The 69,830-nt window shown below is 42.4% G+C and overlaps 6 protein-coding genes across 11 annotated transcripts; all 6 read right to left on the bottom strand.

The window, feature by feature from the left end:
• Positions 1-11,864: 11,864 nt before the first annotated feature.
• Positions 11,865-19,833, bottom strand: LOC142951320 (growth factor receptor-bound protein 7-like). The gene is made up of 8 exons (XM_076092817.1): positions 19,594-19,833; positions 17,687-17,908; positions 16,645-16,771; positions 14,100-14,256; positions 13,841-13,999; positions 13,011-13,176; positions 12,817-12,910; positions 11,865-12,733 (listed from the first exon to the last, which is right to left on the bottom strand). The coding sequence occupies exons 2-8, from the start codon at positions 17,851-17,853 to the stop codon at positions 12,587-12,589; spliced, it is 1,017 nt and encodes a 338-aa protein (XP_075948932.1). The 5' UTR covers positions 17,854-17,908; positions 19,594-19,833; the 3' UTR covers positions 11,865-12,586.
• A 683-nt stretch (positions 19,834-20,516) lies between these two features.
• LOC142952159 (ADP-ribosylation factor 1) lies at positions 20,517-28,143 on the bottom strand. Its single transcript, XM_076094215.1, has 5 exons — positions 27,985-28,143; positions 25,972-26,129; positions 25,370-25,480; positions 23,029-23,153; positions 20,517-22,666 (listed from the first exon to the last, which is right to left on the bottom strand). The coding sequence occupies exons 2-5, from the start codon at positions 26,117-26,119 to the stop codon at positions 22,505-22,507; spliced, it is 546 nt and encodes a 181-aa protein (XP_075950330.1). The 5' UTR covers positions 26,120-26,129; positions 27,985-28,143; the 3' UTR covers positions 20,517-22,504.
• Positions 28,144-30,242: 2,099 nt separating this feature from the next.
• Positions 30,243-34,919, bottom strand: LOC142951404 (mitogen-activated protein kinase kinase kinase 14-like). The gene is made up of 8 exons (XM_076092914.1): positions 34,712-34,919; positions 34,168-34,331; positions 33,918-34,068; positions 32,446-32,997; positions 31,732-31,838; positions 31,535-31,655; positions 31,343-31,443; positions 30,243-30,848 (listed from the first exon to the last, which is right to left on the bottom strand). The coding sequence occupies exons 2-8, from the start codon at positions 34,300-34,302 to the stop codon at positions 30,684-30,686; spliced, it is 1,332 nt and encodes a 443-aa protein (XP_075949029.1). The 5' UTR covers positions 34,303-34,331; positions 34,712-34,919; the 3' UTR covers positions 30,243-30,683.
• On the bottom strand, positions 34,704-38,780 carry LOC142951319 (uncharacterized). Its single transcript, XM_076092816.1, has 7 exons — positions 38,516-38,780; positions 38,345-38,420; positions 36,884-37,709; positions 36,128-36,262; positions 35,857-35,986; positions 35,621-35,749; positions 34,704-34,816 (listed from the first exon to the last, which is right to left on the bottom strand). The coding sequence occupies exons 1-7, from the start codon at positions 38,778-38,780 to the stop codon at positions 34,704-34,706; spliced, it is 1,674 nt and encodes a 557-aa protein (XP_075948931.1).
• A 2,581-nt stretch (positions 38,781-41,361) lies between these two features.
• grnb (granulin b) lies at positions 41,362-51,585 on the bottom strand. 5 transcript variants are annotated; one of them, XM_076094212.1, is made up of 17 exons: positions 51,304-51,351; positions 50,025-50,174; positions 49,023-49,160; positions 48,657-48,770; positions 48,300-48,441; positions 47,921-48,030; positions 47,047-47,170; positions 46,852-46,943; positions 46,286-46,436; positions 45,877-45,974; positions 45,311-45,541; positions 45,006-45,143; positions 44,582-44,725; positions 44,275-44,514; positions 43,874-44,125; positions 43,468-43,626; positions 41,362-41,988 (listed from the first exon to the last, which is right to left on the bottom strand). In XM_076094212.1, exons 1-16 carry the CDS (start codon positions 51,334-51,336, stop codon positions 43,480-43,482), a joined length of 2,304 nt encoding a protein of 767 aa, XP_075950327.1. In that variant the 5' UTR covers positions 51,337-51,351; the 3' UTR covers positions 41,362-41,988; positions 43,468-43,479. The 5 variants fall into 5 exon arrangements, with proteins under 5 accessions (XP_075950327.1, XP_075950326.1, XP_075950328.1 ...); XM_076094211.1 differs by having other exon boundaries at positions 41,362-41,985; XM_076094213.1 differs by lacking the exons at positions 41,362-41,988; positions 51,304-51,351 and adding exons at positions 51,218-51,273; positions 51,451-51,585 and having other exon boundaries at positions 42,984-43,626.
• An 818-nt stretch (positions 51,586-52,403) lies between these two features.
• On the bottom strand, positions 52,404-63,725 carry LOC142952156 (protein FAM171A2-like). 2 transcript variants are annotated; one of them, XM_076094208.1, is made up of 8 exons: positions 63,505-63,725; positions 60,263-60,490; positions 59,352-59,444; positions 58,651-58,809; positions 57,730-57,909; positions 57,515-57,628; positions 56,274-56,421; positions 52,404-56,089 (listed from the first exon to the last, which is right to left on the bottom strand). In XM_076094208.1, the coding sequence occupies exons 1-8, from the start codon at positions 63,584-63,586 to the stop codon at positions 54,646-54,648; spliced, it is 2,448 nt and encodes an 815-aa protein (XP_075950323.1). In that variant the 5' UTR covers positions 63,587-63,725; the 3' UTR covers positions 52,404-54,645. The 2 variants fall into 2 exon arrangements, with proteins under 2 accessions (XP_075950323.1, XP_075950324.1); XM_076094209.1 differs by having other exon boundaries at positions 56,295-56,421.
• Between the last annotated feature and the right edge of the window lie 6,105 nt (positions 63,726-69,830).

The following is a 69,830-nucleotide window of genomic DNA, read 5'->3' as shown; positions in this document are numbered from 1 at the left end:
CTCCCTCCCTCCCTCCCTCTCTGTCTCCCTTCCATCTCCTTCCACATGTCAACAAGTTTGATCAGGCTGACATGGAAAAACTGCCGTTTGGCTGCTGCTCTCTGACAGATCCTCTACGCCGTCTCTTCTCTTTTTTTGCTCCACAGTCACTTCTGATTCCAGCAGGTTTGATCTGCTGCTGCACCACCACCTCCTCCCTCCTCCTCCTCCTCTCAACCCCTCCTGGGGAGCTGAGGAAGGGCTTCTGGCTTCTGTCATTGAGGTTACACGACTCTCACAGTCATGCGGCACAAAAGAGATAACTTTGAGTATTCTGTGTTCTGTTCCCATGTAATGCTCTCAGAGACGGCGTCGCAGGATGACGAGCCTCGTGTCGGAGCCGCGTTACATTTTAAGAGTGCTGGATTCTTTTAGATTTTTTTCCTCCTAAATCTTATCTCCCAACGGGTCTCTCTGACACAGATTTGTGCAGCGTGCAGAGAGGAGGGCATCATGTGAATCAATACAGATTAAAGATAGTGAAACCTCCATTTTGCCCCTCTGCCCGTCTGCAGTCAGCTCCCTCTGCAGTAGAACCCGTCGGTGAAGAAGAGTTTTATAGAAGAAATAAACACCTTCTCACTGCTGGAGGAGTAACATTACACCCGCTGCTCGATAGAAAAGGGTTTTAACCAATCTCCCAAGTTGTGGCTGTATTAATTAATCAAAACATATCTCCTCGATTGTCGTCCGTGAAGATATAGAAGGATTGAAAGTGTTTGAACGAGACAAACGCATTAAACTTACCAGAACAATAAACAGGTTAAAACCTTTAGCTATCCTTTTCATCATGCAGGTTAAACGTGTTTAAGTTCTACAAACATCTTTTAAAAAGTGGGTGTGGTTTAAAGACCGTTAATAAATCATAAATCGTATTAACTCGATTACATTTTGAGTTTTTTGTTGTTGTTTGTTTGTGGTTTAAATACACAGCTGTAGTATTCCTCTGGAGAGGAAACAGTGACGGTATACTGTACCTGTTATAAACACACCTGAGTTAACAGGACTGACCTCACTCCTAATGCCTCACTAATTAAACATGATTAATGATATGCACAGATCCGCCTAGATCTTTCTCCCACTTTAACATCTGAAATTTTTTTTTGCAGTCACAGCTGCTCGTTTGTCTTCCGAGTGGACATCAAATGCTTCTGTATTCATAAACCGCTCCATTACATGCAGGAAATCGTCACTCTTTCCATCGCTCTGACCGACAGCAATAAATATCCTTCAATAGCCTCTTTCATGCCCCACATGCACCAAGAGCCAGAACATCGTCCGCACAGCCAGCAAACAAGCAGAGCTGCTGCCAGACGCAACCGACACCAGCACCCCCCCCCCCCCCCCCCATAGTCCCGTCAATATCTGCACTATAAAACGCACCTCAAAGCACACTTCTGATATCTAAAAACAGGCTGCGGCACTTAAAACAGATGATTCTAACAGCATAACTCAATCAGAGGCTCTTTTCTCAAATCAAAGCAAATTAAAAACAACTTATGAGACGCTTCAAGTGTCCCACATTTTAAACATTCACACAAAATGTGCCAAAGATGTACTTTAACTCAAATGCATCTTTCAGACACGGACGCAGGCAAAGAGACAGATGTGCAGCATCACACTGAGGTGGAGAAGCCAGATGTGGAGGTTTCCCTGCAGCGTCACTCAAGTTAAGAAATACCTGCAACTACAGAACGGACGGAGAGAGAGAGGACATGCCTGGGAAGGAGGAATTGCCCATTCTCCGCCTCGATGCGCCCGTTCACGTCCTCTTTTTACCGCGCCGACACTTTCTCTCTTATCTTCTTTACGAGCTCTTCTTCTTCTCCCATTCGCTCTTCCTCCTCCTCCCTTACTGTTGTTCCTCCAGGTTTATCCCTCTTCTTCCCAGCGCGTCCATGCCTCAGCTGTGTGTGTGTGTGTCGGATACACTGAGAGGCGCTCCTAACCGTGTCTTAGCATGGCCACTGAGTAAACTCATGTTTTATGGATGCGGAGCCCCCCCGCCCCCGCGCTGCCTCTCTTAAAGGGCCAGCGTCAAAAAAACCTCCGATCCAGCTGCTGCCTTTGATCTCCGCGGCCGTCGTTAGACGCAATGAATGTCGTCCGTGGGAATATACTGAGGAGCTGAGGAGAGGAAGCCATTGATGGAGGGATGAAAAGGAAGACGGGAACATTTTTAAAATGCAGATGTTTCTTTGACACTTTTCCTTGCCGACAAATTAACATCGGCGATGATTTATGAATGCCAGCGAGCAAAGCGTGGAATAGTAAAAACACTGATATCGTGAACGGTACGGTGTGTGTGTGTGTGTGTGTGTGAAGGTGTGCGTGTGTGTGTGTAGGTGGGTGTGTCCACAACAGAGGATATTGTCAAAGTAGATCCAGCACCAGCTGTAATTCAACCCTCAGGTGAAGGCCATAAATTAATGAGACGGAGTGTGTGTGTGTTAGTGTGTGTGTGTTCAGGGTCACAGGAGCCGTATGTCATGCACACTATGACACCTGATAACTGGATCTCTCCGTGGAGGGGAGTGAGGAAATGTTTGGTCACCACAAAACGGGATTAAAGAGGTAAAAAAAGAAGATGAGCTGATCTCAACAAACCGACCAGCAGACGAGAGTTCATCTCTGCATCCCGACAAATAGAAACACGGAGGCGACACAGAGTCCAGTTTGTTGCTCGGTGGCCTGAACTCACTTGCTGGTAAATAAAACATGTCGATAAATTAAAGATAGCGCTCTGCTGGGCCTTGAGAGGGAGGACGCTCCCGACCTCATAACGCTCCAGAGGGTCTCCTCTTCTGCCCTTGAGGGACTCCACACACACACACACACACACACACACACACACACACACACACACACACACACACACACACACACACACACACACACACACACACACACACACACACACACACACACACACACAGGTGGGTAATAGACAACATATATCAGGATGATGTGTGCTCGGCCTCGGTTTCTCTCTCCTGGATTCTCATCGAGGATCGTTATTATTTTATTTATTTTTTTTGCGAGGCGACATTCCTCGGCACCGTTCCATTTAGGTGGCGAGGTAATTAACGTGCTAAGTCACAGCTCAGCGAGAGACAAATGGCCCCCTGAAGAGAGGAGAGGGGTGTAATTAGGGAGAGAAGTGGGTGAGGTGAGGGAGAAAGGTGAATGTCTGGGCGGGAAGTTTAGTCCACATTTAGTGGGGAGACTATTTTGATTATCGATTGATCTGTCGGTTGTCATTTGTACGATGTTTTTACTTCTTTCTTTCCTGTTTAGCTTGGTTATATTTCAAGATGGTGCCTCGTATCATAATATTAAAAACAAAAACACTAACAATGAATTAAATAAGTGGACTAAGAAATAAAGTAGAATATTTTTACTATTTCTCTCATTTCTTTGTAGTTTTAATGGTCATTTTTTTTATTTCACTTATATATGTTAGCATGTATTGTCTTCTTAGTGTCCGATTTATTTTCTATTTGGACATTGAGTTACATTACTTGAATGGAAATCTATAAATAAAGTGTATTATTATTAACAGTTTTTTTTAGATATTTCTCAAGTAAGTTTCTGTAGTGAAGAAACTGTCTAACGTCATTAGATATTCCAAAAACTCCAATTAGTTTCACGATCTTTTCCTAAACTTAACTAAGTATTTCTTGATCTTTTCCTAACTCTAACTAAGTATTTTACGATCTTTTCCTAAACCGAACTAAGTATTTCACGATCTTTTCCTAAACTTAACTAAGTATTTTACGATCTTTTCCTAACCCTAACTAAGTATTTTACGATCTTTTCCTAAACCGAACTAAGTATTTTACGATCTTTTCCTAACCCTAAGTATTTTACGATCTTTTCCTAAACCGAACTAAGTATTTCTTGATCTTTTCCTAACTCTAACTAAGTATTTTACGATCTTTTCCTAAACTTAACTAAGTATTTCACGATCTTTTCCTAACCCTAACTAACTTTTCACGATCTCTGTTGACATCTGGCCGTTTCCATGAACATGCCATCAGTCTTTTTGACGTCCTCTCCTCTCCGTCTTTGGGTTATTGCTACTGCTCTGTGGGTTTGATATATATGTGGTGATATATATAGATATATTTGATACATTTGGTGATATATATATTTGATATATGTGGTTTTACCGTCTGCAACGTCGGCCTCATCCTCCCGATTCATTATTCAGCTCCTCTGGTCAGACTCTCTCGCTGTCGCCAGGGATCCATGAATCTGAAATTATCCCGTCATCTGTCCGTCTGGCTGTCTCTTCTGTCTCTGCTCTGTATTTATTCCTTCTGTCTTCATCTGTCTGTTTCTGGGCTTTGTCCGTCATTCACTCGGCATGTCGTCTCGTCCAGCTGTCACCTCTCAGGTCTCTGTATTCAACTTCAAAAGGCTTTTCTTAACCTCTTCCTCTCCTCACTGCCGTCCCTGATGTCCACATCTAAAAGGCATATCTGTTAAATAAAACCCAATGTTAATTCAGGTAAATATAACAACAACTTCTATGTTATGATGCAGGGCACACGCTGTGGTAACATACCCTCATTCAACAGTTCCAATGATATCTTACCAAAACCCAACGAAAGTCCAGCAACACGTGACAATTTACGCTCGTTATATACATACAGTCTTTTCAAAATAAACTTCCGTCTTCACAGGAGACACCTCAGTTAGGTTTAGGAAACAAAACTTTAGTTAAGTTTAGAAAAATATCGTGAAATACTTAGTTAGGTTTAGGAAAAGATCGTGAATACTTAGTTAGGTTTAAGAAAATATCGTGAAATACTTAGTTAGGTTTAGGAAAAGATTGTGAAATACTTAGTTAGGTTTAAGAAAAGATTGTGAAATACTTAGTTAGGTTTAGGAAAAGATCGTGAAATACTTAGTTAGGTTTAAGAAAAGATCGTGAGATACTTAGTTAGGTTTAAGAAAAGATTGTGAAATACTTAGTTAGGTTTAAGAAAAGATTGTGAAATACTTAGTTAGGTTTAAGAAAAGATCGTGAAATACTTAGTTAGGTTTAAGAAAAGATCGTGAAATACTTAGTTAGGTTTAAGAAAAGATCGTGAAATACTTAGTTAGGTTTAAGAAAAGATCGTGAATACTTGGTTAGCTTAACTTTCACAAACTTAGTTTTGTATTTAGGTGATTTTGAGTCGAGACTAACTGTTCTGAAAACAGAGGTCGTGATGGAAACAGACATCTGTCTGAATGCGACAGTTTTATTTATTTTTTTGTAGTCAATGCACTGATGTATATGTGCATGCTGCAGATATGGGTACTGATCCTAATATTTTAAACGTTATTTGTATTATGTGTTGTGTTTTCTCTCTGTACTCGACACGGATACGAGCTTTGCTTCTGGCCTCGGATGCTTTGGTACCGAATAATTGTGCACAAGACATCAAACTTTCTCAAATTACCTTCACTGAAGGTCTGTTTTTATGTTCATTGTATATTTATCTTCCTTTATTGCAAAGCACTTTGTACCGTAGTTCTTGTATGAAAGGTTCTATAAAAAGTTTATTATTATTATTATTAAAAATATAAAACCTGTTTGTTTGTGTGCTCGACAGCATGAATAATATATTTCTCATAATCATAAATGAGGTGTTTTGAAGAACTTACATCAGTAATAACTGACCTTTTTTATCAAAACAAGAACACACACACACATATACATATTAATACATATATATTAACTAATTATATATATATATAATTAAAGCAGGGACCAAAAAAAGTTGTTTTTTCAATGCTTTCAGGAACCTCGAGTGGGTGGAAACACAAATGAATATGAGCCATTGACAACACGGAGCAGTAGATTGCATCACTACGTTGTTTTAAATGTTTTCATAAATCATATCATGTCATTTATTCACAGCTGTACTACAGACGGCCCTGAGCCTGTTGGGTAATGAGTATTAGTCGTTGGTCTTACATTAACGGGTCGCGTACAGAATTGATTCAGACATAACGGTGATTGGTCGGTTACGGCACTGAGCTTTAAGACCGGACCCGAACAGAACTTCTTTACGTCTCGCATCTAGTCTTTCAGTAGAAGAAGACGACTTTTGGTGGGAAAAGGAGGATGAAGAAAAGGACTTGAACCAGGATACAACAGAGGAGGAGAGCGCTTCAAATAAAATCAAATTAAAGGAGTGCTTCATAGTAATTGCATTCACACCTTGATACATTTAATTACCTGGAACCACAGCATCAAAAGCCTCAATCTCCTGCTGGAAAACACTTTTAAACGCATTAAAACTCACATCATCGTGTCAAGCTGTTGATATATTACATCTGGTGAGTCTGTCATTGAACACTGAGAACGAGTGAGTCGACTGTCTTTAAATGAGACGTCTGGATTCTGCCATCAAGTGTCTTTTTGTTTGTCACTGGTTTGGTTTTAATTGTCTCGTTCTATTCTCATCTTTCACAACAATCAGGCAGATGTTTGCTGAAAGTAGGTCAGGGTAACACTCTGTTGTGTTCATCAAGCTCTAGACCGACTGGACAGATTATTTTAACGACGCTGACAGACATCATTTTAAAAGAAAGATTCAGAAAAACAAAGGAAGAGACCACAGACTTTGCTGTAGACGTCGCTGACTTTAAACGTGGCTTGTTGACCCATAAATGTTTCAAATGAATGTAGTTTTGCCCCTTGGAGCTCCGCCAGACTGTCACAGATGATCAACAACATAACCAGGACGCGATGTCTCCATAACCTAATGTACATTCTTAGCTGCTGGCGGCGGAATAAATTGGAGAAAACTGTGAATTCGGATGAGAAGAAATGATCCTTTCATTGTAGAATTAATGAGTCTATACAAGAGCAGCTCAATAGTTTCTCCTGTTTTCCTCCCTGCAGCCCTGAAAACACACAAATCACTTATTTATGAGCTGGTTTCTGCTTCTTATTTATTAAAAGAGCTCCTTTTAATTATTATTTTTTAAGAATTAACATGTTTTCATTGGAATTAATTATTAGAAATAATCTAGTTTTCATGCCAGCTGCACATTGTGTCTGTGTGGACTTTAGGGCTTTTTGTTGTGTTTCTATGAATCTGTGGTCAGAGGTCAGACAGTGACTGTTAATACTGTGACTAAACGTTGTTCTTGACATTTAGCAGCTCTGTCTCCGTGCACATCACTCTACTGTTACACCAACGACGCGACCTTAAACCTGGCCTCGCCGTTTCACTACGCACCAACCAATCCGACTTTCTTTAGTCCTGATACAGATAGCTGGGCTTTAGGTATCAGACTCCCAAACAGCTCAGTCAGCGTTAACACTGGAAGCTGCTGCAGCAGAGCTCAAACATCGACTCTGTGAATCAATCCGGGGGAAAATGTGCCAAACCAAAGGAAGGAGCTCCTTCACCTAACGTGAGTGGTTTCAGCCCAAAGCTACTCTCCACAAACACTTGTTACACCATATAAAGGTATAGATTAACCCTCTGAATAATCGATAGAACTACACCGTTCATCACAGTCAGAAGCTGTAAAAGTGTCATAATCGTCATATTATTCGATTTTCAACGGTCCTTGAACACATCATGTGTGACCAACGCTTCCCTCAGCGAACTCAACCGAAACAAAGCTTAAATTTACAATATTTCATCAGAAACATTTTATTCTCCACGTTTCATTTAAACTTTTGCCCCAAATAAACCGTTTACTCTAAAAAACATTAAATTCTGAGCTCTTCAGTGAAACTATGAAGCCGTAACTGATTCATCTGAGACCAACAGTCACATGACAACAATTCTTTCAGCTGAAGGCTCCACAATGAAAGCAAGCTTATCTTGCATTCGGCATGAAAGTTTTTAAAGCAAAGGGAACAGCCAACAGGAAATGGGTGGAAAAAATAAAAGGCCTCTAAAACCTCTCGTCTTGGAGATGCAGCTCAGGTCCTGTGAAGCTGTAGTTCATTACATTACAAGAGCAATATTCTGACTTTCATACTTTCCAATGAAAGCATTAATGTCAACTTCTACAATGTTTGGTATTCTTGTGAAATATTGTTCTTCAACTGCTTCTCTTCTTAAACCCAGCAGCACGACTTTCGATAAACATGTCAGTGAGAGTCTTGTAAGTATTTTGTATCACTATAATTCACCTGGAATAATATCCATATATACGGTTTTATCTTTGCTTTGATATCTTTATGGCAAATGTCTGATTGGACTGTTAAGTTTTATGATGGGTTGTTGTTGAGATGCTCCCAATTAAAGGGCCATACACATGATTTACAAAAGTACAAGGTTCACCGACAAATAACCTGCACACAAACTGCACTGCTACATTCATACTTATGATGTTACTGTTACCTTCATATTGGTACACACGCAGTCAATACACCGGCGTAAACACTGACAGAGAATCATAAGTAGTATTCTGAAATGGGCCATTCTGCAGAAAGGGTACTTTGAATGTGTCACTTTCAGTACATTTTAATGCCAATACTTCTGTACTTTCGCCACTTTTGGATGTGACCTGGTTCTTTCAGTTTAGTATTGTCACATGTGTCACAAAGGGCAACGGTCCATTCTCTATACCTGCTGATTCAAGGTCCCTATCCCAGCATGCATTGTGCCAAAGCTAAAGAACCCCTCCACAGGTTATTCTCATCATCCGTGAATCTGCACATTATTTCCACGGTTAATTGTTTTAACTATAAACTGTACTAGCTAACGTTAGCTAACCACTAGCTAACCACAGCTAACTAGAAACACAAGAAACAAACGCTAGCTTACCGTTAGCATGCTAGCTCGCTCATCCTGATGACGACGCAGAAACAAACAAAACAAACTCATTTATTGAGTTGGAAACATTTCGCTCCACTTTTCTTTTTTTTCTGTCGTCTTTCAACCGCTCATTTAAAATTAAAACTGCGCCGTTTTTAGTCAATTTTCTTTATCTTGCCAACACTTCAACTCGTGCATGTTCGATTCGTGTCACCTCACAGCCTCGCCGGGCGGTGATTACAATTAGTAATAAGTCAAGTTGTTTTGTTTTTCTTCACTCCGACCGATTGAAAATAAAAGTAGAATTTTTAGCATAATGACACCTACTTACTTAATGTAAATAAATACAGTTTTTTTATTTAACTATATAATAATGTAGAAATATACGTAAAGATAAAAAAATTTGACTGATAAATCCTTTTTATTTGTGGTGGAAGAAGTATCTTAAATAAAAATACTACCACAGGGTAAAATTAATCTACCGCCTTTAGAATCTTACTGAAGTAAAAGTATCATCATCAAAAATTACTTAAAGTATAAAAATATAACAGTAGGCCCATTATATTATATTATAGGGTTATAATTATTAATACATGTGTTCATATCTTTAATGTAGCAGCTGGTGAAGGTGGAGCTCATTTAAACGACTGTAGATACTGCTGGGTAGTTTAATAATGTGTATATATATATATATTTAATAGTTGATTTGTTTTGTATTAATAATCAGATTTTGCAACGTAACTAAAGTTATCAATGAAGCGGAGTTAAAAGAATAATATTTGCTGTAGATGTAGAGTAGAAGTAAATAAAAGTAGCATAAAATAGAAATGTGTTTGATTAAATTGAAAAGATGTAAGATGACGTGAATATAAACAGAATTGAGTTAAATATAAAACAGTGTTTGGACGGTTCATTCTGTCAGTGATCAAACACACATTAATAACTGAGCTGTACATTCATGAGCTCCTCTTTGACCCATATGTATTCTGTTCCTTTCACCCTCTTAATTTACCTGGCCAGACAAGCCCCCCCCCCCAAAAAAAAAGATGAAAAAATTGTGTTACCATAGCAACTCCATCCACAGAGAAGGGCTGCAGCGCGCGCACACACACACACACTAATGCAGAGAGAGTAGGTCAGTGGCTGAGGATCTGGGATCAGTGCAGCCTGCCATCGCTCCACAATAACCTCCAGGCTGCCTTTCATGTTGCTCCACCAATCAGCTCCGTCAGGACTCAGTCCAGGTTCTCTTAGTTTTGGGCTGATAATGGTTTTATAATCATCCGACTTGAAGTCAGGCAGGGCAGCACTTCCTCTGCTCAGTGTTGAGATACTGTTTCCACTAAAAGAGTTTCAATATTTTTGTTCACCCAGTTGTGAAATGGACGTCAATGTATAAGCAGCGTAACTATTTATTTTATACTTATACATCACTATAATTCAAGGAAGAAGTGAAGTTAGTAATGTGCACTATTGGGACATGAATATATATACAGATGGAGAGGAGAGAGGAGCTCAGTGTATCATAGGAAGTCCCCCCATAGTTCAGGCCTGGAGCAGCATAACTAGGGGATGGTTCAAGTATACGCCCGAGCCGGCCCCGAGTATACGCCCGAACCTGCCCCGAGTATACGCCCGAGGCGGCCCCGAGTATAAACCCGAACCTGCCCCGAGTATAAACCCGAACCTGCCCCGAGTATACGCCCGAGCCGGCCCCGAGTATACGCCCGAACCTGCCCCGAGTATACGCCCGAGGCGGCCCCGAGTATAAACCCGAACCTGCCCAGAGTATAAACCCGAACCTGCCCCGAGTATACGCCCGAGGCGGCCCCGAGTATAAACCCGAGCCGGCCCCGAGTATAAACCGTGCAGAGAAGCTAATATAGGAGAAATATGATCTTAGACTTTTTCTTCTACATTGACAGAAGTATTCAGATTCTTTACTGGAGTAAAAATAGCAATATCATTGTATAAATACACCATCATAAGTAAAAATAGCAATATCATTGTATAAATACACCATCATAAGTAAAAATAGCAATATCGGTGTATAAATACACCATCATAAGTAAAAATAGCAATATCTGTGTATAAATACACCATCATAAGTAAAAATAGCAATATCGGTGTATAAATACACCATCATAAGTAAAAATAGCAATATCATTGTATAAATACACCATCATAAGTAAAAATAGCAATATCTGTGTATAAATACACCATCATAAGTAAAAATAGCAATATCGGTGTATAAATACACCATCATAAGTAAAAATAGCAATATCGGTGTATAAATACACCATCATAAGTAAAAACAGCAATATCAGTGTATAAATACAAAGACCAGTGTTGACTGTAGCTGCTCCAGATGGAGCTACTTTTACAGTTTAGTCCAGTGGTTCTCAGCCTAGGGGTCGGGCCCCTCCAAAGGGTCACCAGATGAACCTGAGAAGTTGTGAGATGATTAACGGGAGAAAAGAAACTAAGTCCTAAAATACAAATTATACTTGTGTATTTTATTTAGACTTTTCTCCTAATGTTTGCGTTTTGTGTGACAACTCTACATCAAATAATCCTTTAAATAAAAGCATGGGAGAAGTTGCAGAGGGCATCTCTTGCATACATCGACAACAGTTGATATTTATGAAAATGATGTTTAATATGAAACCGTTTATTCAAAAATATAAAACAGGTCTGAAAATGACACAAAACATTCCAAGTATGTATAAAACTAACAAACCCTGTTTAGTAAAAATAAAAAAGACATTCTAAGAAATACATCTTCATGATAAAAAGCAAACAGTGCAAATATTCAAAGTAAAAGAAAACAACCACGGATAACAAAAAAGGTCAGAAACACTTGATTTTACAGGTGCGTCATTTCCAAAGAAGTTACCTGGAATGAAATATGTCATTTGGTTTTACTTCGATTTATAATTGTAGACTTAAGGTTTAACGTTGTTCGCTGTACTTTGAAATCGGCAGGAAAATTACACAGGCCTGTAGAATAAAGTGTTACCAAAACAAAAATTAAAAAAATAAAATAAAATAAAAAAAATTGCTTTATTTTCTCCCAGAGCTTTAACCAGATCTTATGGTCTTCCTCAATAAGCGACAAGGTAAAAACCCTCATAAAACCTGTTTGCATTCATATATTTGGTCATTTAAACATCACAAAACGCAGTTCCCTTCACCATCATTGTGCAAATACAGCGATGAAAGTTTTTTCTAAAATCAACACAAAAGATTGTTTTTAAGGCAAAAGTGACAAAAGTCAAAGTACAAAACAGTCAGAGGAGTGAGGAGTTTACATGCTACACGATTGCAACCTGGGTTATTTTAATGATTATAATATCACAATGTAAAATATTAAAGTGTTCATTTCTTTACACCAACTGGAAAAAAAAGAAGCTCAGACTCAGAGCGCCCTCTGGTGGCGACAGTCGCTCAGTGAGATCTGGTGAAAAGAACACAGACGAATCTCATCACACCGTGGCTGTGATGTGGATCCCAATCAAAGTGCACTGCAAGTGTGTCCAACGGGGTGGGGGGGGCTTCGTTAGTTAAAAATAAAAAAGTAAAAATACTAAAGAGGGAGTCCACGTCTCACAAACCCCGAAAATATCACAGACTTCCACAGAATACAGTTTATCAACTGCTTATTAGATATGAACACAATCCGATGCTCAGGTTTTGGACCTGAAGGCGTCCGATTGTGGCCCCCAAAGAGAGTTGTGGGGGGGGGGGGGGGGGGGGGTTGGACCTCATAGAGCCACACAGACACAGGGGTGTTTGAGGCAGACGGGGAGGATGCCCTTGTTGATCTGGTGGAACTCCACCAGCTGCAGGACGTCGATAAAGAGAGTCACGCCGTCGTCCATGGTGTAGTACTTCCTGCCGTCGTCCTCGCACTGCAAGAGACGGTCACAGTTAGGATGCACAGTAAAAAAAGGAGGCGCGTGTTGTTCCTTTAAGAGGACGAACGGGAACTCACAGGGATCACCAGGTAATGTTTGGTCTTCAGCTTGGAACACAGCGAGAGGACGAAGCACTGAGCGTGCTGCTGGCTCTCACGGATCAGGAACATCCTGCACATCAACGCACGTGAATAAGGAACGCAACTATTAAAAAAGATGCATCCTTCAGAGTGTACAAGGTTGCGTTTTTTACTGGATCTCGTCAACTCACCCGTCTACGAGGCCCTGCTTCTCTATCAGTCTCTGCGTCTCCTTTCTGGACACGCGACCATGAAACCAGGGCTGAGACTTGTGGATCGCTGCTAACAGAACAAACATAAAGAGACGGTGAGCGTTTCTCTTTTCTGACACACATCTGGAATAGTGGACAGATGATGCAGTCAGATGTCATATTTAAACATGGGCTCAAAAGCACAGATGTCTCCTTTTCTCAAAAAAAAAAAAGCACGTTTCTTTAACTCATCTCTCCTCGTTTGTGGACTGATGGTTTGGCCGTCGCCATGTTATTTTTTTAACCAGTGAACAGGAGGTGACCATATTAGGACTGAGGAGGAGTGATGTAGAGATGCCATATACGTCTCTGGTAGAGACCTGTCAATCAGCGTGTAGCCCCGCCCTAAAGCATCCCCTGCTTTATGGTCTGTTTGACTCTAAATGGACCATAATGTACTAAATGAACATCATGCTGTATTGAAGAAGACTTGAAACTAGAGATTGAGACCATAAACTCATGTTTACAATGTTTACTGAGGTAATAAATCAAGAGAGAAGTAGAGTCATTTTCTCATAGACTTCTATACAACCAGAGGAGTCGCCCCCTGGTGGTCACTAGAGAGAATGCAGCTTTAACACATGAAGCTTTCCTACTACTGCGGCTTCAGAGCCAAGTTGCATTAATTATATAATAGTTTGTTTGCTGTTCTGACAAAGGCCTTGATTGTACCAGCTGTTGTGATTGCATCTCTAAATGCTTTGAATCAATCGAATCGTAGCTTTCCTAAAGGTGTGTCGCATGAGCAGCCACTTAAAGACGTGTGCGTTACATAGTCGTGTACTGAACAAGAGTCGGGCTGCGTACCATCGGTTTCCTGAAGAACTCGTACTTGGCGTAGTTTTTGCAGAAACTGAACCTCGTGTCTCCTTTGAGTGACCAGGTCGCCTGAAGCTCCAGCACGACCTCGTGGTCCTCCAGACATCTCTCTGAGGGGGGGGGGGGGGGGGGGGACGACACAATGTCTCATGAGCCTTTTGTTTTTGTTTTGGCACCATTTAGTGACGGTTCTCTGTTCAGCAGTCGTACCCAGACCCAGCGTGGGGTGGAGCTCCAGCAGAGCCCAGTTCTGGTGGTCGCTGCAGTGAGCCGTCTGGACCAACATGTGACAAACCTCTCTGGTCGTCGCTCCTCGAGAAACCCACACCGACCTGCTGTGGCTGTCCTCGCCGTACACCTTGATCAGCTGATGGGAAAATATTCATGTATACAGTCAACACCTGTGAAGAACAAGGTGGTTCAAAATGTTTTTACTTCTTTACGCAAGATTATATTAAACGTGTTGCATTCCAAGACGCCGAGTCGTTGACTCTTTGTTCGTTTGATTAAACACTACAGTGAGCAGCTGTTTTAGTAACTTACTGAGACTTTTTGTGCAACTATTTTATACCGACTGCAGCTGGGGCAGTCGCCTTCATCCCCCAAGTGCAGAATGAAATTGTATTTTATTCTTAGCTTTTTTCCTACAGTATGTAAAGCGTTTGTGAATTCAAACGCTTGTTTTTTAAATTCTGAGAAACTGAATAAACGTCGGCTCTGCCAAGAATCTGTCAACCGCAGCGCTGCAAAGTCAGACAGTCGGTGGTTAAAAAGAGAGACGGCTCTTCACACTCTTCCAGACCGTCCCTGAGGAAGTCCAGAGGCGAAGTGAAGTCACAGGTTTGCTGTCGAGTAGAGACACGTTCTGTGTGTGTGATGATCAGATGAACGAGGCTGCTCTGTGCTCTGTGCTCTGGGTTCAGGTTATTTAAGGGTCAGGATGCTTTGTGTGTGTTTTTAAGAGCGTGCTGCCGTCTGACACGTCGACCTCATCCGGCGCCTAAAGACAACAAACCGGCCCGGCCACAACACCAGCCGCCGTCACGTCAGAGAGTCCCGACCGGTCGGACGAGTGTCGACGTCAGTCGGGACAAATTATCCTCGACCGGAGGAGGAACATTCCTCCAGAGGGACAACGTCCGGTCATTCCACTTTGACTTCTGCTTTTACACTAAAGAGGGAAATCTCTCAGATATTATAAAAACACTACAAATAGAAAGATTTAATTTATTATATCAAACTGGTTTTATATCTCTAAATGCTGAGTCACAAACAGAGCAACGCTTTATTAAATAGAGAGGCGAGTGAAGGAACAATAACTTTACTTTAAACTAGTCTAATTAAAAACAACTCTTCTCAGCCCTCGTGGGACGTTTGTTTGTTAACTTCCACTCAGTCCTGATAGAGTCTTTTATTAATGACAATTTTATGTTAAAGAGAAATCCTTAAAAGTGCATTTAGAGTGATTTATTAACATTAACGTAATACAATATTTATGACTACGGAATAAAGAACCATGTCCGTTAGCTTAGAATGAGCTCTTCATCTCTGCATGAGGAGCGACCGCCGTGTTGACGTACACACTTGATTTAAGTGGCATTCAAAACACAATTTGGTTCTTAAAAATGTGATAATATACACAATATCTGTTTTTAGACAATATTTAACCAGATAAGTTGAACTGTGCAAAAGAAAGAGTTTTTGGAGTGTTTTCATATTTTTTTTTACTAGTCAACGAGTCCAAGTTTAAAACGTCAGGGAAATGAGTCGCTCCACGTCTCTATGGTAGCCCAGAAGGGTCAAACCAAACACCGTCTACAGAGAGAGACTTCTTGCATCGTTACATTACCTGCAGGCCACCGTATTCTATATTTAAAGTTCAGTTTGAGGACTATAGTAGTCCAACAGACTATGGTGCATATATTATAAGGACACAATCAGTTTAAAGCCGACTGAAGTTTGAGTAAATCTTCAGACTCTCGTGATTTAAATAAACGGTGACTGGAGGAAATACGTCCCGCCGAGTATCGTTAGGATTTTATACATGCTAGTACTCGTCGATACGGCTCATTGGTTCGGTTCCTTAGCGATTCACTCATCCGTTCTTTTTGATTATATTGTGAGAAAAATGAATTGAAGCTACATGGACAGGTATATAGTGCGACGCTGTAAACAATGAGTTCAGAGTAAACAGCCATCACTGTTCATGTAGAACCACAGGAGAGCGAGCGGGACGACGACACGCTGGAATCAACAGACGTGTTTATCCAAAATAAGGCGGCGGCGCACGGCAACACGGCCGTCAGTCACGGTCACGACCAAACTTCACCCGATGTTTCAGCAAACAGGTCGAGACACATTTAGAGGATCCGGTTGCTGATTCTCCTCAGCTGTCAGACCCGTCAGCTCACGCAGGTGTGATGGGATTAACACAGAAGGCTCAGTAAGTTCATAAACAGCTGGGCACTGTAGTTTTCATCAAACATTTCTCCAAAAAGGAGGGAACAGCACATCTGTAGGGGACTATTTTCAGTGGCGGATGAATACACGTTTGGCTACACAGACAGTTCTTGTAATAAGATGAATTCATTGTTGTTTTTTAGTCTTTTCATGTGATTTTCTGACAGTAAGAATAATAGAATATTGACGGACGTATCCATTCAATGTGGATCTACATTTTGAGAGGAATTAAAGTGTTAAAAACTGAACAGACTTCCTGTGGAGCTCCTGCTCACCAACGAGGCTTTAAACTCACATGCTTGTTGCTGGACGGCGGTGGAAGAGAACCAACGAGCACCGGAGACTTTGAGGGGCTGCACAGCTCCGGAAACGGGTTCGGTATCGACGGCACGGAGTAAGAGAAGGAGTCGACGCCCTTCGCCCTGGAAAAAGATACAGAAACGAACAAAAGAACATTAAAAATGGAGGTCAGCAGAAATCCAAAATTGACAAATGATCTTAATATAAATGTACAATTACAAGCCATTAAAAGACAAGTCTGGTGATGTTCTGTAGCTTCATTAAAAACACACAAACACTCACTAGAGCACTAAATGTGGATTCATCCGCCGCTGAAAATAGTCCCCAACAAACACTCTATTTCCTGCTGTTTGATTATTAACTACAGTGAGCTGCCGTTTAATGAAACTACTGAGCCTTTATTTTAAATATAAAACTATACATTTGTGAGCAGATTTTAAAGTTGTGAGTCGTCAGTGAAGTCCGACAATATCGGTAAACAAAGAGGACATTTGTTTATTCTCATTCCGTGCCTCCTCGTCTCCTCCTTCCTCCGGTTTGTGACCGCACCTCTCAGTGCATTAATCCGCCGCTGAAAATAGTCCCAAACAAATGAACCATTTCTTCCCGTTTGATTAAAAACGACAGTGTTTTTCACATTCTGGGGAAAAGACTGATTGGAGCTCTTCAGTGTATTTAAACTTTCCTAGCAGAACGCTGCATTTTGATACATTGTCATAAAATCAAGCCAGTTTCTAAATAATAATGTTTAATTAGGATGTTTATCTATTTGACAGCATTGCATCGAGGAAACACTGATTTCTTTGTCTTCAGGGCAGAAAACATAAAACTAACTTAAAGGAAGTGAAACTAAAACAAACGTTCTCAGAGAATCTCAGTTTTATTACTCGTGTCTTATCTGGTCGTCTCAACAGAAACTTATTTACACATTGGACGACTTTCGGCCTGAAGTTGAGTCAACATCCAGTTGGAGACGACTATTGACTCATGTCCAGAGTGTGCGTGTGTGTGTGTGTGTGTGTGTGTGTGTGTGTTACCGGTTGACGTTGATGACGATGGGCTGTGAGCGTCTGATGGACGGAGACCGGTCCACTAGAGGAGCCAGAGAGCGAGAGGAGCCCAACAGCACCTCTGCTTCCTCCAACGTCTCCTTCCTCTCCGAGCCCTCGAACACTTCTTTCCAGGGACCTTCCACCTCCATCATGCTGCCCGAGCAGGAAGCAGGAAGAAGTCCGATGATCAGCCTCCAAACCACCAGGCTGAGGAGACACACGGGAGCTTTGTTTACACTGGTGGAGTAACTAAGTACATTTACTCAACTACTGTGTTTAATAAGAGGTGCAGCGGATCAGAAGAGCCACGGATCAGAGCCACGGATCAGCACATAAGAAACAAAAAGGGAATATAACTCTGATATTGCTTTTCTTTTGCTATTTTCCCAAAAGTAATTTCAACCTCTCTGAAGTCAGTAAACTATGAAAAATACTAAACGTTTCCCTTTAACTTGATTTTATAATAATTGATAGTGTTTTATTTCTTCATATAAACACACAATTCAAATGATAAAGAAATAAGAACAACAGTAAATGAAGAATACTTTGTTGTAGTATTTAATCACATGCTGGACTATGTTTTATATTCAAACAACACACAGAGCAGCAGGTGCTTTCATGCTGCATGTGTGTGTGTGTGTAAATCCAGTTTTCGTAATATCTCTCTGGCTCTGCGCCATCAAAAATCTATTTTGGAGACGAAAGTGACTCAGCCGTGTTCTGTTGTGTTAATCTGAATAATATTTATGTGACGCAGTCATTTCATCACTGATGTCATCGTAGTTATCACGACACACACACACACACACACACACACACACACACACACACACACACACACACACACACACACACACACACACACGTTATTGTAGGCAGATGATGAAACTCTGCACTTGTTTGTAGAAACTTAAATCCGACCTACAACCTCCTCGAGGTTTCCTCGAGTGAAGAGCCGACCAGACGGTAATAATCAGTGGAATGTCCCAGATGTCGGGCTGCAGCTAACAATGTAATTACACACTCATCCGATGATTGTGGTTTTTTTGGGGATTAATTATCTCCTTAGCTAATTAAATTAAAATGAAGTTCCCAAAGTGACGTCGTCGTCCGACCAACAGTCCTAAAAACAACAAGTTTAAAGTGAAATAAAAACAGTGAAGAAGAGATTTCTGCTCGATTAAAAGGCTTCAAACAATTAATTAATTATCAAAATGGCCGCTTATGAACTCCAGTGGTCAGACACCTTTCTCTCATATGAGAGTATGATGTCATCACCTGTGATTTATGACTAAATATAAAGAGCTACAGAAATCTATATTTTATTACATAATTCAGTATATATATTTTATATTTATCTGGTGATTATGTTAGTTATAATTTTGTGAAAAATGACCATCTAATGAACTCAATATGATGTGTTTCAGCCCAACACTCCCACAAACAGAGTTTATGTCACAGAAGACGAAGAAAAGCAGCAAATCCTCACAATCCAGAATACCAGTAGAATCTGTACTTTCTCTGCCTGATTAACGGATTTAAAACTAATAATTAACCTACTAAATGGCTGACAACACATTTATTTAGCTTGTTAAAGTCATTAGTGTGATCATAATTAGAGATATGTGGTCCTGATCCAACAGCCCCGCACTATGCAGTATGTAAGTAGGCCGATGATGAGGGTCCTCCTGTATGTGGGTCACCTGAGACATCACACGTGCTGGAGGTCCACCTGAAACCCTCAGTTTATGTTAAGAAATGTTGGATTACTTTGTTTATAATCACCGGCACAAAGATAAATTCGGCTACGTCTCTTCTACTGACTTCACGTTTCGCGGTTAAAGTCCGCCTACACCTGTCTGAAGCAGCTCGTGGAAAGACTCGGAACGTACCTGTGCGGTGAGTGCGGTCCGTCGCGCGGGTTTCAGCTGCCAGCCATCGTGTGAATCACAACCTGTGAACAGGACGCCGTGTCGCTGCTAATGTGCCAACAATTATTACCTGAGTGGAGATGTGGAGATGTGGGCGGGGCCTGTCCGTCAGGTGTGCGCTCTAAACCACGCCCCCTCACCTCACCGAGGCCGTTTGTAGGTCAATGTTTTCAAATGTATGACAGCGTGCGCGTGTACAGCTTCCGGGTTCATGTTCTTTTCAACGTTAGTACATTTAGTACAAGTACTGCACTTTAAGTACAGCTTTGAGGTACTTCTACTTCACTACAGTTCAGAGGCAATATATTGTACTTTCTACTGCACTACATGTTTGACTGCAGGATTATTTCTACACTGTAGTATTCTTACTTTAATTTAAATTCATATATTCATATATATATATATATATATATAAATAAAATCTCATTGTCTCCATCTAGTGGTTGAACTGTTGACAAACTGGTTTTTCTTCACTAGACTAGTTCCACTCTGAAGTTTAATCAGGTTAAATATTTACAGACCTCTGAATACACTTTTGAGGTAACTATAATAATAATAAACTTGACGTTTTATAATCTAGAGGTAATATTTGAGTCTCTGACAGCTTCATGTTTTTCTGGCAGGACGAAGAGAAACGAGTCCTAAATATATTTAGAAACTTAATTGAATTAAATCTATCAGAATGAACTTTTAGTTAATTACCTGAAAAACTCCTGAGTACATTTTTGGACTGAAAGTTTTATTATAAACCACATGAGTCAAAACACAAAAAGAAAGAATAATAATTGATGCAGCCGAGGATGAGAACGTTATTAGTTCTCTTTTGTTCAGCATTGAAGAAATTCATAACTTGTGACTAAAAGAACCCGTTTGACGATGAAGCGTTGGATCAAATCATGTTTATTAATGTGTTCAGGAATCCCCACAGAAACAGTTTACAGGGGAACGTTACAGATTTACAATCAGTCTCATTTTATCAGTCTCCACAGAAGTGACATCTTAACCCTCCGACCCGCTCGCCTCAAACCACCGAGTCCTTCCAGCTCGCCGACGAGACAAACGCGTTGCTCTTTTATTTATTCAGTCATGAAGTAATGCAGCGCTATAATGTGTAGTAGCCGGTCAACGCCAGAGTCACCCGGACCGAGACACCCGGACACGAGACCCCCGGCCCGAGTCACCCGGCCCTCCTCTCCTCCGTGTCTGGACCGTTCAGTTTAAGAGCCTTCATATTTGGTGCCAATCCTTCAACCTCAGAACCAGGACCATCACGCAGCCCGACTGCTTTTCAGATATTTGTTTGTTTTTTAAAGTAAAACTGCCAACCGTGGGCGAGTAAACCCTCTTCAGGCCCTTCCAGGATTCACTACCTTCATATACAGGATTTGTCATACTGCTCAAAAATGCATTTGGTTCAGCAGTCAAAGTACGAGTAGAAATGCTAAAACTAGTTACAGAGAAAACAGAAAAACAAAAACATGTAACATCTCTTCAAGGAATAACGTGAAGCTTTGTGAATGTTTCAGGACGCCTTGTTTTTAAGGATTCATTCTACCGAAGGTCAACTCCAAAAAATCCAATTTAACCGGAGAATTTAATGTTTAGTCCAAAAATTTCACAAGAATATATATATATATATATATATATTCTAATTGTATATATTTATATTTTAATTGTTGGCTTTGTGCTTCAGTCTCACCTGCTGTGGGGGGGGGGAAGGGGGGAGGGGGGAGGGAGGGGAGAAAGGTAGTGTTCATTGCTAAGAACCATTGCTAAGAATAATCTGTTATATTCCAATATAATAATAATAATAATAATAATAATAATAATAAAACAGCATGATTTTCAAATGACACCAGAATGATCGAGGATGGCCGTTTCTTAATTCTTCCTGTTTTTTGCTTTGCTTCGACCTGATACAGGTTAAGATGCAATCTACTGAAGCTCTTACTGGTGGGTTTGAGGTTTCAAAAAAAAAAAAAAAAAAAGGAGGTTTTTAATATGAACATTTAGCATTCAGTCTACATCGGGTGAACGTCTTCTAGTTAACATAGATATATATATATACTACAGGGAGGAGGGAGGAGCTTGCACCCTTGCTCTTTCTTTGCCGTATGAAAACCATGCTTCCTCTGGAGAGTTGGGGGGGGGGGGGGGGGCGTGCAAGACTTGGGAAGGGGGGGGGCAGAGGCTGAGTTTGGTGGATGGAGAGAGGGGCTCAAAAACCAGACTGCTGATTCCACAGGAGGTGTGTAAAAGGCACGCCGGGGTTACTCCCAATCCCAGCCAACATACACAGAGACGCCTTCACACACACGCACTCTCTCTCGCTGAACACACAAGGTACACACACACACACACACACACACACACACACACACACACACACACACACACACACACACACACACACACACACACACACACACACACACACACACACACACACACACACACACACACACACACACACACACACACACACACACACACACACACACACACACACACACACACACACACACACACACACACACACACACACACACACACACACACACACACACACACACACGCACACGCACACGCACACGCACACGCACACACGCCCACACACACAAGCAGCACAGGCTACAGCCCCGAGAGTACTAACGAGGGCAGAAAGCAGGAGGGAGGGAATGAAGGAAGAAAGAAAGAGCTGAGGTTGAAGATTTGGGGGGGGGGGGGGGGGGGGGGGGGGTTTTAGATGGGAGCTAAAGGGTGAAGAGGGGGAGGGGCTTGGGTCCGGTGCTGCCTCTGTGTTGAAACAGAAGAAAATAAACAACAAACAAACAAAAAACAAAATAAATCAAAAATAAAGTGGTGGAATGGATCATTTCTGGTTCTTGAGCTGGTTGGAGAGCCAGTCCAGGCCCTCGTACAGACCGTCCCCGCTGGTGGCGCAGGTGGCCTGGATGTACCAGTTACGCTGGCGGAGGGCGTGCAGGCCCAGCTTGTCTGTGATCTCTGCAGCGTTCATAGCGTTGGGCAGATCCTGGGAGGAGAAGAAGAAGACGACGGTCACGATGCTGCTCACTGATACACACAGAGTCCTGAGACATTTCGACATAGCTCTGTTAGCATTAGCTCCGTTATTTAGCCTAGCAGGACTGTGCTGCTAACAGCTAACGCTAACTAGCTCTCCTCAAGTCCATTTCAACTCAGTGTTGTTGTTAAAATATGTTTAGGTGCGTAGCACTATGCTGCACATGCTCAGTAGAGATCAGGTAGCGAGTGACATCGGAGCGGTGCAGAGACTGATACCCGATCCAGCATGTGAGGCTGTATCGGAGTCACAATAGATTCTCTGTGTCAGCTCTAAAGAGTTATACAGAAGATAGAAAATGTAAACCTCACCTGTTTATTTGCAAAAACGAGCAGCACAGCGTCTCTGAGTTCATCCTCAGCGAGCATTCTGGACAACTCCTCCCTCGCCTCATTCACTCTCTCCCTGTCGTTGCTGTCCACCACAAAGATAAGCCCTGCATGAAAAAACACAGTATATATCCGTATTAGTAGTTAAAAACATAGTATATATATATATCCGTATTTGTAGTTAAAAACACAGTATATATCCGTATTAGTAGTTAAAAACATAGTATATATATATATCCGTATTTGTAGTTAAAAACACAGTATATATCCGTATTAGTAGTTAAAAACACAGTATATATCCGTATTTGTAGTTAAAAACACAGTATATATCCGTATTTGTAGTTAAAAACATAGTATATATCCATATTTGTAGTTAAAAACACAGTATATATCCATATTTGTAGTTAAAAACACAGTATATATCCGTATTTGTAGTTAAAAACACAGTATATATCCATATTTGTAGTTAAAAACACAGTATATATCCGTATTTGTAGTTAAAAACATAGTATATATCCGTATTTGTAGTTAAAAACACAGTATATATCCGTATTTGTAGTTAAAAACATAGTATATATCCGTATTTGTAGTTAAAAACACAGTATATATATATATATAAAAGACAGAAATGTTGAATCATTTTTCTTCTCGCAGATCAAAACCTGTGACTTTGTTCTCTTGATAATTTATTCGGTACAAATTGTTCCTGCTGATTAAAAGTCTCTTTGACTGGAAAACAAAAAAATATGAAAGAGTGCAACACAAAACTCTGGTTCTTATGTGGCAATTACCATAAATAATAAACCAAAATCATTAGAGGATTATTCTCACAAAGCAAATATTTAAACTGCTAAAACTCAGCTCCGGTATCAAGTGTAGAAACCAGCTAATTCAAAATAAGCTCACTCTGTAACTACAGGTCTGTTTAAATTAAAGTCGACAAACACTTGACTTCTTGCATCTGACAGCTTGAGCCGTGACTCTTATAAATGGTGTAAAAGCAGCAGGTTGAGGAAGCAGACACTTTATGCTCTTCCAGGAACTCTCGGAGTGAAACCTGTAAAGTTTCTCGTGAGATTCTTTTGTTGCTATTTGACAAAACGTGAAGCAAGAGAGGATCCAGAGTGAGCTTCCTGGTTTATGAACCAGCACGGTTGGCAAGTGTTTCCTCATCCCGGTAGCTTACTAGAAGAGCAAACACGTTATTATCATTATGGACGAAGTCGTCACACGAACAGCAGCAGCCTGTGAAGGAGTGACACCAGCATCACTGTTGAGTTACAGACCTTTACTGTGATCAAAATATACTAAAATAAACATCAATCCTCAGTGAAAGCATCACGTCTAACACCACAGTTTCTTTTCTGTGTGGCATCAGACTGACCAAACGGTGTCACACTATTATTTAAGGTTTTAACTCTCTAAACTGCTAGAAAACACAAAAAGTATCTCACGTGTTGTCTTTAAAGTTTAAATCAGAAGACCTGCTGCTTCTTTTGGCCAATCAGAGACAGTTAAAGGTCAAAAAGAGACCAAGTAGTCTGGTGTCAGCTGGCAGATATGTTGCCTACATGCCTCCATTAAAGTCAATAAAAGCATACAAAACTCTAATAGTAGAGTCCTTTTCTGTTGTTGCTTATGAGTCTACTTGTGAACGCCATCACAGATTATTATGGCATTAGTAAGGACATGATTTAGCACTTCAAACAAAGAGGGATTTCTTTCCACTTCAGATTGTTTTATTTGAATATCTAGTGAGAGTATTTCCCCAGAAAACTTATCAAAAAAACTTACCAATTTCATATCCTTTAAATCATCTTGTGACCTCTGAGATTAATCTTGGGACCCTGTAAGTGGTCCCAAAACCCATGCTGGGAAACCTGAAGCACCAATATATTCTCTCGTACGGCATGCAGTCTCTGAAACACTTGTTTTTATATTAATGATGCTGTTTCTAACCGTCATCACCAAAGGGACGGATTCACACGTTCAATTTCACACTTGGATGCTCAATGTGTGGACGGTGATGTTTGTCGAGGAGAATGAGGAGAAGCTAAAATATAAAAAGGTGTCTGGGTGGAGCAGCAGGAAACAAACCATTTTAACACTAGCACTAAATACCAGCTCAGTGGAGACTCTACCCGCGTGTTGCATCATCAGAAGGAAACACCCGACAGTGTCTTTACATAATCTGAAGAATTCAATTTCACACAATAAGCCCTCTACAATCTGAACAATGGCGTCTGAGTCATTGGTTGACTAATTGTTGATGCACCACTGAGGCCTCCTGTAGGCCGTGATGTTCTGACTCGGTTCTCCTCACCTTGAGTGTTCTGGAAGTAGTGGCGCCACAGCGGCCTGATTTTGTCCTGACCGCCCACGTCCCACACCGTGAAGCTGATGTTCTTGTATTCTACAGTTTCAACGTTAAAACCTGGACAGAGGGAAGACAAACATGGACGAGTCAGTAAAATGGTAAATAACTTTTGTACGATTGAATGCTGGTGTTCGACATGCCAGGCAATAAAGCACTCAATATCCAAACCCACCAGGTAACCACTTTTATTAATATGAATTAAAATAAAGATCATTTAGACCTCTAGTTCAGAGTAAAGATAAACAACAGGGCTGGGTATCAGTAATCATGTTTCAATGGGTATATAAACTATCAAGTCAAATGACTCGTCAGATTCTTAATCTTGTGTAACTTTTTATCACATAGTTCCTGATTTATGTAATAATTCTAAATCTTTACATTTTTTTTAAAGTACGGTCTAGCAAATAGGGAAGTGTTGGTATCAGTTCGAACCAATAGCAATACAAATATTATAGTACCCAGCCCTATACACAACCAGGTGACAACTCATCAAAAAGACAACACTAAAGAGAGCAAACTCTATTAATAAGAATAAAAGATATGGGTACCAATGGTGGGAATGGTGGTGACTATCTCTCCGAGCTTCAGTTTATATAGGATGGTTGTTTTTCCAGCAGCATCGAGCCCGACCATAAGAATCCTCATCTCCTTCTTGCCAAACAGGCCTTTGAATAAGCTTGTAAATATATTCCCCATGGTGACGAAGCTAGAGCAAAGGAGACAAGGAAACAAGGTTAGGAGAGAAACGTCTGTAGTGTTTCAGGGTAGATGAGGTCAAGAGGAAAGGAAACAAAACTCGACCACCAAGACCAGTCATTGAGACTGGTATAGTGCGTGTGTGTAGAGTTGTTGACAGTGGTGGAATATAACTAACTACACTCCTCAAGTACTGTACTTGTACAAAATTTAAGGTATTTGTAATTACTTGAGTATTTCCATTTCGTGCAACTTTATACTTCTACTCCACTACATTTAGGAGGGAAACATTGTACTTTAAAATGAACTACCCCGTTCTACATAATGACTACTTTTACTTTTCTTACTTGAGGTATATTTCCACGCTGATACTTTAACACTTTTACATACAATATTGAATGCAGGGCTTTTACCCTTAAACTGTAGTATTGTTGTTTACTCAAGTAAAATATCTGAATACTTCTTACACGACTGCAGGTTGATGACAGCCGTGTATTTGGTCGATTAAAGGACGATTTTTATTGAACCAAAAAAAGGTGGAACAATGAAAACAACATAGTGGGAACACAAATGAGATGTTTACTGAAGATAATGGTTAAACCTTTACAGTTAAGAAAGATAGGTAGATAGATAATAGATAGAGAGATACTTCATTAATCCCGCAAGGGTAAATTTGTTCGCTACAGAAGCATTTATGATACAGGTAAGCAATCAAAGTAACAGCCATTATTATTTTGGTTAAATCTTTGCACTACTGTTTAGATAGTTGATTTAATATGATTCTATTTCATTGACTATATTGAGCATTTTTATATTTAATATGTTTCACTCCGTTACTTTGATTGCTTATCTGTATCATAATGCTGCTGTCGTGAACTCATTCAACCAAACTAACAGCTATGAATGGACTAATAAAAGGATTATCTTATACAGCTCCAGTCAGATCAAACAGTCAACAACATGAACCGTTAGATAACGATTCCCGGGGTAACTAGCAGTTATCTAACGGTTCCCTATATTAAATCCACAGCGTGACTTATAATAACGTCGCAAAAATTCACACGAGACTCTTGACTATTTAACAATAAATCACGTGTCCTGGAGCATTGTTAACCCGGATAAACTGGACGGCTAGCTGATCACCAGATAAGAAAAGGCCGGTTTCCAGTAACGTTAGGGGCGCTAGCTAGCTCTTCCAGTAACGGCTCACACATACAGTAACGTTAGGGGCGCTAGCTAGCTAAAAACATCTCGACCTTAGCAAAAAAAAAGGCCGACAATGCAGCTACGTTCATTTTAGACCTCGCGGGTGTACGTGTGGGGAATTGTTGATTATATTACACGTGTTAAATAGCCGACGACAGGTAGCGTAAAGTGCGTTACTACTAAAAACTCGAAGCAGATTACCGCAAAGCTTCACTAAGGGCGGATGCGTTCGGCTTGTTAGCTTACGGATAGCTTGTTAGCTTACGGATAGCTTGTTAGCTTACGGATAGCTTGCAAGCTAGCGGCAGCGACACAATTTTAGCGGACGTTAAAATGGTCGAAAGAGCACCGTCGTTTCAAAACACACGGTGACACATCACCGACACATTTAACGTCGACATGTTTCGAAAAATAAAATTGAAACCGACAGTTGACACCTCTTTTGATTCCGTTGGTTTAATGTAACAGGAACTGCTTTTAGCGAGCTGTGCTAACGTTAGCTTGTCTCGTTAGCTAAATGCCGCGTCACAGTAACGATAAACCACCGTGACGTCAGGTTTGAACGCCAGCGCGAGCGAGCCGTTGGCACACAAGCAAGTCACTCCGTGCGATATGACATTTTTTAGACCGAAAAACAGCGCGTTTGTGCGGGTTATTACCTTTTAGAAAGACAGCTTCTCGATCTTTGCGTTATCTTTTCACTGTCACTCCAAAATGGCGTCTTGCGCAACCCAGGGAGACACCGGCGTACGGGTGCCGCTTCCCACTATCAAACCTGCTCCAATCACAGTTTCCCACTATCAAACCTGCTCCAATCACAGTGCAGGTGGTGTATCCTTAAAACCCGCCCTCTGTTGTCCCGCTGTCCAATCACAGCGTCGGGTGATCAATGGCGTGCTCATTGCACAAAATGTCGAGGAAGTGAACCGACACTCGAATATACTCAAGTTTCAGACACAACATCCACGATTTAAGAGCTGTCAATGATACTTTGAGTCCGTTTTCTTGTATGTGATCATAACTGCAACTTGAGAACATGTTACATCACCAAATACACCATAGGGCCCTGTGGTGTATTGGTGTATTGTATTTAGGTTAGAAACAATCCAGGCCAAAGGTATGTGGACGGGTGAGGCTGGGCCCCATAGATTAATAACACAATAGACTATATGTGCCTCCAACTGTGTGGCAACAGCTCATCTCTTATCCTGTTTCAACATGTGTTCATGCACACTGACATACAGCGCTGTTAAGAAAATGGTCTGCCCAGTTTATTTTTCCCAGTTTGATGTGGAAGAACTTGACCGGCATGATCTCAACCCCATCAGTGGTATACTTACCTCTCAGAGGGAAATATTGTACTTTTTACTACATTTGTCTGAGAGCTTTAGTTTCTTCTAGATTACAGTTTTTAATCTCCTTCCTGTTCAGGTAAAACCTTGTGATATTGGGCTGTATAGTAAAAATTAACTTGACTTCAAACTTTTAATGCACAACTAAAATAAGTCCTTTCTTCTTGTTCAGTCATCCATTATGCTCTGTGTTGACATACTGCAATAGCTGAGCTACTGGACACCTGCTGAAAGTCAACAAAGACGCCTTTAGACTAAGGTGGCCTCGAGTCGCTGTGGACCATGAGATCAGGATTCTTTGTGTTTTTTAGTTTCAGGTCAGAAGGATTCTAACCCTCACATAAATAATCACGTTTGAGAATTGGAGAAATGGTGACGTTGAGGCCATAAAGAGAAGTAAGAGTAAAACTGTGCAGCCGGGCTTGGTGAAAGAAGGTGGGCCCTGTTTAAATATTAACTGTAGGAGCTGCTTGACCTCCACATTCCTCAGACAGCATTTAAAAGTGAGAAAAACAAAACAGATCTTTAGAAATACTATGTGTATGTGTCCAAATCCACCAAAAAACATTTTGACCAGACACCAAAAATCAAGTCTTAATTTAAAAAAGACATTTTTCACATTTGAAGCATTTTATTAACAGTATTTTCTGCAAATATTATTTCCCATGTTGGTGTAAATGTTGTTGCAAAGCTTTCCCCACACAGGACTAAAACCCTGGCGGGTAAATACAGATTTATTTACATATTCAGGCCAAAGATAGTATAATTTAAATATATTGAGTATAACAAAGTTGAATATAAACACCCTTCAGTGTCCTAAAATAGAAAAAACATATTCCAGACATGACCTCAGTCCTCTCTGGTGGCTGAGCCGCTGTAATAATTCATGCAAAATGCCCCAAAAACCACCAGTTGTGCCTCCGTATTGTGACTTTAGATGAAATGTCTTAAAAGCAGGAGTCTGAGTCATGTGATGCAGTCACATGAACTTTCTTTGTGCTGGTTTCTTTATTAGCGTTGTAAACGTTTCTGTAGGTCTGAATGTTTCAGGACACGATGAAGGAATGAAGGAAGTCAGCGACTGAAAAACAAGCCTCGGAGCTCATTTGTTTTATTAAGATATAAAATGTCAGTAACGTTCATGTATTAAAGTCTCGAGGGCTCGTGTATCATTACAGTTATTCGTTGTTTTATTATTCATTGTTCTAAACGGCATTTAAAAAGGGCACCAAGAAACATGACACACTTCTCCAGATTACAGAGGAAACAAAGAAGTAACAGACAGGATAAGATGCAAATATAGAAAGAAAATCACGTTTACAAATAGAAAATCAGCTTTAAAACCACATCTCAAAATGATTTATATAAATAATAATGTATATATATATATACATATATATACATATATGTATATATATATATATATATATATATATATATATATATATATATATACATATATGTATATATATATATATATATATATATATATATATATATATATATATATATATACACATACATACACACATATACACACAAACTGTCCCAGGGAGGAGAGGGAGGAGAGTCGAGATGGAAGCTAAGCTAACACAGCTAGGACCTGAGGCTACTCCACTACCCAGCATGCATCTGGCTGTCTGAAAGCAGCGGGAGGTCGGTGTCTGTTGAGCCCACATCTTCACAGAGACCTGGATCCATCGAGGTCCAGGATGAAGCTGCAGGACTCTGGTGGACCAGAGGAGCTGGACTCTGTGTTCACATCATGACGCTTGGTGCTCAAACAGTCACAGTTGACGGACAATTTTGAGTTTTTAGTGTGAAGATGTCGGCCATATTATCTGCTCAGAGAACGGTTTTGTTGCTGCTATTTATATTATTTAATATATTTATATTTATACTACTAGTCATATCAGCAGCACATCTACACATTTTTAAGTCCATGTGTCTTCAGATCAATTAATGACAAAATTAGTGCAAAAATAATTTAAAAAAAATTGTCCGTCTCATTCTCGAAGTTCCAGCTTTCCGTCGGTGACTCTCCACCTCCAGCGCTGACATCTGTCCGGAGCGGGAACGCAGCGCAGCCACAGACACGGCTCTCTGATCTCTTGCTCAAAGGACACCGTCTTCCTGTCCAGCGTCTCCAGCGTGAAGGCTTTCCCCGGGATCTGCCGATGACAGACGAGATTTTGGGAATCAACTCTCACCGCTGACTGAAATGTGTGTCTTAGTATTGAAAAGGGTCAGATTCATAATTTTGTTTATTTATTGTTTGATCAGACGGTTGCAGATTTAAATCCAAACGTTGCCAGTTTTAGATCACTTTGGCTTCTTCCTAGTTTTGTAGAAATACTTTGTATTATTGATGCTGTTTCTAACCGTCATCACCAAAGGGACGGATTCACACGTTCAATTTCACACTTGGATGCTCAATGTGTGGACGGGGATGTTTGCTGCAGCTGGATGTTTGTCTGGTGCGTTCCAGGAAAACGAGGAGAAGCTAAAGCAAAAAGGTGTCTGGGTGGAGCTGCTCAATCAGCTGAAATCACATCAGAATTCTGCAGGAAACAAATCATTTTAACACTAGAACCAAATACCAGTTCAGTTGACAAACCCAGCTGGATACCTGGAGACTATCATTCAAACAATCAATGTCTCTTACCTGATCGCTGATTCCTATCGCAACATGTCCCACTTTGACCTGCCGACGTTCCCGGATCCTCAGGCACTCTCCCTGGACGTTCTCAATCCAGATGTCAACACCTGGAACGTCAGAGCAGTGAATAACAATAAAAAGACAACAACCCAGAGGTCGACCGGCGTGTAACTGAGTGGTACGGTCCTGATGTCTCACCCTCGAAGCAGTACGAGGACGGCTGATTGGCCGAGGCCAACCACTCCAAGTGTCCGTCTGCCTGACTGTTGCAGGAGGAGAAGACTCCAGAGCTCAGATCATCAGACGAGTGATCGGACTCCTTCAAACAGAGAGAACGTTTAGTTTTTTTTAGGGTTTTGTTGTTTCCACACCGGCATCGATAAACACACACACACCTTCTCTGAGGCATCCAACTGTGACGTGTCCGAGCAGCTGAAGCAGGACGGAGGGTCATCTCGGGGTTCAGGGGACGGGGTCTGGATTGTGGTGCCGATAGCTACCTCTAGTGAGAGACAACACATCAGCTGTTTAGTACCAAGCAACATGCTGTCCATCCTATTAAAGGACAACGCCGGTGTTTTGACAGGTTTCAGTGCATTTACTACAAACCAGGTGTACTTTCAAATCAATCCATACTACAATGAATGTGCTATAGACGTATCGGCTTGTTTGTTTCATTGACATATTAGAGTCAAAGGTTTTTACAGAGGGAATTTTAGATATCTCTTTGTATCACTCCATAGATCAGAAAAAGCTCTAAAATGTTTTATAAATCTGACTATGAGTGAACAAACCCCTCTGTGTTAACCTTCAGAACATAGAGAGGAATTTTATGGTTTTGTTAGCAGCGGCTAGCAGCAGAGATGAGCTACAGGTGACAGATGTCTGCCACTTGTTTCTAACTCCACACTCTACTCCAGATTTTCTTTTTTTCATTTTAAAACTTGTAGTCTTCAGCCACGAACAACAACTTCCCCTTTAAGACTGAGTCTCTGTTCCTCATGCAACACAGGAACAAGCTCTGTAATCACTGTGAAACTCAGTATCCTAATAAAATGTGGTTGCATCAGATGACGTGAGGAGATTCTGGAAGAGTTTGACTGACTCACCGTCTTGGAGGTATTCCAGCTCCGGCTCTGATCCCCATGAATTGTCGTTTGTCTGTTGGCCTTTTTGCAGCAGAGGGAAAATGCCTCGGAGAGCTCGGAGATACTCTGTGGACACGGAGGAGTCCCACTCTTCTTCGTCCTCTTCCTCTTCATCTACTTCCTCCTCCCAATCCCCCTCGTAGTCCCTGTCACCTTTCAGCCACTTTTCCTGAACTTGTTCCTCCTCCGCCATGTAAATATCCACCTCTGAATCAGAATCGGTGTCCCAGTCTTTTCCGTTGGCAGAGTAATCATCCTGCAGCGATTTTGGCCGGGACTCCCATTCCCTGGTTGAGGAGTCTGTCTCCACCTCAGAGTCTTGGTCTGAGTCGCCATCTCTCCAGTCCTCGTCCACTGCTGTAGTCCTCCAGGGACTCACCCAGTACATCGTGGCTGATGGTTTAGTTGGGTTGATCCCAGGTGACAAAGAGCAGGGGGTGTCCTCACTCAGGCTCTGGTCACTCTGCAGCTTCTCACAGGCACTTTTGACGGACCAGGGACTCAGACCTCCAACTGTGGAGCAAATTTATAGACCTCAGTGATTTAGATAATGTCACAACAGCAGTAAGGTAGTTGAGAATGAGAATTGTTTTGGTTGTCGCACTATTTTCATACCTAAAAAACAAACAATTCTGAGATTATCACGTCTCAAAAAAAGGGTTTTGGAGTGCCTCAGGGCTCAATCCTGGGTCCCATTTTAATTTCCCTATACCATGTTATTTGCTGCCATGGTGTCTCCTTTAATTGGTCTGTTGAGAACATCCAGCTGTACCTTCCATACCAACCCACAGACCTTGGTATGCTTCACTTAAATGTGTGGCTGATGTCAAATCTGAATGGCAAACAATTTTCTTCAATGAAATCCGGATAAGAGAGACACTCTAACTGTGGGTCCTCAGTGTATTTCTGTACTCAGCTTGTTGTCTTGTTTCTATCAATTAAGGAATATTGCAAAGGCTCCACCTACCTGTAAACTCCTGTTCATGTGTTTATTTTGGCGCGTCTTAATTAGTGCAAATCAGAAAAGAGTTGGGATCACACTACATCTATATTAACCTCTTTACATGTCTGTGGTTTGTTTTAGAATATAGATTTAAAATTTGTACTGCTAACTTTTACAGGTTTGCATGACCAGACACCTTGATATTCCATATAACCATGAATATTGTTGTTATTATTCTGCTGTGGTTTTCTGTTGTGGTTGTTAAGTAATTTGCAATTTTTTGTTTCCTATTTGAAGCATTTTATAATATTGTTCCAGTATTGCTTGATATTGCTTGATATTGGTTCCTCCACTAAGAGGTTTATGTTTTTTTTTTCATTAGGATTACGGAAAAACTACGAGCACGATTTTCATTGGTCAAGGATAAAGGTAAAAAAAGGAATAAATAAATGACATTATAAGATGATTCTTGAACATGTAACACATCGACCTGCTCTGAGGGCCTTGGTGGTTTTCCTCCGGAGCTCCTTTGCCGATGCTCGTCTCTCAGGGTCTTTCTGGAGTCCGGCCCTGAACACTTTGGCCGTGAAGTTGTTGCAGTTGGACGGCACCTCCCACAGAGGAGGAGGCTCGTTGACAATCTGACAAACACAGATGGACATAAAAAACGTGAGAAACCCTCAGTGCAGTTTGAGGGGTGGAAACACCCCACTTTCCACTGAAAGGTGAAGAAGACTCACCTGGAGACACAGAGGATGGGAGTAGTAGCGTATCCATGGGTGGCATCCGTTGAGCATGTGCAGGAGCATACAGCAGCTGCTCCACACGTCCGCCTTGGCACACAGTCGATCCCCTCGAGCCACCTCGGGGGCCATGTGGGTCTCTGTGCCGGGGAAGGCGGCTCCTACATCGACAATTCATCTTAATCTCTCTGGTTTTTTAACTCTTAATTACCTTGTCTTGGTGATAATGCTCCTATTGTTTGTATACATGTTGACATGGCTTACACATTTCTGAGGCTGTAGGAGCGTTGCACCGCCATGTTTCTACAGTAGCCCAGAAGGGACAAACCAAACACTGACTCTAGAGAGAGACTTTTGATGTTTTTAGGTCAGCTGAAGGCCACCGTAGTTCTCCAACACGCTTAGAGAGGGAGGACTGAGCAGAGGGTTCGCTAGATGCCACTAAATCCTACATTTAAAGTCTAGCAATGTGATCAAAACATATCAATATCTAATGTAAAGTTTGCCACAGTGTATTGCCGACTTGTCAGACTTCACTCACCCCTGAATGCGTTGGTGCTCCATCCGTTGTCATCTAAAGTCTCTGAGAGACCAAAGTCACAGAGGAACGTGTCTCTGCAGTCTGCAGACAGCAGTACGTTGTCAACTGGAATGAAATCAACACATAGGATTTAGTGGGACAGCTCGTTTTCATCATGAAAGAGTTGAGTGAGAAATCAGGAGGCTGTCAGAGCGACGGGTTCACGGGGGGGTCAGAGCGTCTGGAGGTAAAGGAGCTTCGTCTTCCTTCATGGAGATCTGATTTGATGAGACGGGTTAATTTGATGTTTGTTGGCTGAGTGAGCCCCTTCCTCTTTAATCCTCTCAGCGGGGGATTACTGAGGGTTTAGGGGGTGAGGTGTCAGTTCAGGATTAGGTATCGACACTGGGGACGAGATCTGACAGCGGAACCAGCAGCTCTACTGAGCTCCCTCCTTCTACCACTGCTGATAACATCAAATCTACGACTGTGAGGCCTCACAACACACTAAGCAAGCTGAATCCAAACGTACGTATAGCAACAATAAAGAAGTTCCTTCAGAAGACTGCATGTACACAGAAACCAGGAATAGCAACATTTTGGGGTCTGTAAAAATAAAAGACAATTATTTTTAACTTGCAATTGTCACTAAAATGTCTTTTGAAAGATTACTAATGCCTTATAGTTTTCATCATTCAAACTGCAAAACATCTATTCACAGATCAAATGGAATGAGTGGACCCCCTTTAGACACATTTAAACTAGTGTCTTTTGTGAGAACCTGGATTAAAGACCCCTCGATTAACTTAAAGTATTAAGTAACATAAAATAAAAATACTCAAATACAAGTTCCTCAGAAAATGCCCTGTGTAAATGGGATCTGTTGCTCAAAACAAGTAAAAATGTATATCCAAACTATCAAGAACACACCTTTGACGTCCAGGTGAAGGACCTTTCTGTGGTGCAGGTGCTCTAGTGCCCCCAGTGACTGGTGGAGGTAGTGCAGGGCCAAATCCTCAGGGAGGGAGTTCATCTCTTTTAGAAGCTGGGCCAAACATGCTGAAGAAGTGTTGGACACATCTTTACATTTTAACACTGTGGGCGATTATACTGTCCACAACATGCAGTATTTGTGTTATTTATTGTCAGGACTGAAGAAAGTTTACCTGGCTTCAGGTTCATGAAGAGCACAATGTTGAGGCCCTCCCTCACGGCCCCAAAGAGCTCCACAACACGGGGAGAGTTGAGAGCGCTCCACGTGCTCACCTCCTCGCTGCTGAAGTGACTCACTGGTATCTGAGATCAGCGGACAACAATGTGCTTCGGTCACTTTTTAATTCAATCACCATTTTGGCGTTGAGGAGCAGGAGACTTTAGGGTGGTGCACATCTGGATCTTTTTGTTTTGTTTAAAATGACTCACTCTTTCTTGGCTTACCCTCTTGGCAGCACATTTGAATCCAGTCCTTTTGTCCCGGACACAGAAGACGTCGCCGTACGAGCCGTTCTGTATGTGATGAAGGACGCAGTACTCCTCTCCCTCCCTGTACTGACAGCTGCTGGGCTGAAGTTGCTGAAGGATACAAAAAAAAAAAAAGCACACAATGAAAAGTGTAAACGACAGAAGGGCAAAACAACACACAATCAGGAAGCATTTGGCCCACAAGCAGTGAAACAGTGCAGTTCTTAAGTACAATGTTGAGGTACTTTAAAGCCGCTTTAATCAAAAATAGATACAAACATATGAATCGAATCACTGTTTGTAATGTGAAAGAGGTTGTTCATGGAGACAAATCCATAGACTCAGTTTCACTCACAACTATGAAGCCTTTTAGCATATTTAAGAGCTTTCTTTTGGTTTCTACGGCCCTAAATATTAACTTTTTATTGTCTTGCTCAGCAGCAAACAGACTCAGTTAGAGACTAGCTCGTGAACACATCTCGGTCTCTGCTTCTTCAACCTTTAATGTGTCTCTTGTGAGTTACCAAAGACCTTTATCAAAGTGTCATTGCTGAACCCCTTTCAAAATAAAACTTTTTCCACCACTGTTGTGACGTCTCTGATTGCGGCCTCGTTAAAGTGCATGGTTGAAACTTTTACAGTGTTGGGTGTTGGTAGATTATGTTGGGGTTAAGGCATATGTAGGCATAGTAATATCAGACAGTGCTAATAAAGTGGATGTAAAGGTCTCACATGATGAAATATGAGTCCTTCATTGACAGGTGTGCTGCTCTCCCAGTCGTTCAGAGTCTGTTTGTTCAAATCTCTAAAGAAAGGTGAAACAAAGAGCTTTGGCAGCCGCGTCACTCTGCCTCTCAGGCCGCCCAAAACCGTGTCAATATCACTCATGTCATCCACACCAAAGGCACACTGGGATGCATTCACAGTGCTGGGGGTGGAGTTGGATTCTGAAACTCCCAGCAGGTTTCGAACACACCCTGTAGAGTCTGAATCCCACTCTGCATGAGAGGAAGAGGTAAAACCAGACACCTGCATCAGGTCAAAGGCTAAATTTGACATTCTGTCTTCAACTCCCAAACTACCAGGCGCTTGTGTGCCGTCCTCTGTGGCGCAGGACGAGTCTGACTCGCTTTCGTGAGTGTAAACAGACTCAGAGTCCCGATCCAGGCTGCAATCGGAGTCTGAGCCTCCTTTGTCGTCTGTATCCACTGATCTGTAACAGTCCTCTGATGGTGACATATCCTCTACTCCTCTCACACACACATCTGCACCGCCTTTGTGTACGCAGGAGTCTCCATGGCTGCAGTCAGTAAACTGAGGAGGAGGCGGTATGATCTCGGCCGAGGATGTTGTCGTCTCTTTGCTCGCCGACTTCAGCCAATCAATCTCCTGCACCCACAGACCCTGGATGATTGGAGGTTGCTCCCCGTCCCCCTGGCTCTGTCTTCTGGTTTTCCTTCGTTGTTTCCTCTGGAGGTGATGGAGTGGGAGGTTGGCCGCCACATCAGAGTTCTCGTCCTCCGTGTCACTCAGGAGGGCAGTTTCCACGCTGAGAGACCTGCAATTTAGACGATATACGACAGGTTCAGGGTACTAACCTAGCGGAAAAGTGAAGTTAATGCGGAAGTGTCTTAAAGCTGCATTCTCTCTAGTGTCCACCAGGGGGCGACTCCTCTGGTTGTATAGAAGTCTATGAGAAAATGACTCTACTTCTCTCTTGATTTATTACCTCAGTAAACATTGTAAACATGAGTTTATGGTCTCAATCTCTAGTTTCAAGTCTTCTTCAATACAGCATGATGTTCATTTAGTACATTATGGTCCATTTAGAGTCAAACAGACCATAAAGCAGGGGATGCTTTAGGGCGGGGCTACATTTTGATTGACAGGTCTCTACTAGAGACATATACAGCGTCTCTATGTCACTCCTCCTCAGTCCAAATATGGTCACTTCCTGTTCACTGGTTGCAAAAAAGCCAGGACACCTCGCAAAACTCAAGGCTTCGAAACATCAGTCCACAAACCAATGAGTGATGTCACAATGTCCACTTCTTGTACACAGTCTATGTTACTAACTGAAGCTCTTATTCAAATCCTACTCACGAGGCCTTCAACATGTTTGTGTTCTCACAGGTGTAGTATTTCTTGTGAGACATACTGATGATGATGTGGATTGTATATATTGTGAGGTACCTGTGCTTTTTGAGCAGCTGAGATCTTGAGTAAGGGCACTGTGTGTTGGTGGGGCTGAACTCCTGAAAGTCTTCTCCTGGAACAGAGACATGTTCAGCTGTAACTTTATAGAAACTAGAATTACCAGCCTCATTGAGGTCTTTCCCATTCAACATTCATTGATCCACGTACTCTCTGCCTGTGCGACGATGGAGACGCAGGGGTTCTCCTCGGTCGCGTTGCGCCCCTCGGCGACCACGTGATTGGCCGTGCCGCGCTGCATCACCCGACTCAGATGAGGGCCGATGGCCTGGACCAGCGAGTCCTTCTCCTCCTCGCACCCATGGCTGTTGTCCTCTTTGCCGAGAAAGGAGAGTTCGGATCCTCCGGTCACGATGACGAACGGGGTGTTGGAGTTGAACATCCGCGGTATGGCCATCTCTCTGTCGCTGTGCATCTACGCTGTGAGAACTGGAAGAGAGGACGGACAATAAACACATCAGTACAGACAAACTGCTGTGTAAAAATCACCTTAAATGTGGGGACGTTTTGAACTTTTGAACGTGGAAATCTGAGCCAAAACACAGAAAGATGTTACGGGACAAAAGTCATGACTTTAATTCATGAAGACTCAACATCGTGGAACCAGGCGGCAACCTCGGATTCTGCGGAGGGAAGTCAAAGCTTCATGTCTGAAACCTGCATTCTCTCTAGTGTCCACCAGGGGGCGACTCCTCTGGTTGTATAGAAGTCTATGAGAAAATGACTCTACTTCTCTCTTGATTTATTACCTCAGTAAACATTGTAAATATGAGTTTATGGTCTCAATCTCTAGTTTCAAGTCTTCTTCAATACAGCATGATGTTCATTTAGTACATTATGGTCCATTTAGAGTCAAACAGACCATAAAGCAGGGGATGCTTTAGGGCGGGGCTTCACGGTGATTGACAGGTCTCTACCATGACGTTGACCAGTCGGAGTTGTTGTGTTTTTGTCTTAGAACTTTAACCCTTTCACAGTGTGATTTCACTTCATAAAAGTTAATAGTAATATTTTCGTCGCTTAAAAATGTCTTATTCAGAGTTTTATTTAGCTCCACCCTCTCGTGTCTCTTCTGGTTGCAAAAAAACAAGATGGCAACAGACAAAAACCAAGATGGTGCCGGAATAAAGTGCCCAACTCGAGGCTTCAAAACACAAATCAGTCCAAAAATCAATGGGTGACTCTTCTAAACGGTCTATACATGAAACATGTCTGTATAAACTTTGACCTGCTGGTGATGAAAAGTCAGAATATCATCAAAGTCATCAGGGTTCATCCTCTGGAGACCAAGAATATATGTACAAAATATGACTACAATCCTTCCAATAATGTTTAAAAAAACACCCACCTCTGACTGAGGCGATATATTGTGTTTGATTGATGTGTTTTGTCACTATGGCGATACTTCAGCCCCGGTTGTCAGCATGGTTTCAAGTGTCAATTGATAATATTAGAGGCCCCGCTACGCTAATGGAATAGCAGAACCAGCAGATTTGTAACTGGCACTGGTTTGAATGCGGTGGCATTTGCGGTGGCCGGGCGTGAATGAACAGACACCAGCAGTGATCCTGGCAGAGGAGAGTATAAATAGCACGCAGAGGGAGGCAGCCGCATGCCTTCCACTGCGCCGGGCCAGCTGTCGGAGTCTCTCTTCCTCAAACTCTCGTCATGTTGACAGCGAATACTGGAGGAGATCAAAACACACACAGGCGTCCCACGCACAGAGACGGCCCTGAAGTCCTCACATGCGAGCCTGGAGGTGGACGTCTCTTTTACTAGTTCTTTTTTTGTGTTAGTGTCACGATGTGAAACTGTGAAAACATGTTTTCATGTGGTGGCAACGTGTGCTTGGACCTAAAACTACTTAGTTTACAGAGCTGTTTAAAACAGGACAGGTCAAATAAAACAGTCACCTGAGTTGTGGACATTCTCGTAGTAAAGTAACTAAAGATAAAAAGACAATAACGATAGACTCAGACAAGATATCGATAACATAAGTAGCGATAAAGATAAGAAAGAAAGAATAAAACAATCCAAAAATTTAAATAAAGATACAAATCTTAAACATACATGTTTCCCGCTTGTTGCAGCAGCACAAGCAAAGCAATGAAGATAAATAGAAAAAGCTAAATAAATATCTAATAACATTTGTCAAACTAAAATGCGTATGAAGTAAATATAATAAAAGAAGTGTACAAGAGCATTTGGAGACATGAAGGAATAGTAACAGTGAATAATAACTATTAAAATCTAAATGTAGACTTTTATCGTCCAGGACACATCATTGATCCCATCTCAACCTCCTCCCATGATGCACCGCTGCCTACACTTCCTGCTCCTCTGTGACCTGAACCCCTTCTGATCAAACACACGTCAGACTGAAGGTTTTAAAGTCAGGAGAAACTTCGCACCAACAGAACACGTTTACCTCAGTCAGAGACGATGAGACGGTGTCTCAGGTTCAGGTGAGACCGCTGCAGAAGAAGAAGAAGACCTAAAGAGTCCCGTCTGTCTGCCTCTCTGTTCGTCCTGAGTGTTAATGTCCAAGTGTAACCCACCGGCTTTCTAACCCCCCGCAGCCTCTGCTGATTGGTCGACCATGTGCGTGAGTTACGAGCTGTTACACCTCACTCACCCCCCCCCCCCCCCACCCACACACACAGAGTAGAATCTTTCTGTCACACTTGCTCTTTTAGTTTTCTTTCATTTGCAGTGTTGGAATGTAACAAAGTACATTTACACATTTAGAAGTATTCGAGGTACTAGTACTCTTTTTATAACACTTTCTACTTCTACTATATTACATTTATCTGACAGCGTGAGTGACTTTATAAATAAAATGTTTGCTCACAAAACACATGAAGAGTTTAAGAAATATGTTTCTGTGTCTGGTTATTTGTTTGGATTATATCGGAGTATTTTGTTACTCTACTTCTACTTTCAACATGTTTTGCATTGTTAGCACTTAATTGCACAATAAAAATGAGAAGAATTAATAAAATAAACAAGCCGACTGTTTATTAAAGCACAGCTGAAACGATACGTTGATTCATTCACACGCTGAGTGACAGGAAGCTAATTATTGTAATACTCATTTCATCATTTTTCACATAGACATTTAATAGATACTTGAAATGTACTTTGAATAAATTATAATTCAAAATGAAACCAATAGAATAACATAATACTACTGCATGATATTAAACAGTACAATTAAACATGATAAATACATTAAAAAAACACAACTTAAGTAAATTTATTTTTCACCTGCAAAATCATCAGAAAATCATTTGTTTTTAACCATTAAAAACTCAACGCGTGAATATTGTAAAGAGAATAAACTGGAGATGAAGTTCTGTTTGAATATGAGTATATTTTAAGAGTCCGTTTCACTTCCTCTCCACCGACACACACAGATGATCTATACATTCCTGTGGGCATTAACACAATACCAGAGGAGGGAGTGTGTGTGTGAGTGTGTGTGTGTGTGTGTGTGTCTCTCCCTGGCAACATGTGAATGGGATCAGCGATGGACCAATAGTGGAGCTGTGGAGGACGTCTGCTCCCACGTCAAAGGCTTTTTGTCACTTTGGTTCCTCTCTGCTGTTGGCGGGTGAAGTCTGCTAAACATAGAAGTGAAAGATATTCACACGTAGAGATGAATCAATGAACACGAGTTATATTGATTAACACTGAGGATCAATACATTCCTCTTGTTCTGTGGAATAGTTTGACATTTCTGGGAAATACTAGTCATACAAGAAGATCTATGTTTGTTTATTAAATATGACGCTGTATAGATGTTAAGTCCCGCCTCTTCCAGTGTCCCTCATTGGATCTTATTTCATAAATATTATATGAAAGAAATCATCCAAAATACACATTTAGGTGTTTTATTTTACTACTTTGTCTTTTTTAGTCTGTAGATTTCTCCTAAATTCACCAAAAGTTACCATTACATAATTCCTCATTTGTATATTTAAACATCACTTTTATGAAAAGTAATAAAAAAAAATACAAATAGAGCGTTTCATAAAAATAGAGAGGAAGGGATGAACCCCGACGGTCTGTTATTGTTTAATCATGTTATCTAACATATATTACATCATTGTAAGGAGAGAGAGAGACACACAAGTTACAGCCGAGGCAGCGCGTGTCGCTTTGTGTTCACCTCCAGCAGAAGAGACGCCATGTTGGTCTGTGACCACCAGAGGGCACACGACGAACTACAGTCTGTCATGCGTTTACTCTGGTCGTCATAACAACTCTGATGGGGGGGGGGGGGGACCTCATTCAGGTCCAGAATCTGACTTCTGGTCCTGATCCTCTAGTCCTTCACTTCCTGTTTTCTATCTGCTGCCTCAAATACTCACTAATGTGGATTCATCCACCGCTGAAAATAGTCTCAACAAACAGAACTACTTCCTCCTAAATGTTTGATAAAAACTACACTGAGATGTTTCTAGGAAATGACCGAGTCTCTATTAAAAATTAAACTACATAGTTGTGAGCCGTACAATCTATTTCATGGAGGAGTAACTCCACACAAGAGGTTCTAAAGCTCTGGTCTGCAGACGGGAAAAGGCCCCAGAAAACAAACGAGACAGAAAAACCAAAATAATAATAATTATATAACTTTATTTACCTTGAATGTTTTTCCAACAACAAGTCTGTTTTTTTAAAGATCATCAGGGTGACAGTTATCTGCATTCTATCTAGTTAGTAAAAACTAAATGAAGTTTACTTTTGCAGAACCTGTAAACAGTCAAAGAGAAGCTCGATGTCCATCTTTACCTTCCAGGCGTTTGAAACTATTGAGACAAATGAAGACATTGATGGTTTTGGTCTTTAAACGGGATTTGTTGAAAATAAGAGAAATATGGAGCAACACCAACGTCGTCACTCATCATCTACAACAAGTGTGATCATGATGAGAAACAAACTCCTGCACACATGTTGAAATAACAGAACCAGCGGATCAAAGTGCTTCTACGTCATCGTCACGTCTTCATCGTCACTCCCCTGAAGGACACGTCAAACAGGAAGTGCCGTCCACAGACAGCACGGAGGGTGTTATGGATCAAAAGATGGAATCGGTGCACCTTTTAGGGGGATTAAAGCCCTCGTGGGACAAAGTCTTTCCTTCTGTCCCCGATCAGAGAGTCCCAGGTCAGCTGGGGGAGCAGAGAGCAGCCTGCAGCCTTCAGGTCACACGAGTACCCAACGGGACAGCAGCGCTGCGAGTCGGAGCAGCAGACCGCCTGTCAGAGGAAACGTCGGTTCAAGACGATGGAGAGTTTAAATCATGCTTTAAAACACAAAGGAATGGAATTCATTGAGCAGATGTATTCATCACAAGGACAATAATCAAAGTCCTGTCCAGTAAGTAAGGCATTTAAAGGATGCATCTCTCATGGCTGGAAGACACCATTAGTTTAAAGAACAGAATTTAACATTCGGACACTTTGGCTCATATGAAGTGTTGATGTGAGTGAGGCGTGGACGTACCCGGGCTGAGGGGCAGCAGGCCCACTCGGAGGCCGACACCTTGCAGCACGTGTCCCGCTTCGGGCAGTGGAACTTCCCCGTTACGTCACACGGTACGTCCTCCTCGTCGTCTCCGAGCTCGGACCGTACCACTTCGACCTGAGGGAGGGTGATGATGAGAGCGTCGGGGTTCTTCTTCTCACACGTGCTGGTCTGCATGTTGCAGCTGTAGCCCTGAGGACAGCAGTGCGCCTGGTCGGCACAGCAGACGGCCTGACGACGAAACACCAACAAGGTAAGAACAGTGTGTGAACTTTAACGTTCTGGAGTAATTTGGGAACGTTTGGAAAACCCAAGCTTTCTCACAATGTAGAAACACGTGATTTTACAGTAATTGAACATGCGTGTGAAGACGTACAGACCTTGACCAGCGGGCAGCAGCCCCACTCCCCCGTCTGCAGCTTACAGCAGGTCGTTCCTGAAGCGCAGCTGCTCTTGTCGTCACACTTGACGTCCGCGACGGCGCTGGAAGCCTCGCTCATGGCGTTGAGTTTGGAGGACCAGGGCACCACGACGTGGGGTCCCTTTGAGCAGGAGGCGCGGTGAGGTTCACAGGCGTGACCGCTGGGGCAGCAGTGGTTTCCATCGTCGCAACACACCGCCTGAAGGAGACTCTCAATGAATCACATGTAATCAGCTTTGCTGGTGTTCGGTTGATTAGCGGCGTACCTTGGGCAGAGGGCAGCAGCCCCATTGGTGGGTCTTGTCCATGAAGCAGCAGGTGGTGTCTCTGGGGCAGCTGGTTTGGGCGTCACACATGTTCCTGGCTGGCTGAGGTGGACCGGAAACGGCCCGACTCGGCTCCTTCTCAGCCTGGAAGGAGGAAGATTAACCAGATCTTTAATGACACCTGAAATCCCTCCAAAAGGTCAGACACTCAGGAGTTAAACAGATGGAAGAGAGTTTGACATAAACACTAAATCCATAAACCACAAACTGACCGATACAGGCAGCAGTAGAGCAGCAGCTCCGGCGTTCCGAGAGGCATAAATATTGTTTTTGTCGACTATCGCTGCAATTATTTGCAGAACTACAATACAGTGGATGAATTCATCAAAGTTTGACTCTAAAAGAAAGCCGATGTGTTGTTCACCTCTGAGGTCAGAGCGGACTCTTTCTCCACCCAGCGGAGTGACGGTAAGACCCCCGACGGGTCGTCACAGGTCTCAGCCGCCAGGTTACAGACGGTATCGTGAGGGCAGCAGTGGAGGTGGTCATCGCAGCACACGGCCTGCAGGAACAAGAGTTTCATAAAGCTTTTGCAGCACAAAACCCTGTTAATTACAAGAATATTTACGTTGGTGTTGTTTTTCATGCTTCTCTAAACTATATTATTCTGATCTCTCTGAAGAGTACGAGCTGTCCACCGGACCGTAGCCAGTTCTCTACTCGTGTTACCTGAGGCAGAGGACAGCAGGCCCAGCCTCCACTCTCCGTCCTGCAGCAGGTGGATTTTCCGGGGCACGACGTGGACTCGTCACACTTGGCGTTACCGGTCGGTAAAGGGAAGGCGGGCACTTTGCCGAGCCACAGCCACGCCACGCCCGAGGGGTCGACGCACGTGGAGGCCGCAAGGTCACAAACGGTGCCGTGAGGACAGCAGTGCTGGTGGTCCTCACAACACACGGCCTACAGGGAGAGACACAAAGGAGCTGGAGAACATGTACGACTTAGCAACTAAAACATTTATAGCTGTCCTCTGAGCTGACCGCCATCTCTGGACAATGAAACCAGAATCTGTGCAAACGCTGAATAAAAGTTGCATTAATCATATCGACTCATATTTCTACAACAAAATAAATAAAACACAGAGCCGAGATTAGAGGAGAAGCCATTCGTCACTAGGCTGTGGTTCATCTCCAGACGCACAATGTCAGGAAGTGTGTTGAGTGTACTCAGTGCAGCTGGACAGAAAGCCGAACACAGAGAGTCTGTGTGACACACACACACACGTCTGTGGGTACCTTAGGTAGAGGACAACAGGCCCATTCTCCCTCTGACGACTTGCAGCAGGTGTTTCCGTCGGCGCAGGCCACCGAGCGGTCACACGGAACGGCTCCGACTGAAAGACAAACGTTTTTAATCAGCCAACGAACTCCATTTCAAAGAGTAGCGTCACATTCCTAAGAACAGCACAATCACAGATATCGTCTTTTTATTTCATGCATTCTTCCTCCTTGTCAAAACCTGGTGCCTACATCACCCACAATGCAACCGCAGTTCAGTTGGAGATTTAGCGTTATGCTAGCAGCGCCTAAAGTAGCCCATCTTCACAACACCAGACCAAAGCAGCTGGAGAAAAGTAAACGATGCCGATCAAATATTTAAGATCGAGAAGATCGTAGACGGTGAAAACAACCGTCGCACTCCGACCTCTGCGCTGAACCTCCACCGGCGTCGTCACAGCCGCGGGGGTCTTCGTGGTCGTGGTCGTCTCTCCGTGGGCCGACACACAGGCGCCGTGGACGACGTCACACTTGGTGCCTTCAGGACAACAGTGGATCTGATCTGAACAGCAGACGGCCTGAAGAGAGGAAAGCCTCGTAGTCAGTGTCAATATTTATAGAGAGAGAGACACAGAGAGAGAGACACAGAGAGAGAGACACAGAGAGAGAGACACAGAGAGAGAGAGAGACACAGAGAGAGAGAGAGAGAGAGACACAGAGAGAGAGACACAGAGAGAGAGACACAGAGAGAGAGAGACACAGAGAGAGAGAGACACAGAGACACAGAGAGAGAGAGAGAGAGACACAGAGAGAGAGGAAGGGATTCATGTCTCAAGTTGTGATAGTTTCAGATCACATTATCCATTTTCCGTTAATTGCATTGATCGGTTGCCCCACTACCACGGCGTTTTGTGTTATGCGTTTTCAAATAACTTTACTTAAAACAGATGCAGTAGTGTTAATCCTGTGAACAGGTTGGTTCAGGTCACTCACGTTGGGCATAGGACAGCAGCCATACGTGTCGTCGGTCATCTTGCAGCACGTCGTCTGATCCGGACAAGCCGATTTCTCGTCTGGACACTTAACTGACGGGACGAGAGGCCGGAACAGACGGAGACACCAAGACATCAAGACTTTCCTGCACACAGTTTAATCCTAAATTAGGACTCTTCCGGTGTGACGGCTTACCGTCATCGGGCTCGGCAGCGGTCTTCTTCAGTGGGCTGGGCTCACCGGACCTACAGACACCGTGCTCCAAGTCACAGATCGTGCCGCTCGGGCAACAGTGGAGCTGATCGCTGCAGCACATGGCCTGCACACGAATACAATGACAAACAGATTCAGAAAAATAATTAAAAGTTTGCAGGTTTAGCAGGAAATTACATAATTCTTTACAGCCAAGGACCACAAACACCAAAGAGAGTCTTTACAGGTACATTCAGGCTCTCACCATCAATGCTCATTTCCTTCCAATAAAGCCCTCAAACCACAACAACATGTTGTTTACTAATGCTAAAAGCTCAAATTGTCATAAAGAGACACATCTCTACATAAAACACAATAAACAACTTTGTGACACAAAATATCACATTTCAAATAAACTTCCAGCAAATAACACGTTGACCCTGCAGCGTCTTCTCTTTAAAGCCCGTTAGACTAGAACACGTACTGGACGGTGTGGATGTAAAACACAAGGACAGTTCATTTATTATACAGCAATTAAAAAGGAGCTGTAATCTAGAGCACACAGAAGTAAAATAAATATCTTTGAAACAGTGTATTTACAGCTGCAACCAACTCATTTTCTCAATTAACCGCTTAACCATAGCTCGCTTCATTTCTAGAAGCCAACTTCAGTTCCCCAGATACCACGGTGATCTCTTCACCCGCCTGTTTTATGAGCCATGTGAGCAAAACCTGAAGATATTACATTCAGAAGCTGAAACACTTGTGTGAACATATGGCACGACTTAAAAAACGAGCGATTAGCATTTTCTGTTGATCAACAAATCAATTCAACTGACAAATAGTTTCAGCTCCAGTATATCAGAGTCGTGTGTACCTGTGTGTAAGGGCAGCAGCCGTAGTCTCCGCTGCTGAGGAGGCAACATGTACAACTGTCTGGGCAGCTGCTTCTTCCTCCAGGACACGACACGGAACCCACCGGAGGAGCTACGGAAATACAACAAGGTCGTTGTGACTAAAGATGTTTCTTCACATGATGATGTTCTGAGTATAGTATCATCAGCATGTCAAGAAACGTCTTTAGTTATGAGTACAGTATCATCAGCATATAACTAACATGACAGATGGATTTCAGTGACTTTTAACCTCTTTCTACCATTTTAAACAGTCATTTTTCACATTGATATGGGCTTTTTAAAGTAGACCTTTGGCCCGACATAAGGAAGTTATGACCTTCTACACTAGGAGTTGTCTACCTGAAGTATTGTCTCTCCTCCTGGCAGGTAGTTTCTCCAGCATGGGGAAGGACTCCAGTGAGGACGACACACACTTCGAGTGAGCAACGTCGCACTTTGTTCCCCCGGGGCAACAGTGGAGTTTATCCTCACAACACACCGCCTGCAGAAGAGAGGAGCCTCATTTCAGACAGGCGGCTCAACAGATTCCTGCAGATGATGCAAATACATACTCGACTAGAAGGATTATAAGACGGTTTTATCCAGCAGAGCAGCTAGAAGAGCAGCTGACAGCATCAGACGCTGACCAGCAGACCATGTAATGCGTTTCATCTTACGGTGTTTCAGTGTGCGAGGCTGAGCTCATGTTCACATCACCTTAGCTAACGGACAGCAGCCCCACGAGCTGTCGAGAAGCTCGCAGCAGGTGGTGCCGTCCGGACACTCGGACTCTTGGTCCGGACAAATGACCGCTTTCACCGTCTCCTCGAGCTGCAACCGCCACACGGCCCACGGCCCACGCATACCAATGACGAGGACACAGAAAACAACACGTCAATGGCTGGACTGCAAATGCTCAGATCTGCTATTCATGAACATGCATCTAGTACTATTGTACAGCAAAACCACAAACTTCCCACAAAAACAAAAGTCTAACGAGCTCAGAATCAAGCGAAGGAATCATGTAAAAAGCAAACGCCGACACACCGTCTCCATCTTTGACGAAGCTCTTGGTTAGATTACCTGAAGGAGCAGAGCCGGTCTGGTGGGAAGGCGTCTCATCCAGGGCAAAGAAACCGTCTTATTCACACACATGCTGTGGACGAGATCACAGACCGTCCTCTCATAGCAGCAGTGGACGTGGTCGGAACAACACTCCGCCTGCAGGTGGAAAAAAAGAAAGACGGTGAGAGACGTGAAAAAGGTTTAAGACACAGAACAAAGAGCAGCAACAAAGGATGTGTAGAAGAAGATCCAGGTCATCAAGATCCAGTGTTTTACTCGACTCCTCTAGTTTCAGAGAAGCTTCAGCCGAGGAGAAGAACCATTTAAAGACTTTAACGAAGCGTTCATTCAGTTAAATACTGGACTCTATATTGGATCGCTTTAATGTCACTCCTCACCGGGTTAGTCGAGTCACAGCAGGGTTTCCTATTAACTACCTGAACTCTGGTGACCCCAAATGAAGGTAGTTACAGAGTACTTCTACGTGATACATGAAGTACATTTTGCTTCCAATACTTTTGTACTTATTTAAAGTTACTACAAGGAAGTTTCATTTAGTGTTGGTTCTGTTGGTCCCTGTGGACTAAAGTGGTAGTGTCTGAGCACCAGACTCTTTAGAAAACCTCTCATTTTACTGCAGCAGGGTCCGACAGTCTGCCCCTCTCAGTCCTGGTTCTCCCGTCTGGGTCTGTCCACGGTGGACCAGTCTCTGCTGGAGTCTGAGCTGAAGGAGTTTCTGGTGAACCTGCATGATTTCATCTGGTTTCACCAGAATCCGACCCCGTTGCGCCGATGACGAGCATCAAGAATAACTCTATAGAAACAGACCATCTTCTCTTTACTGATGGAGGTCTGATAGAGGACCAGGACTAAACTGAGACTGGTTCAGATAGAGGATCAGGACTCCACTGAGCCTGGTTCAGGACCAGTTAGAAGTTCCTCGTAGTAACTTTAAATAAGGTTTTAAATGCAGGACTTTTATTCTACTCGTGTAACTGAAATGACTGAACGGTGACTCACATAAGGCAGCGGGCAGCATCCGTATCCTCCCGTGGTGTTCCTGCAGCAGGTGTTACTGTTCACACACATGTCTCCGTCCGGACAGATCCGAGCGGAGCTGAGACCCAGCAGACCCAGCAGAGCCAGGACCAGGATCCCCATCTGCAGCATCTGAACACAGGCAGCAGAGAACAGGGCCGGCAGGAGTGAAGCAATGTGTACCGACGATACGAACGGTTGAGAGCAAACGCCATCTCACCTTTATGGCTGCGAGAAGCTAAATCATGGAGCCGGATAACAAAGACACGGAGAGCAGCTCAGCACGAACTGATAAACTGGATTTCAACACAGCTCGCCCTAGAGTTCATGTCCTGTTATTGCATTGATAGCACTCATATCTCTGGCATTTCATAACCCTGAACACCTGATATTCAATGACAAAAGTCACCAAATATTGATTTATTGAATAATAAATGTGATAACTACTCGTTGCAGTTTGTTGAGTGTGTACAAGATGGTAAATAAACCAATAACTGCTTCAGTGATTAAAAAGTGATCCATTGAATAACAAAGTCTGATAAACAGAAAATCACACAACGCAAGAAGATGAAGGTTACTTAGATTATTAAGAGAAGAGCAGCTCATAAAGATTCATGCACAGAAACATTTCTGCTCAATGTTTTTATCTTCCATCAGAAGAAAAAAAGTCATCGGTCAACTTCAAATGATGACGCAGTGAAAGAGAAACAAACCTTACATACGAGTGAGAAACACTGCACATCATCTCACAACCTGCACCAGGTGTATTTTAATAAGAGTAATGATGTCACTGATGAATGTTCTGTTTATTGATCTATAAAATGTCATAAAATAGCAAAAAAAGGTGTCTTCATAGGTCTCTACATGTTTTGTCTCATCAACAATGTTGTATTATTAAACTATGCAAAGTAACAAGTTATCAAATAAATGTGCAGTGAAAAAAAAAAAATACAATATTTGTCTCCAAGTACATACACATATATATATATACATATACATACATACCAATATATACATATACATACATAGTATTTTTTTTATTTGATAACTTCAGCTACTTCGCATATTTAAATAGTAGCAGAAAATGGAAATACTCAAATTATATACAGTATTTTACTAAATGTACTAGGTTTCCACCTCTCCAATATATTATTAAATATAACGGTGTACTTTACCGTTACAGCTTGAGTTCAGTAGTTATTAACAAACAGCTCTGCGCTGCATACTCCTCCTATAACAACAACAACAACAACAAACATACCGTTAACCCCCATTGATCACCATTGAGCACCATGATACTGTGATAAAAGAAAACCGGGTTAGCATAGCATGCTAGGTGGCTAACAGCAATGCTAGCCGGTTTGAAGGACTCTCGGTGAGCGGCAGAAGGCGGGAGTGTCTTTCTTACCTGGAAGGTTCGCTCGTGAACAGGTGTGTCGAAGGTTTGAGCTGCTTCACGAACATTCAGAGCACAAAGGAGACCTGAAGCTGCTTTTCTTTATACTCACAATTCAATAATCACATGACACACTGTCACGTGACTCTGCAGTTTGGCGTTAAAGGGACAGTACACAGTGAATGATCACGTGGACTGAATGCATATTATGTTTATACTCTTTTATTAGTAAATATTCACGACTAACTAAGCGTTCATTAACTAATCAAGTTAAAGGAAGGTAGTTTTATTTTATTTATTTCCTTTTTCAAATTTTTTAAATTGTATTTAAGTAAATATTGTACTTTTTACTTCACTACATTTAATTGATAACTTTAGTTTATTTCCAGAAAATACACACAAATACAACTTTATATAAAAAAGTATATTAAAAAATATACAAAATAAATTATGTGTGCCTTGTAATGTTGAGTTTAATTACTGTAACAGAGGTGCTATTTTTATTTGATATACTTCTAATTATTGTTGCTGTTACTTTTCTTTACACCTGATGTTCTCCTCTGTGGATCAATAACAGTTTATCTGTTTAGTTTGAGAAACAAAGCTTTTTATTAATTACTGCCAAATCACATGTAACATTAAAAAGACATCAAAAGACCGTGAACACGTTAGGATGTGGAGGCCATGAATCAATCCCATACCACTAGAATCAATAGTTGACTAAGAGTGAAAACGTTTAAATGTAATTGTATGATGTATTTAAAGTAGTTATGTAATGATGTTAAGCATTTTTAATTACCTTTTTGTTGAAAGGAGAACACACAAATAAACTTTAACCGTAGAATAAAAAAATAAAGTCAAATTCCCCATAAATGGTCCCATCAGTGCCTCTCAGCTGTATATTTTATTGACATATTATTTTCATAACTTCTGTCTCTCTATCAAAATAAAATCACAAACGCTGCTGACCGTGGGAACACATTTATTTCTATTTTGTCTCATGTACAGAAAGAATCAATTTACAGTTTACAAACAGCTGACCAGGTTTATGAAGCAAATGATTTACTGCACAGGATGAAGGCCTACAGTTCCCTCCTCCTCCTCACCCTCGCGTGTATTTGTACCATCAGTTAAAAACTTTAACGCGTCCTCTCTGGGATTCAGTTCTTGAGTAAATCTCTTGTCCACAAAATAATCTACTGAGAAAACAGGTTCTCTCATGTCGAAACAAAAACAAGGAAGGAAAGCCACAATTGCACAACTCATAATAACAATATTAATATTAATTTGATATCTGGTCCCAAACAAACGTACATTTACAGCAGCGGACAGTTCAGTAGGAATCGTTTCATGGCGTCGTGGTTTTTCTTCAGACTTCACATCACATGTTTGTGCTGTAGGCTTATGAACAGCAAGCTAATGGTGGAAAGGACCAACGAGTCAGCACGACTTCTATACAGCCGTCGCTTCATAATCGTCAAAAACAAAAGCACGGGTTGAGCTTTAATCTGCTGGATGACACGATCGCTTCACAGTCTGAGGCAGTGGTGACGCTAGAATCAGCGGGAGGAGCGTGTTGGTCAGTGTGTCGTCGTTGTAAACATTTACGACCGGAAGTGAATTTTTTGTTAGAACTGGATTACGGGAAAATTCAGTATAACTTCATGAAACCGAGTTCATTTTGGCAACACGATTCAATGCGTCAGTGCATCACTTTTCTTTTCTTTTTGTGCCAAACATCCTGGATCAATAATAAAAAAAGAGAAGATCATTAAAAACACCCTATTCTACATGTTACATGCACGAAGTTTACACCATAAAATCTCATATAGTTCATCGTACCATTTACAAGTTTGGTGAAAAAAGAGGATAGATACAATAAAACGTATAGATATTAAAGGACAGTTACAGCCACTAGAGAAAAAAGTTGTCAGGTTATCTTTTGGCAGGCATGCTCCCCAGAGTGACGCGTGATGTTGCTCCCACAATGCAGTGTGCTTATTAGTGCCACGGTGACGCCTGGCTGCATGTTAAAGAGGGACCTGCATGCCTATCACTCCATCCTATGTGAAAGAAGGCACTTACAGGAGAGAAGTGGTTCAGGCCCGGTCCGGAAAATAAACAACCCCCGTGGATGTCAGTAGAATATCAAACAGGGAGGTCTTCAAGTAAAGTGGTGTTTTGGCTGTTTAGGCTTACCCACGTTTTCTTGGCAATTAGAGGGGGAGGGGCTTTTGGGTGCCTTCTGTTTACTTCATACATTCATATGCATGCAAAAACCTTTTTCTAAACCCAAAAAATTATCCTTTAAATGTCTGGGAATCTATTTACACGACGGAAATCGCAGCGTTGACCAAAACGACGAGCAGGAGAGAAAAAAAAGGCAGAAAGTCCACGTTTTGGCAATAAATCAGCGACAATGAGGGATGACGGAAAGACTCAGAGAGACGATGCTCAACATTTCAAATCATTACTATCTGATTAAGTAATCCGAACACATGAACACAGCACAGGAGGAAGTGCGTCCCCGAAGGAGCAAAATGCAAGTCGCACGTTGGATTTTAAGAGATTGCATTATCCGTTTACAGGGGCGCAAGAAAAATAATCACTACGACCGGTTTCCTACGTATTCAAGCTTTGGGAAGCTGTTTCCTTTAAAGAAAACCTAATCTAGTTACAGTTTCGGGCAGGTGGAGACGTCTTCTACCATCTATGTGAGCATTGGTTTTAAGTCCAGGGAAGGAAATCTAATTCACCCACCAATCCCATAAAAAAGGTCATCCACTTCCAAAATGCTTGGTATCGATCAATCAATTATCAAATTATCAGCAAGTGCTTCCTTCTTATATTTTGCTCTATAAAATGGCTATTTCCACAGTCAGTGTGTGCGATGGCTCAGGCGATGGTTTTCAGTGATGTGATAGGTGTCAAGAGTTCACGATAAACTGGATACGATAGATCATCTCAAACCAGGGAGAGTAACGGAGACAGTGAGACCACGAGAGAAATCACCTCACCAGGAACACAAAGGCCAAAACAACCTGAAAATGGAACCAGTGAAGCGTGGTTGTGCTTATTGTGATCTCTCTCTCTCTCTCTCTCTCTCTCTCTCTCTCTCTCTCTCTCTCTCTCGGTGAACAACATCTTCCTCCATGTTCGTTGTGGAAAGATGAAAGACTAAAAGTGTCTTCATTAGGTCCACACAGCTCACTTCCTGGGGTGGAAGACCATGAGAGGCCTGTCTTCGATCTTCTGCCAGGGGCTCTTCTTGTTCTCGTCTTTGTCGTCGGGATCGTCCTCAGGACTGGTCATGGAGTCGCGGCGGTTCTCGCTGTTGCTGCTGCGGCTGCTGTTCACGCGACTGCGTCCTCTCCTGGGGATGGTGGACCCTCGGGAGGACGGACCCTCGTCCAGGAGAAGGGTGAGGGAGTTCTCCTCGGGGGAGACCGGGCGTCCCTCGCTGCTGCTGCTGGGCTCGGTGTGGTCGGGGTATGCCAGCTTGGAGTAGCACTTCCCACCGCTGCTGCCGACGCCGAGGCCCTTCCGTCCTCCCGTCCCCCAGCGCTCGTCTTTTCCCTTCCGGTTCATTCCCAACATGCGTTCTTGGGACTCCAGAGGCGGCTCAAGGTTGGAGTCTCGGCCGGCGCTGCTGGGGCCACCTAAGAATCCACCGCCACCGCCACCACCGAGGTCATTCCCAGCATCTATGTAGGAGTGGCGCACATGAGCGTTGTTCCGTCCATCCAGGGAGATGAACCACGCCCTCGGGTGCTGCTTGACACCCAGCTCCAGTAGCTTCTTCTCCGTCAGAGCCTGCAGTTCCCCATTCATCTGAGCCATGGTGGAGTCGTTGAAGAGCACCGGGATGGTCATGGGTCCGCCAGAGGAGTCAGACGCCCAGCTCGGATCCTCGGAGTCGTCCCCTTGGGATCCTCCGCCTTGCTGCTGGCCTTGTTTCTGGGAGTGGTGGTGGTGCTGCTGGCCTCCTCCCATCTGTACGCCGTCTTTATCTTGGTCCTTCTGGTCCTTGCCGTCTTTAGAGAACTCGGAGGGCAGGCGCATGTAGTGGGCCGGGATGACTAGGGTGGGCACCATGCTCCGGTACATGTTCTCCTTCATCTGGTCAATGGAGCTGCAGAAGATGATCTGACCTGGTTGGGTGTTGAGGGAGGTGGGTCTGGCCAGGCTGTCGGCAGCTGCTGCCGAATATTCTGGAGGTTTGTCACTCTGGTTCGGCACGTACCCTTGGAAGCGAGGCGGGGACGGGGGATCCGAGGAGTACCCTCGATTATCGTTGGCGCTGTGGTGTCGGTTGTAGTCTTCATGCAGCAAAGGGTTGTCCAGGTTGTTGGTCTCGGTGGCTCGCGTCACCTTCATGGGGAAGCTTTCGCCACGTTGGGGACCTGATGCGTTTTTCCCTTTCGCGTGTCGCAGCATGTGAGCTGGAACGTGCTTGGTTAGGTCCTCCCGTGAACTCTGGTAGTCTCGAGCTGGGGACATGTCGGATTTGTCGTTAGAGGGGCCGGACTCAGCGTGGCCTCCACAGATCAGATTCAGCCGTGAAGTGGACGTACCCTGGTCTCTCTTGGCACCATTTATATTTTGCGTGTGGGGTTTCCCTTGCTGGCGACGCGGTTTTAAACACTTTCGCCTAAAAAAAGGTAAACAGAAACTGAAGGTCAGAAATGAAAGAAGCACCTGTAATCTGCTGGGGATTATTAGTAGAGTCGAATCTGAAATCAAACCCACATTCACAGTTATAGGTATTTGCAATTATCATTACCAAAATCCCAGTTGTCATTTTTGCTATATTAATAGAAGCCTGAATGTGAGACCTGCGCCTACGCTCCCCACACCTGCAGTAGTAGAGCAGCACACAGAGCAGGATGAGCACCAGCAGGGCCAGCGAGCCCAGGATGGAGAGCAGGAACAGGGTGTGGTAGGTGGTGATGTCCCTCAGGCCTGGATGAGACAGACCTGATCCTGCAACACAAAACATGGCAGAAAGACATCTGAGAATCAAGAAATGTGTTAGTCCTTTTCTGTGCCTCAAGTCCATTGTTTCCTGTGTTTGAAAACAAGTTTCATGTTTCAAAAGAGACTAAACAGATGGTCACTTTTATTAAACAAACAGGTGGATATAGTGCATTTGTTAGGGACTATTTTCAGCGGCGGATTAATCCACATTTGGTGTTCTCGTGAGTGTTTGTGGCAGCAGGACGGTGTAAATCATTTATGTGTTTTTTATGTTTTTGGACAGAAATGGAGCTCGATGGCACAGAGAACACACAACAACTTCTTCCAGTGACAACATTTCACACGTGATGCTTTTATCAGCTTTTTGAGAATAGACGGATGCAAAAATGAGTCCTAAAATGCAGAAATGAGTCAGCACTTTTAGACTTCCTGTTCCCTCGTCTAGAAGTCAATGTGTTTCTTATGTGTTTTTGGTTAGAAGTCTGAAATAATGTGTCAAGCTGAAGAGATTTAAAAGTTGTGTTCTCTGATATAAAACAGGTCAGTAAATGTCCCTCTGGTGAATTTAGAAGCTTCTACGTGTCTTAAAAAGAGTCTAAATGAGACGACTAGACGTCTTTACTAGAACACTAGTCCTCCTTTAGCTTAGTGGAGGAGACGTGAAGTCATGTGACCGTGGTGGAGTTCCTTTATAGCCTGACGTTAGCTTTTTATTTTGCACTTCAAACATCATAAAAGTGGAGTTCATTAGTGAAGATTATCTTGATGAAATAAACGCGTGAGAAACATAAATGTTTAGAGTTTAAATTCTGCAATAATCCAAAATCCAAAGAGAAAAAACCTCCAGTGAGACGCTAACTTCCTGTTAGTCATCCTTGCAGCATTCTTTATCACCAGATTAAATACTTCAAGTACCAATTTTAATAACCTATTATGGACTTCTCTAAATTATGCAACGACCCTGAACATTTCATTACGGTCTGCCTTTCCTGTTTCCCCTGAGAGACATACAGGAACATCTGCTGACCCAGAGCAGCAACACTGCAGATTAATAACAGCACAAACAGCAGAGCGGAGGTGTGAAGATGAGCTACTGCACCTGAAGATGAAGGAAACGCAGCCAACCAGTATCCCATCTGAGGAACCACCACGTTCCACACGAACCGATGGCCGTCCGTCTTGATGTAGCCCGTCCCGTTCCGAACCCACAGTCCTGCAGAAATGTACGTTATCATCCCCGTTATTCACAAATAGCAAACAGAGGAATACCAAACACAAGAGCGTCTGACGTCACGCTCTACGAGCTTCCCTCACCCGTCTTAGGCTGATACAGCCAAGCCGGCACACTGGTGGCCATCCTGTTGCGGGTGTCGGACGGCAGCGGCACAGAGATCTGGACCGGGTCGGAGACCTGGATCACACGGCCGTCTTTGTCAAAGAGCTGAACGCAGACCACAGCCAACGCTGTCAGGTCCATCCACCCTGTTTCTGCACCTGAAGAGAAGAAGACTTTTACATGTCTGAGAAACGTCTTCAGGTACTTGATGACTCAGGATTTTTGAGGACAATACATTCATTTTAATATATATGAAACACTCAGTATTTGCCTCTATAGTCAGAAGTAAAATTAGATTTCTGTCACTTATGAACCATCATTTAGTTTAATCACTTACAGGTGTAGCGTCGCATGACTGTAACGTTAAATAAAATGTAAACTTAGTGTAGCAAGTAGCATGCAGGGAATGATTTCAGACACCGTCAATACTGATATTTGAGAGAAAAAATATTCTTTTATATTTTTTGAAATAATTTTTTATTATTTCTTTATCAACAATTTTTTTTAGCAAGGATCCCTCAGGTAAGAGAAAGAAGAAAGATATATTTAACACCAAAATATAGGAAATAAATAAACCTAATTATATATATATACCTTTAGCTAAAAACTAATGCAATCCTGCAATAAATCCATCCTTCATTAAGCTCTTAATGATTTTGTTAAAACTGTTTTAGGGAGAAAAAAGAAGCTCACTATTGTCTAAAGTATGACTGTATGCTGAAGCACTGTAACATCTGCCCTACAGATGAACAACAGCCTCTTGGCTAACTCTGGTGCATTCACTGGAATGTTTTATTAATGTGCACTATGCCGATACCAAATAAAGCAATACATAAATCAACATTTTCCTCTAATAGAAACACACGTCCCAGACAGCGGATGATTCCTCGACGCCCCACCTGAGCTGTTGGTCTCTTGGCCCAGGAGAAACGGGAAGCCGCCGATCTCATACTGCGTCCGGGCCGTGGTCAGCGTGGCGGAGAGCGCCGTGTAGTTGGAGTCGGACGGCAGCTGAAGAGACTTCCTCTGCAGCTGCAACAGCGGCTGGTTACGAGCTCCTGCAGAGAAACAATCGGTGAAATCCTGCAGCCTGCTCGTGTCCTAATATCTCTCAACGTGCGTCCTCATACTGATACAGGAGCTGAGCTGATGTTTGCAGAGAAAACAAACTACCCGGCTGCAGCAGGTTGCCATCGTGACAGCAGCAGCAAATAACGCGGGGTCATCTAAATGTTAAGCAGTGAAATCCGTGGAGGCCTGAATAGACACAGGAGAGGGGGAGGAGAGGGGAGGGAATCTATCCTCCCTCTCTCTCTGCTGGAGACGAACTAATTTAAGACGTGATGACAGGATAACTGTTGACGGGTCAAACCGACTCTCCCAAGACCCAAAAATAGGACAACGGTTACCCAACAGGTCTAACTCTTGATACATTGCCCTTTGTGATTTACCGTTTTTAAAGAATTGGACTCATAAATTGCGTCTCAGCTCTTTGGACTAAGCTGATAATGGCTCATGAATCCAGGGCTGTGACAGGATAAGTGAGCATGCATGACTTATGATCACATATTCAGGTTTAAATGTTTTTTGTTTTCTTTACCTGGCGACCCAGACAGCACCTGCAGGAAGTCATCGTACAGGATGAGAGTTCCCGGCCTCTGGACCAGCAGGTACAGGCTGACTGATGCATACACTTCAAAACAAACACAGCAGACTTCAGACAAGCATCAAGGTAACGTTCAGATTCTTCATTCATCTAAAGTATTTGACTTAAACGAATGATAAAGAGCACAAAATGAAAGTGGAACATGTGGTCATTGTTACTTACAGGCTGAGTTAAACAGTTAATAATAAGTTGATCATTTGGCTTTTTACTTTATTAAACTATTGTAATGCTACTTCCAATCGATCAGCATTCAGGTCAATGAGATGAGTTTCTCCGTTGTCAATAACCGCGTTACAATACGAAGGTATGGCCTTGAATTATATATAATCATTTTGTTTGTATGTCTTTGTTGGTTTTTAGTTTGAAGGAAGACAAACGTGTTATAAAAGAAGACATCAGAGGAACTACTTCCCATCTGTATACAATACAATAATTCAGATGATATAATTAATCAGATAGATGCGACCTGGATAAGCAGCAGAAAAACATTAAAAATTATGAATTCATTTCAAATTTTGCAAAAATAAACACTTGATGAAGAGCTAGTGTTTGCTGCAGGTCTGATGTCGATCACTAAAATCCCACAGAGGATTAAAAACAGCCTCCTGCAGCACAAACTACTCTTAGTTTATATCTGTATAACATCTACTAACAGCCTGCGATCACTGATAACAACATTACATCTCAGACCTTTGAAGCCTGCAGATGCAGTTTGATGAGAGACTATAGCTGCACAGCCAGCCAATGAGACGACTGACACCGTCCTGTTAACGGGCAGATTTTACAGCTCGACAGAGTCGTCAGAAGGAAGATGCTCTTCACGCTCAGTAAAGAAATGAACTTACGGGGGATGCGGCTGGAGTGCCAGGGCACGGAGTTGGTGACGTAGTCTTGTTTGGAGGCCGTGATGATTACCCATGATCCCGTGCGGTACAGGAAGCTGACTCTCAGGACGCCATCGCTGCCGGCCCTGCTGGACGCCAAGACGGTCTGGTTACCGTGGACTTCCACCTCAGCGTCCGCCAGCGGAGACAGGTCGCTGTTGTCGAACACCTGGACTTTAATCTGCACCTCTGGGATAAAACACACAACGACAGAGTAGCTCGGTAAATGTCCAGAGAGCTGAAACAATGAGGGATTCACCAATCACAGCGGATCATCATCAATGGAACACATCGGCAAAGTCTCAAATGTGGCAAGTTGGAACCGGTGAACGATCTGTTTTGCCTCACTAAAGACTTTGTGTTTCTTTGGGTGAATCCTTTGCAGTAAACAAACAGTATTTATTGTTGAATTCAATGGAAGAAGACTCTGTGTAGTCGGATAATAAGGTAGAATTAAAGCAGTAATAACCCTCATATATGGCTCAATATATCAAGTCGCCCGTAGCTGTCTGACGGGGACGAATTGATTATGCGGAAGTGCAAAGATTCAACTAAAACAACCTTCAATGTGAAGAGGATTTAGCATGAACAGCAGCTGAACACAGACGTAGACCAGAGGACACCGTGGACTCTGTCTCCTATACAGTATATATGTGTGTGTGTGTGTGTGTGTGTGTCCGCAAGTTTGCAACACAGGACATGATGTTTTTTTGGGTCTTTTTCTTCAGGTGACTTTAAGCACATCTATGGACGTTTCTGTAAGATGGACCTCAGAGAGAATGACATCTTCACAAAGTGAAAGTCACACTGAATCTAAGAACGCACGCATCTCGTCTTTGTGTTCAGATGTGAGTTGTGAATTCTGACGCAAACTGCTGCAGTCAGGTGCAAAGGGTTTGAAACTACAGGAACTAACTTTTCTGTTTAGAGCACCTGCATGTCCCGTTCACCTCCCTCAGTGTCTCCCCCTTATGCTGACCCTCTGCTGCAGACTAACCCCCCCCCCCCCCCCCAGCCCTGGTGGATTATGACCATGATGATATGTGTAAGTCATCTCAGAGACACGCCCGACACAAATCCATCGCCTGTTTCATCCTCCCATGTTTTTCAGCCCCAGAACATTTTGTTTCCCATCTTGGACAAGCGTTGATGTGGGTCACACTTGGGGCGGGGGGGGGGGGGGGGGGGGGTGTTTCCATGGATACAAGCTGACTCTCCAAAGAAAGCTGGCTCAGGCTCTGCAGCACGACGAGCTGTCGCCATCTTAACCCTCCGGGCCTCTCGTGACAAACCCCTCCATGCAGAACCTCACTCAGTCTCACTAATGGCTGCACTCACATCATAAACGACATGTATATGTGTGTGTGTGTGTGTGTGTGTGTGTAAATGCTGTCATGCATTACCATAATTGGTTGAATAAAGGCTCCCTTGTGTGTGTGTGTGTGTGTGTGTGTGGAGAGGATTTCCTCAGTCTGGGCTTGAAGCAGCTCCATTGACAGAAACACAGAGTCACAGTGACACATGAAGAGACTGAGGAGTCCTCCCTCAGAGTGCTTCACTGTACATCCAGTGGAGCGTAAACACGTCTGTGAATCCTCATAATGTAAATATCAAGGCGTCCACCTCCCACTCCATTAGGCGTCTCTGGTAAACACAAGGTCTAAAGTGGTGTTTCTGTGTGACTCTTTGCATATAGACTGTCAATGAGAAGTCACCGTGATGTCACTGTGACATCACCCACTGGCTTTAAGATACGACTTCGGCATTTTGGCCGCCGCCATCTTGGTTTTTTTAGGCAACCAGAAGAGACACGAGAGGGTGGAGCTAACTACAACCGAACACTGCACAAGACATTCCAGGCAAAAAGGTTACAGTTAACTTTCATGAAGTGAAAACACTCTGAAGGAGTTAAAGTTGAGCTGAAAACTCAACTATTTTAGCCGATTGATTTTCTGTTGACTGGCGGATGAACAGACGCCGTCGAGCTAAACTGCAGATTGGTTCAGAGGTTAACTGCTTCACTCGCTCAGGAGACCAGATGTGCTGAGCTTTTCCAAAACACCTCCGAGGTATCAATTAACCGAGGATGTGATCAGTACGAGCAGCTGGGGAGCAAAAGATCTATTCAGACTTCATCTGAAGGAGGTTCTAACAGACAGACAGAGGACAGACATACTGCATTACCTGAAGAAGAGTACTTTGAATGCTTCTCAGGTGAAAGTGCTACCAGCTCAATGTAGTAAGAGCATCAAGAAGAAGAGTACGCACTTGTTCTTTTTCATTATATGTTCTTTATTATGAATGTTTTAGCAGTGTGTTTGTGTGCCAGTTAGGAACTTTAAATACGTTTTGTAGTTCAATCTTTCACAAAGCATCATATTTTAAAAGCTGATCACATGTTTCAGCTCTCGAATGAATGTGGATCCTTTTAGAAATACTGAAATGTAAAACTACTCCATTACCGGTAACAGTCCATCACATCTTAACTGCTTTGTACCGTGTCGTATTGTTGGTTGACGTTATGTTTCGTGTGTACCTGTAGAAGAACCACAGTGATAGAAGTAGAAAGTACAATGTGTCCCTTTAATAGTAGAAGTACACAGTAACTCAAAGTGAAAAGGTACAAGTAGAGTAAATGTACTTCGTTACAGTCCAGCACTGAGACCACCCATGCAGCTCAACATAGCTTGAAGCATGAATAATGAAGCAGTAATTACATCATGTCCTCCAAAATGAACACAATATAAACACTGGCGCCTTTTTATTGAATGCTGCTGCTGCTGCTGCTGCGTCCATATTCATGCTTATTGTTATTTATTCATGCAGCGTGTATTTGTTTGCGAGCTCTCTGCAGACACGTTCGGACACACGAGCCTCCATTGTTGTGCAGAAGCAGACGCAGACACGCGGGCCTGCAGACTAAAGGCCTGCAACACACTCAGTATCACAGCATGAAGCGCGAGCATGAAGCACGAGCGTGTGACATCACCTCACAGATATTATAGAATGTGAAATAACATCACACAGAGCGGACCCCCCCCCCCCCACCAGAAGCCCCTCTCCTCTCGGGCTACACTGTATCACATCAGCGGTGCGGAGACATTTTCGTGTCGACAAAAGCCATAAAAAAGCAACCACTCCCATCCGCTCTCATTGTGCTGCATGCACCCCCCCCCCCCTCCACACGACCCCCCCACGCTTACCGACTGCTGCCGGATCTGGAAGAGATTTGGCCGCGCAGATCGAGACGAAGAGGAGCAAACGAGAGATGTAGCTGGCCGGCATCCTCGCAAACTACATCTCTAGTCCCAGCTCGGCGGCCATGAGTCCATGTCTCCTCACAGCTTTGAGCTCGAGCTCCGAGATGCTGCCGCCGTCCGTCGGTCTGCGGGTGTGTGTGTGTGTGTGTGTGTGTGTGTGTGTGTGTGGGCTTCTCCTTGTTTTTGTTGTCTGAGGCTGGAAGAGGAAGAAGAATCGCGTCCAACGGTTCCCTCTGCTGAGCTCCAGCGGAACAGCGACCTGTTCCTCTGATATAAATGTTTGCAGAGACAGACCATGATGTAATGTATAGTACCACAGTGTACAAATACTCCGTTACAAGTAAGAATAAATAAATAAAAAGTCCTGCATTCGAAACTCTAGTTACTACAGAAGTATTTGCATACAATATATTTAAAGTACTACAAGTAAAAGTACTCATTATGTAGAATGGTACATTTCAGAACAATATATATATTATATTATTGGATTATAATTATTGATGCATTAATGTATTCATCACTTTAATATGGCAATGTTTAATTTTGATATTTGTACTTCAATATACATACATATACTGTATATACATGATCTATCTATATGATCTATCATATATATATATATATATTGTATGTAAATTAGATATTTATAACTTTTGCTGACGTAAATAAAATCATGTAAAATGTACATTTTTATAAATTTTTGCTTTACTGTTAGTCTTTAAACTTTGATGAATTATTATTATTGCAACAATCATAATACTTATAATACTTATATACTTATTATTATTATTATCTTTGTTTCTTTTGACAATCTTTTAATCCTTTCAGTGTGATATGAATATCCGTACTGGAGGAATCTTAAACTATTTCCATCTTCTTCTGCACAATGTTCAAACTTATTCTCAATTTCTTTGCGTCTAAATGTGCCAATAAAAAGATACTAAAAATGTAATATTTTTGTATTTATGTAGCACTTTTAAAAGAACAAAGCCTGCAAAGTGCATAGAAAGAAACAATGATAAATAAATGTAGACCGTGTGATGACCCCTCCCCTCCACTAGGGGTCTGTGTCCTGTTCGCGGTCTTCAGGATGTTGCTCGGCAGCTGATGATGCTGACATCACTGATTACTGACTCTCCATGTTTGTTCAGTTCATGTTATCCTGGAAATAAATGAGTTTATTTATTACTCTGTCTCCCATTATTGTCGCAGCCTTCGAGCCGGATTGTAACAATAATTCAAAAGTGATGCAACATTGAGCCAAGAAGCAACATAAAACAAATGAAACGTGTACTTGTGGAGCATTTAGTATTTGGAGCGGGATCCTATGAAGTTAAATGTATTCCCTCTGAGTATGCTTCTCTCATCAGAGCTGAAGCTCCGACAGAAGAGACGAGTCCTGGACGGCTGCAGCAGCTGGTCCTCATATTTATGATGGTGGGCCTTTCTTAAATTAAAACGTCGTATTGCACGTATAAGTATTTCATTCCTGGCAATATGGAGAGGTGTTTGCAGATTTATCGTTCTGAAGGAAAGTGGTGCACGTAGCTCACAGGTATTTCTATATTCAGGACAGAAATCCACTCCGTGAGAGGCGGCTTCTCAGACTGATGGTCGACTAAGTCTGAGAACGAGCTGCTAGACTCAAACACAAGGAGAAAATGTAATCTGGTCGCACTCCAAACTCACCTTTTTAGCATTTATAAACACTTAATAAAAGCTTTTCACATGTTATAATCATATATTTAAAGCCACTCGTACTTTTACAACACATCATGCTTTTAATGCTTTCTAGAAGAGTCTGTACTGAACATCACTATAACATCAACATGCTAACATGCTAATGTTTAGCAGTTCAAAGTATCCTCGTACAGTTAAAGTTACTCCTCATTTGTTGTACGTTTTTCTAGCAACACGTGTCAATTTCTGCTCGTTACATTAATACAGTCTGTTCAAAATAAACTTCAGTCTTCACAGGAAAGAACTTAGTTAGGTTTAGGCAACAAAACTTAGTTAGGAAAAGATGGCGAAGTCCTGTTTCCAGGTCTCATGGTGGTGAGGAGGATGTGTGGTTCAGGCTCCGTCTGTTTGAAGACACCTGGAAGCTGTTTGATGGACGCATCTCTTTCATATATGTTCACATGTATAATTTGTCTACGTTGTAATTTTGTCAAATGTTTGTTTATTCTGTACTCACGACATCTATATCGCATGCCGACCTGGAAGAGGATCATTCCTCTGTTCCTCTTCAGGTTTATTGGTGAAAAATTGACCAATCAAATCACGTCTGAAAGCTTTTGGAAACTATTGTTTTATCATAGATTTGTTTTCACAGATTTTAGGGGGTCGAGTGGACAAAACTACTTTAAAAAATACTTTCTACAATAAACACTATACAATGGGACCAGCAGTATTTTGAGAAAACTTTATCAAAGTTAGAGTGGGATGAGACACAACCTCTCAGACTCGTTTTAATGTCTTCATAAAGAAAGATGGCTTTAGGAACTTAGCCAGCGTAAAACAAATTAAGTAAGATTAAAGCTGCCGCTGACAGATTTAAGTAGATATACATGTATAGAAGATTAAACGCATAATTCAAAGGATGTCTGTGTATGACATTCCTCAGCACTCAGATCAGGAAGAGACCTCGAACCAGCAGGAGAGGACAGAGATTTTGGAAACTCCCTCCGAGGGCAATAAGCAGATGATCTTCACATGAAGTTATTACTTCATGTGGAAAATGTCCTCATGTGATGATGATTGAGAAAAAATATGGCATGTATTAAAGACGGCAAACATCTCGTTTTTAACGTCCTGTAAGGAAAGTACTCTGGAATTCTAACTGATGTTATTATAAACTTTCATCAGAAGCAGGCGGTTGGTTCAGAGAGGATGAGAGCAGGTTCATCCAAAGAGACACTCCTATATGGAAGAAAAAAACATGACAAAATAATTCACATTTATATGACCAATGACATAATTAATGTTGAGATTTAGATTCCTCTAAAAGGTATATCACTGGAATATTTAGACTTTGAAAAACATCTGTTGTTTAAATTCTCCCGTTTGAGATTTTCAGAAAGCCTTTTCACCTCCGTTTTATAATGTTTTTGGGTATTTTTAAACACAAACAACTTCCAGACCGGACAACGCAGCGGTAACCACCTGTCAATCACTGTGTAGCCCCGCCCTAAAGCATCCCCTGCTTTATGGTCTGTTTGACTCTAAATGGACCATAATGTACTAAATGAACATCATGCTGTATTGAAGAAGACTTGAAACTAGAGATTGAGACCATAAACTCATGTTTACAATGTTTACTGAGGTAATAAATCAAGAGAGAAGTAGAGTCATTTTCTCATAGACTTCTATACAACCAGAGGAGTCGCCCCCTGGTGGACGTTAAGCGGACAAGATTACTATTAAGAATAACTTGTGTTGCAATAAACGCTGTAAAATGGGATAAATAGACGGAGTAATAAACTTTCTGCACATGATTTATGAACTCAAAAGTGTTTTCTTTAAGTAAAATATCACAATTAACTACTCAGTTGCTTATAAAACTCTAATTATTATGGTATTTCTTTGCTTCCATATTGACCGACTAGCACTCATCATTACTAATAATGTAGATGACAACTTGCTTTATTAAATCAAAGAGAGTTCGTCACTGAGCAGCTTGTTTCAGGACCGAGTCAAACATGATTACGTTGCATCACAACGAGCCTCCCTTCAGACCTGACGGGTGGGTTTATTAAACCTGCAGGGTCAGGCGCTCTGTCAAGTTCAGAGAACACAACTGTCTCCTCATAGCCAGATGTTTGACAGTCAGCACATGAATCACGAGGCCGAGTGCTTGGGATCAACTCTGGGTTGATCATCAGAAAATGAAATGAACCCTGTGAGGAGAAGCACCAGAAAATGGGAAAAATGGGAATTAAAATGGCAAAAAGATGGACATGCAACGTAGAAAATGTCTCTAGAAAATGACAAAGAAATAAAACAGTGATATCTTACTGTTATTACGAGTAAATAAGTTCATTTAAACAGAAGCTTGTATTCACATTAAATGGATTTATTATCGTCAAAGTCAGTTACTTACTCACATGTGATGGCGTCGTATGTAGCTCATTAGAATTAAAACATTACTTCCCTGAGTTGAATTAATTATTTGCCGGATTATTAATTGGTTGCACTTTCAGTGAGCTGCATTTCAGGGAATCCATCAGCAGAAATAGAAGATCATATTCATAGCTACGTTTTCATTGGTGTTTAATCACCTGAAACTAAGAACCGTTGTGTTTCCGTTAGCTTAGCATGAGCCCTTCATATCTACACAGGGAGCTGGCGGCGGAGTCCGACATGTTTCTACTTGTTTCGTGTTTTCTTTTCATATACACATAACTATATTTAAGTATATACATTTACTAAGTAGCTAGTTAATATATAGCTGTTTTTGACGGTGATTAATATCTGAGACTCTGCTGCATAACAAAGCATGTCGCTGATTACCAGATGGTGTGGGGGGGGGGGGCTCTACCTCTCTTATTTGATCTTTTTTTATTTGTAAAATTTGTTGATATTTGAGGTCATTATTGAAGCTGCTGTCTCGTTGTGAGTGCACGACCCGTCGCCCACCAGCAGGGGGCAGAGGAGAGCCGGAGCATCGCGTCCTGCTGACTGTCACCTTCACTGCACACTTGTTGAATTCATGTGATGAATGAAAACCTCGTGAGATCAGATCTGACAGGAGCCACACCTCTCAGTTCCTTTAATCCTGAAGTGAGCCCCGGTCCTCACAGGGGGGCTCTGGATCTACGAAGGTGTGTGTGTGTGTGTGTGTGTGAGTGGGACATATACACACACACACACACACACACACACACGCACACACACACACACGCACACACATGCACACACACACACACACACACACACACACACACATACTGCAGGACTGGACTCATGTGTCCCCTTTACGTCGAGTGTTTGCTGCTGCATTCTGCATCTACTGTAACAACAACTGCTGCATCGTTTACACAAGGAAGCATCGACTTTGGTCATATTTCTGATTTGTAAAAAAAGCTATTTTTGTGCTGACAGCTCCTGAGTTTCTGGTTGAAAATGGAAACTGGAGCAGAGAGGAAAGTCTGCTGATGTACAGAAAGTACGTCAGCAAAAAAAGAACTATAAAAGAAGAAGATAAATGTACTTCCACGATGACAAAGTGGAGACAAAAAAAAGATGAATAGATGGAGAGAGCAAAGAAAACCAGCACCGGGATGAACTTTTTTTGTCTGCTGAGAAGAGAATCACAAAAAAACGTGATGTATGTAAACATCCGATCAAAAGTGTGCTGCGGTGAACAAACAACCGGTTGCATAGTGACTGAGGAACCGGTCTCAGAAGGTGTTTCTCGGAAGACGTGCCGAGTTTGTCTGAGCGGCAAATTAAAACAGAGATCAGGAAACAAGCAGAGCTTAACAGTTATCCAATCAAAGCCAGGGATCATTAAGTGTGACGGGTGTAGCCGACACAAACCCATCAAACAGGTTTCACAAGTATCATTATTATTACCTTTATATAAACTTGTTGCTCAGTCAACTCTCAACTTTGTCTTTAATCAGTTTCTCCTCTCATACTAGTTGGATCTATCTTATGTATTACTTTTCTATATATCTGTATTTATCGATGTCTTCGTGCTACTGATGCTGCAACACCTGAATACCTGCAATGTGTTGCCAGTGTTACTTCAATTTGCCATATTTGTTTATTGATGTGCAATACTTCCGTCCTGATACCTGAGAGGCCCTGCGGCCCTGCGTGCTCAGTGATGTTTATTATGACTGTATTTATTCACGAGGAGTGGCGAGAAGCACAGATGATATTGAAAGCAACTGTAGCAAAAAAAAAATGCAAGATGAAACCGTTCAGCCGCTGCGTTTTTACTTTCTGCTGCACACAACAAGGAGCTCTGTAAACAAAAGCAGTTCCTCCTCTCGTGTTGCACCGTCTCTGTTGTCTCTCTTCACAGTATGCATTCACATAAATCCTTATCATGCAAGGGCGTGTTGAAGAACGGCCGGGCTGTAAATTATGCCCCTGATGAAGCCTCACTGTAAATGAAACACCCTCGTAAAGCAAACAGACATGCACCTGTATAATTGGGCCATTATTCCGACTGGAATCCTGAACAACCTGGTCACAGACACAAACAATTGCTTCAGACGTCACCGTCTATATGTCTTCTTTTCAGCACCGTCACCTCC

Source organism: Anarhichas minor, unplaced genomic scaffold (genome assembly GCF_050575085.1).
Source record: "Anarhichas minor isolate MPS153535 unplaced genomic scaffold, ASM5057508v1 ptg000017l, whole genome shotgun sequence".
NCBI lineage: Eukaryota > Metazoa > Chordata > Actinopteri > Perciformes > Anarhichadidae > Anarhichas > Anarhichas minor.
The sequence above is the reverse complement of the archived record's forward strand: the minus strand, read 5'-3'. Positions and strand labels throughout refer to the sequence as shown.

Excerpts from the sequence above, each read along its gene's own strand:
- LOC142952159 (XM_076094215.1), bottom strand. The coding sequence starts at position 26,119 with ATGGGGAATATATTTACAAGCTTATTCAAAGGCCTGTTTGGCAAGAAG. Across the intron at positions 25,481-25,971 it reads CACCACCATTCCCACCATTG|GTTTTAACGTTGAAACTGTA; the intron begins GTACCCATATCT and ends CCCTCTGTCCAG. Across the intron at positions 22,667-23,028 it reads TCGTTTTTGCAAATAAACAG|GATCTGCCCAACGCTATGAA; the intron begins GTGAGGTTTACA and ends TTCTCCTCCCAG.
- LOC142952156 (XM_076094208.1), bottom strand. The coding sequence starts at position 63,586 with ATGCCGGCCAGCTACATCTCTCGTTTGCTCCTCTTCGTCTCGATCTGC. Across the intron at positions 59,445-60,262 it reads GCACTCCAGCCGCATCCCCC|TGTATGCATCAGTCAGCCTG; the intron begins GTAAGTTCATTT and ends TTTGTTTTGAAG. Across the intron at positions 58,810-59,351 it reads GGTGCTGTCTGGGTCGCCAG|GAGCTCGTAACCAGCCGCTG; the intron begins GTAAAGAAAACA and ends GTTTCTCTGCAG.
- LOC142951319 (XM_076092816.1), bottom strand. The coding sequence starts at position 38,780 with ATGCACAGCGACAGAGAGATGGCCATACCGCGGATGTTCAACTCCAAC. Across the intron at positions 37,710-38,344 it reads CAGCTGCTCAAAAAGCACAG|GTCTCTCAGCGTGGAAACTG; the intron begins GTACCTCACAAT and ends TCTAAATTGCAG. Across the intron at positions 35,750-35,856 it reads CTTCATGAACCTGAAGCCAG|CATGTTTGGCCCAGCTTCTA; the intron begins GTAAACTTTCTT and ends ACACTTCTTCAG.
- grnb (XM_076094212.1), bottom strand. The coding sequence starts at position 51,336 with ATGGTGCTCAATGGTGATCAATGGGGGTTAACG. Across the intron at positions 45,542-45,876 it reads CCTGTTGTCCTCTACCTAAG|GCCGTGTGTTGTGAGGACCA; the intron begins GTACCCACAGAC and ends CTCTCCCTGTAG. Across the intron at positions 44,515-44,581 it reads GCTGCTGCCCTCTGCCCAAG|GCGGTGTGTTGCGACGATGG; the intron begins GTACGCCGCTAA and ends AGTCTCCTTCAG.
- LOC142951320 (XM_076092817.1), bottom strand. The coding sequence starts at position 17,853 with ATGATGGAGGTGGAAGGTCCCTGGAAAGAAGTGTTCGAGGGCTCGGAG. Across the intron at positions 13,177-13,840 it reads TGTTCAGTACACGACTATGT|CATCATCTGTCCACTATTCC; the intron begins AACGCACACGTC and ends GACATCTGACTG. Across the intron at positions 12,734-12,816 it reads AACATTACCTGGTGATCCCT|TGCGAGGACGACGGCAGGAA; the intron begins GTGAGTTCCCGT and ends CGTCTCTTGCAG.
- LOC142951404 (XM_076092914.1), bottom strand. The coding sequence starts at position 34,302 with ATGGCCCCCGAGGTGGCTCGAGGGGATCGACTGTGTGCCAAGGCGGAC. Across the intron at positions 32,998-33,917 it reads CACCAAGGCCCTCAGAGCAG|TTGGAGGTCTGAGTCCCTGG; the intron begins GTCGATGTGTTA and ends TTTGCTCCACAG. Across the intron at positions 30,849-31,342 it reads CGATAGGAATCAGCGATCAG|ATCCCGGGGAAAGCCTTCAC; the intron begins GTAAGAGACATT and ends TGTCATCGGCAG.